This window comes from Xenopus laevis, chromosome 6S (genome assembly GCF_017654675.1).
Source record: "Xenopus laevis strain J_2021 chromosome 6S, Xenopus_laevis_v10.1, whole genome shotgun sequence".
In the NCBI taxonomy this organism is placed as follows: domain Eukaryota; kingdom Metazoa; phylum Chordata; class Amphibia; order Anura; family Pipidae; genus Xenopus; species Xenopus laevis.
The window spans coordinates 135,524,681-135,595,158 of NC_054382.1; the positions used below are offsets into that span (position 1 = coordinate 135,524,681).

The 70,478-nt window shown below is 45.9% G+C and overlaps 5 protein-coding genes and 2 pseudogenes across 5 annotated transcripts in view; 3 read left to right on the forward strand and 4 right to left on the reverse strand.

Annotated features, from left to right (window-relative positions):
- Window positions 1-13,938, reverse strand: part of naprt.S (nicotinate phosphoribosyltransferase S homeolog) — a 15,609-nt gene extending 1,671 nt beyond the window's left edge. Inside the window, exons 1-12 of the mRNA XM_018223998.2 lie at window positions 13,696-13,938; window positions 11,630-11,757; window positions 11,057-11,139; window positions 10,457-10,587; window positions 8,596-8,711; window positions 7,956-8,152; window positions 5,257-5,397; window positions 3,996-4,080; window positions 3,601-3,681; window positions 3,349-3,451; window positions 2,967-3,121; window positions 104-217 (exon numbers count right to left, since the gene is read on the reverse strand). Of these exons, the coding sequence (XP_018079487.1) occupies window positions 104-217; window positions 2,967-3,121; window positions 3,349-3,451; window positions 3,601-3,681; window positions 3,996-4,080; window positions 5,257-5,397; window positions 7,956-8,152; window positions 8,596-8,711; window positions 10,457-10,587; window positions 11,057-11,139; window positions 11,630-11,757; window positions 13,696-13,903 (1,542 nt within the window). The 5' untranslated portion in view covers window positions 13,904-13,938. The remainder of the gene's footprint in view (window positions 1-103; window positions 218-2,966; window positions 3,122-3,348; window positions 3,452-3,600; window positions 3,682-3,995; window positions 4,081-5,256; window positions 5,398-7,955; window positions 8,153-8,595; window positions 8,712-10,456; window positions 10,588-11,056; window positions 11,140-11,629; window positions 11,758-13,695) is intronic.
- A 341-nt stretch (window positions 13,939-14,279) lies between these two features.
- LOC108695472 lies at window positions 14,280-16,440 on the reverse strand (annotated as a pseudogene).
- Window positions 16,441-18,778: 2,338 nt separating this feature from the next.
- Window positions 18,779-22,309, reverse strand: exosc4.S (exosome component 4 S homeolog). Its single transcript, NM_001095210.1, has 3 exons — window positions 22,025-22,309; window positions 20,401-20,607; window positions 18,779-19,265 (listed from the first exon to the last, which is right to left on the reverse strand). The coding sequence occupies exons 1-3, from the start codon at window positions 22,193-22,195 to the stop codon at window positions 18,894-18,896; spliced, it is 750 nt and encodes a 249-aa protein (NP_001088679.1). The 5' UTR covers window positions 22,196-22,309; the 3' UTR covers window positions 18,779-18,893.
- Window positions 22,310-27,270: 4,961 nt separating this feature from the next.
- Window positions 27,271-30,563, forward strand: LOC108695473 (E3 ubiquitin/ISG15 ligase TRIM25). Its single transcript, XM_018224001.2, has one exon. It carries the CDS (start codon window positions 27,916-27,918, stop codon window positions 29,506-29,508), a length of 1,593 nt encoding a protein of 530 aa, XP_018079490.1. The 5' UTR covers window positions 27,271-27,915; the 3' UTR covers window positions 29,509-30,563.
- A 1,581-nt stretch (window positions 30,564-32,144) lies between these two features.
- On the reverse strand, window positions 32,145-36,445 carry LOC108719772 (annotated as a pseudogene).
- On the forward strand, window positions 35,772-57,907 carry LOC108695474 (ranBP-type and C3HC4-type zinc finger-containing protein 1). Its single transcript, XM_041567711.1, has 13 exons — window positions 35,772-36,599; window positions 37,837-38,011; window positions 40,370-40,501; window positions 40,941-41,082; window positions 41,494-41,584; window positions 43,522-43,780; window positions 44,525-44,637; window positions 44,952-45,125; window positions 50,310-50,470; window positions 52,198-52,433; window positions 53,114-53,364; window positions 54,367-54,531; window positions 54,992-57,907. Exons 1-13 carry the CDS (start codon window positions 36,444-36,446, stop codon window positions 55,070-55,072), a joined length of 2,136 nt encoding a protein of 711 aa, XP_041423645.1. The 5' UTR covers window positions 35,772-36,443; the 3' UTR covers window positions 55,073-57,907.
- A 2,706-nt stretch (window positions 57,908-60,613) lies between these two features.
- cyc1.S (cytochrome c-1 S homeolog) lies at window positions 60,614-65,431 on the forward strand. Its single transcript, NM_001096171.1, has 7 exons — window positions 60,614-60,708; window positions 61,809-61,999; window positions 63,178-63,304; window positions 63,664-63,821; window positions 64,099-64,259; window positions 64,423-64,523; window positions 65,002-65,431. The coding sequence occupies exons 1-7, from the start codon at window positions 60,622-60,624 to the stop codon at window positions 65,104-65,106; spliced, it is 930 nt and encodes a 309-aa protein (NP_001089640.1). The 5' UTR covers window positions 60,614-60,621; the 3' UTR covers window positions 65,107-65,431.
- The last annotated feature ends 5,047 nt before the right edge of the window (window positions 65,432-70,478 follow it).

Consider the following 70,478-nt stretch of genomic DNA (forward strand, 5'->3'; position numbering starts at 1 on the left):
GGTGTTACAGACTGTGCTGGCAGATACACTAGATTTGTCCAAGCCTTTTTAGAAATCGAGAATAAACAGGGTAACCAAGAGCAATAGCTAGAAATGCACTTACCCTGTAAGGCTTTGGCTTGTCAAAATTACGATGTTCTGGGCTGAGGTTAGTTACAGATTTCTGGGCATGATCCCGGATTTGCATTATGTCTGAAAGAATTTTGTCATCCTTTTCCTAGAAACACACAACAAGAGATTAATCTGAATGCACACACAGGCACCAGTCACATAATCCGATACCCACCCATGTTTTACTAAAATCAATACTTCAATGTGATTGGCAGGAAAGAACCAAGGACATATTTTAATATCTTCCTACTACTATCAGTACTGTGCCTTCATTGGAAAGTAGACACCCTACAGTCCCCTTCCCTAATAATGATTGGACAGGCAGGCACCTTACTCAGCCCTTCCCCATACACAAAGGGTAGAGTAGTACAATCTGTATAACCGAGTACATAATCCAATACTTCCCCATCGCTACAAAAAACAATAATGGAATGGAATCAGCAAACACCAAACAAGACCCGCACCTTGAAGTTGGGCTCAAGTCTAGAATTGTCTTCAAGACACAAGAGGGTGGAAAGGTGGTGATGGTTTGCGCTGCTGATTTTTAAAGGAGAACTATTGCTATTTAAAGGGCAATTAATTTAAGCTTCAGCATACTGAAATAAGAAACTTTCTAAATGCAATTAATTAAATATTCTACATTGTTTCTGAAAAAGATAACTTCACTATTCCTCTCTCAGCATCTGTTTCTCTTCATTCTCTCTTCATGCAGCAGTTGGGTGTCAGATATTCACTGACAGTTAGATCCAATATATCTTATAGGGGGGCTCCTTTCCTAGCAGATGAATTAGAGCTCACTCAAATAACTGATTCCAGTACAAACAAAATGTAACAAAATAACTGCCTTTTGCACAAATCCTGCATGTAGAGAGACATGATGTCTGGTGAGTTTAATACAGTGAGCTCTAATACATCTTCTAGGCCAGGGCTGTGCAACTGGCGACCCCCCCCCTTCTGTGGCCCCCACATGCTGTGTCTGCTTACCATATGTGAGCTTTAAAAGGTATCACTAAAGAGATTAACTAGCCCCTGCATTGTTTAATACATTTTATAAAACATCAAAAAAAAAACGCTTACCTAGCACTTAGTCATAAGCAATTTCTGACAAATCAGTATCTTTCTGATCCTTAAATACTAGCTCTCATAGACCCTCCCCACAATAAAACCAAATCACAATCTTACACATGTGTTACGTATGTCATCCGTTAGAACCAGGGCTATTGGCTCAATTTCAATGGTTATCCCCAGATAATCTAAGTATTAAATAATCCATGTTTGGGGTATTACAGGTAAGTATAAATTATACAATATAAAAAAGTTAATAAATATAATTATACATAGCAAGTTACATCAAAAGTATAATTCAATCCAAATGGCAGCCTGGTTTGTAAGTGAAAAATCCAATAGACCTCCCTTTTACGCAGTTTTGTCAAAAGGTCTCCTCCTCTGATACCTGTCTGATACCTGTCTTAATTTGTTCTATTCCTTGTATAGAAAAATGCTTTAGATTACTACCATTATACTCATTGTCTAGTGACATTGGTTTTGTTACTTAGTTTAATATTGCTGACCTGATAATGTGTTCTCTAATACGCTCTGATCTGGTGGTACATCCCACATATTGTTTGCCACATTTGATGCATGTGATGTTGTGTTTAATCATGTGTTGGGCCGTTGTTGTATTACCCACGGGGGGGGGGGGAGGATGAGGCATATGGATTTAAGGGGATGTTTTTAACACAACTTAAATTTTTCACATATGAGTGATGAGGGATTTCCCTGCAGTGAGCACCAACCATTTGGTTTTTTTGGTGTGTTACCACCGTTAATGTGGATATGATCTTAAAAGTTCTTGTGGTAATATGGGTGTGGTTTACAGTGGGTGTGGTTTAAAAGGGGGAGTGGCCAACACTGACTTCCATTATCGGCCCTCCACCACATAGGCCAGTAAAATTTTGGCCTTCGGTACCACAGGTTGGACAGCACTGTTCTAGACAAAAGGAGCCCCCCTATAAGATATATTGGATCTAACTGTCAATGAATAATGACACCCAACTGCTGCATGAAGAGAGAATGAAGAGAAACAGATGTTGAGAGAGGGACAGTGAACATAAACTTGATTAAATATTCGGCATTGTTTCTGAAATAATTGATTGAATTTAGAAAGTTTCTTATTTCAGTATGATGAAGCTTGTATTAAATGTTCATTTTCTCCATAGTTCCCCTTTAAACACAAGTCAAGAGAGGAATGAGTGATCAGGATTACTGGTTAGTGATAATCGGATTATGGAAAGAATGTGGTGCCAGAGCAGGAGTCAGCACACGGGGGCAGCAGAAGTAAAGCGACAGTGGGAGGGAGAGATTGCCCAAGTGAAGCATAACATTTGGGAGGGAAAGAGGCTCATGCTGACCTAGTGACAGATAAGTTGCCAAGCTGGCAGTTGTATACTAGTGATGTAACTGGGTTGTTATGGACAGAACTGAGCACTGAGAGCATGAGACGGACTATGGAGCCGACAGCTCAGCAGAGACTTGTGTTTGTCAGTATCTCAGAGAGCAGAACAGAGGGGTGACTAGTAATAAAGGACAATAAGAAAGAGGGTGGGTGCAGTTGGCAAAAAAGAAATGGGTCAAGAGACACAACAGACAAAAAAGCAGTAGTACATTAAAGGACACACTAGTTTTAGCCGCTAGAGCAGCCTACATCTAACCAAGAGCTAGTGATTGGTAAAAAGGTGATAAATCAGTGAAAATCATTGCTCTGAGGTATGTAATATAATTGTCAGTTCTGCTACAGGACCCTGGTGACCCACCCAATCATTATATGGGCCCTGGGCTCTGAATGGAACACATACCTTTCCATCAAAACTAATGCTGTGCATCAGCTCTGCTTTCATTGGCGTGACTCGCTCAGTTTCTCCACTGCTCCCCAATTTATGACATTCCAGTTCTATTCCAGTCTCAGGGGGTGATTCATCCTCACACGCCAAAAGATCCAAGATTGGGTGATCTACAGTGGGACAATTATATAGTTATACAGAGTATTCATTTCCTAACCCAATGCACTGACATCATACAAATGTAATACAACTTGCTAGAATCTCAGCTGCCATAAAGCAGGGCAGGACTGTTGCTTACAATGGGGATCAGATAGGATCTGTGCCACTGTGGGTTTTGCCTCTCTCCAAGATGAAAAGGCCAAATAAAGCAAGATCGGCATGTAATACTTTTACTCACGGTCATGATCATACAGTCGGTAAATGGCTTTGCTCCCGGGGATAGTGGTCTTCTCCGTATCCTCACTCAGCTTCATACACGGGCTCTCGTTCACTTGCACCAGCTGTTGAGGGGCAATAGCGTTGATGCAAGGGTTTAAGTATCCACAATTACCCAATCATACAAATAAGGCCACAAACATTACACACATACACACACACACACAGTTCTAGTTCCAGGCTGAGCTCAGTATTTACAATAAATGAATCTCACCTTATAAACACAACCCAGGGACGGCTGTTGGGGGCATGTTACCAGGTGGGTGCCCACACCAATCACATTAATTTCATTTTTCTGCCAAACCAAAAGTCATAATTTAAAATTGGGATAGAAACCAAGACAATCACTTGCCCCCGACTAACAACTCAGACCTTACTCCTAGGCTTCCCAAAATGGCAGCATATGATTTGATGCCTAGAAATAACTCTCTAATGCTTTAGAACTCAAGTAAAGAGAACTGTTAAAGATGATCAGTCTGCTAACGCCCCCCTCTGTAAATTGCCATCACTATGCTATAGTCCCGCCCACTACGTGTTACAGACTTATTGCCCCACCCCCATTGCCTCTAACCCTACGTGTAACACCCAAAATGTAAGTCCAGCTCTCACCTCTCTGCACAGAAGCCTCAGGCTGTTCTCACTGATATTGTTGCTGACAGCGATGGTTAACTCTTTAAATCTTGGAATGGCAAAGCTGTGGCACACGAGACAGAGATGTAAGGGGGGCGCTCATCGGTCTATGGCACAAACAATTAAAGGATAAGTAAACCTTTTAAATAAGTGAATGTAAAATGGATGAGCACTTTTGTAATGTACATTCAGTATTTTGTTTTTATTCCAAGATATTAAGAGATACATGTACTGTTAATATGAATGAATTGTGTTACAACAGCGCCACCTGCTGGTCAGTTTCCCACCAGTCTGACCAGCAAGTAGTCAAGGAAGTTGTCAGGAGAAAGAAAGAGGCTGATGTTCTTCTGCTTAGGAATAAAATTAGAAACCTTTCTCACATCTTTCCTAAGCAGAAGAACATCAGCCTCTTTCAGAGTCCTGCACGGAACCAATTTCCAAGATCCAGACCGGACCCGAACCCGCAGCCTGCAACCTGAACCGCAACCCATATATTTACCCACTTTGATCCGCTACCCGACCCGGACATTTTGTAAAACTTTAAAAGGAGTAAAATATAGACAATATTTTCATTTAGAAGATGAACACCCGCAACCTGACCCACGGGTATACCCGCACCTGAAAATCCTCTCCTCAGGTTGCCCGTGTGAGGGTAACCCGCGGGTACCCGACCCGCTGCAGGGCTCTAGGTCAGACTGGTGGGAAACTGACCAGCAGGTGGCGCTGTTGTAACAAAATTCATTCATATTAACAGTACATGTATCCCTTAATATCTTGGAATAAATACAAAATAATGAAAGTACGATACAAAAGTGCTTAGAATAGCCCCCTCATCCATTTTACATTCACTTATTTTAAAGTTTTACTTATCCTTTAAAAGAGGGTAATACCCTAAGCCTTTAAGCACCAGAGATTTGGGTCAAATGCAAACATTGTGTTGGTGCCCAATCATGGCAAACATTCAATTTGCATTAACCCGGCAGTATAATTTCTAGTCAAGGAAAGGCCGGACACCTTTCAGCAAATAATGAAATGAAGCTACTGGAACTCAGAGCAGGTTTGTCTGGAAAATGGTCCAATTGCTGTTATGGAGAAGCTCGGTAAGAATTATTGCAACTTACGCCCAGTGATCCCAGAAATTGGGAGAAAGACAAGTACTGAGCAACACTAAGAAAGTCCCCTTTTAATGCACCACAGTAATGGGCCAGTCCAACATACACTCCCTGGGCCAAACACTCACCTCTCGGCGCACTTCTGGAATATCTCCCGGATCTCCACCGACTGCCGGGCCAGATTGCCACTATCCAGCCGCACCCCCACTGCCTGGTAGCCATAATGGTGTAAGGCTCGGGCTACTGCACAGAAGTTGGGGACTCCGCTCCTGCCAGGGAATGAGATGTGGGTTTAGCGTAAGGGTGGGAATGTGTTAACTCATGGTCAGACATTCTGATGCAATGTTCAACTCTGACCTCATGAAAAACTGCAACAATGTCTTGTGCATCTTGTACTCTAACAAAGGTCTCATTGAGGGAACAAAAAGCACTAACCTGATTACAGGTCACACTGATGTGCAACTCCAACTGCATCAATAGTCACTCTGATTTTACGAGGAACACTTACCTCACGCTGATGTAACGAGGAACACTTACCTCACGCTGATGTAACGAGGAACACTTACCTTACGCTGATGTAACGAGGAACACTGACCTCACTATAGGTCACTCTGACATAACGAGGGACACTTACTTCATGCTGATGTATGAGGAATACTGACCTCACTATAGTCAACGCTGATGTAACGAGGAACACTTACCTCACTATAGGTCACTCTGATGTAAAAAAGGAACACTGACCTCACTATAAGTCACTCTAACATAACGAGGAACACTTACTTCACGCTGATGTAACGAGGAATACTGACCTCACTATAGTCAACGCTGATCTAACGAGAAACATTTACCTCACTATAGGTCACTGATGTAAAAAGGAACACTGACCTCACTATAGGTCACTGATGTAACGAGTATCACTTATTATTATTATTATTAACATGTATTTATATAGCGCCAACATATTGCGTAGCACTGTAAAGTAACTGTGATTATACAACTACATCACATGAATTACATACATAGAACATATGGAGTAACAAACATCACAATCAATACAGGTACAAAGAGGTGAGGAAGGCCCTATGCATAGGCATACAGTCTAAAGGGAAGGGAGTAATACACAAGGTGTGGGAGTGGGCAAGATCGAAGTAAGTGGGTGAGAAATGTGGTGTTGTATGTGGTGTTGCGTTTGGTAGTTAAGCAGAGTGAGGGTAGGCTTCTCGAAAGAAGTGCGTTTTCAGAGATTTTTTGAAAGCAGAAAGGTTGGGAGAAAGTCGGACAGATCGTGGGAGAGCGTTCCAGAGGAGGGGTGCAGCCCTTCCAAAGTCTTGAATGCGAGCATGTGAGGAGGTAATGAGAGAAGAGTTGAGTAGCAGGTCAGTAGAGGAGCGAAGTAAGCGAGTGGGTGAGTATATAGAGATGAGTTCAGAGATGTAGGGTGGAGCAGAGTTGTGAAGTGCTTTGAAAGTCAGTGTCATTAATTTGAATTTGATTCTGAAAGGTAACGGAAGCCAGTGCAGGGATTGACAGAATGGCGAGGCAGAGGATGAGCGGTTGCTGAGGTGTATGAGCCTCGCAGCAGTGTTCATTATGGACTGGAGAGGTGACAGTCTCTGGAGGGGGAGGCCAATTAAAAGAGAGTTACAGTAGTCTAGACGCGATATGATGAGAGAGTGAATAAGAATTTTGGCAGCGTCTTGGGTGATAAATGATCGTATTTTGGATATGTTCCTTAGGTGGAAGTGACATGATTTAATAAGTGACTGGATACGAGGAGTGAATGACAGGGCAGAATCTAGGATAACCCCAAGGCACCGGGCCTGGGGAGAGGGGGTGATAGTGGAATTGTTAACTATGATGGATACTTCGGGGATGCTACTGGTGTTTCTTGGAGGAAAGAGAACCATTTCAGTTTTAGAGAGGTTTAATTTAAGGTAGCGTTGCGACATCCAGGTAGAGATAGCGGACAGGCAGGAGGAGACGCGAGTTAGGAGTTCTGGGTTGAGATCAGGAGATGAGAGATAGATTTGAGTATCGTCAGCATAGAGGTGGTAGTGGAAACCATACGAATTTATTAATTTGCCAAGGGAGGAAGTATAGAGGGAGAATAGTAATGGTCCCAGGACAGAGCCTTGAGGAACTCCAACAGAAAGAGGTAGGGGAGAAGATGATACTCCATTGTAGGAGACACTGAAGGAACGATTGGTGATGTAAGAAGAGAACCAGGACAGGGCTGTGTCACGAAGGCCAAGCGACTGGAGGGACTGGAGGAGGAGAGGGTGATCTACAGTGTCAAATGCGGCTGAGAGGTCAAGCAGTATTAGTAGTGAGAAATGATTGTTGGCTTTAGCGGTTAAAAGGTCATTAGTTAGTCGAGTCAGGGCAGTTTCCGTGGAGTGTTGTGGCTTAAAACCAGATTGTAGATCAATATAGATCATGCTGATGTAATGAGGAACATTTACCTCACTATAGGGCACGCTGATGTAATGAGGAACACTTACCTCACTATAGATCACACTGATGTAACGAGGAACACTTACATCACTATAGGTCACTCTGACGTAACGAGGAACACTTACCTCACGCTGATTTAGCGAGGAACACTGACCTCACTATAGTTCATGCTGATGTAACGAGGAACACTGACCTCACTAAGGTCATGCTGATGTATTGAGGAACATTTACCTCACTATAGGTCACGTTGATGTAACGAGTATCACTTACCTCACTATAGGTCATGCTGATGTTATGTGCAACTCTGACTTCATCAAAAGTCTCAACAATGTCATGTGCAACGTGTACTCTAACAAAGGTCCCATTGATGTACCTCATAACACTGTAGGTGTCCAACACCACCAGGAAGTTCTGTGGGAATGCCATGGCATAGGAAATAAATGCCGCCAGCTCCCCTTTGTTGGTCTGTTCTTTGGGAACCCGCAGAAGCTCGCATACCTCCACCACACATCTCTTTGAAAGTTCCACAAAGTCCTCCCTATTGTCATCTCCATTCAGAGGTCTCAGAAACTGCCGGAGAAAAAGAGACGGAGTGGACTCAACTTGTATCCCTGCCCTGGTTGTAGGTTATATCATAGCTGGAAGCCCATTAGCTAGGCATCTCTTTGACAGTGTATTCACCAATGTAACTAAAAAGCCACCAAGAGACCAAGACACCTAGAATGGGTTGGTTCCAGAACACTTTAGGTTACTAAAGGCTAAACTCTCCTTTTTTCTCCCTTAGCATAGTCAGTTAATTTTATTACCCAAGATCCCTGTGTCCCTCTATCTAACATCTATGCATTGTCTGTACCGAAAGGCACCTGATTAGCACACTGAAGCTTCCTCAGGCCTTTTCCTTACAATGACTTTCTCCACCATCCTGACACTTTTCCCCTTGGTCCATCTTCCCCCTCTATTATGAGGTGCGGGGGGGGTCTGGATAATTAGTGCTGGAATGACACAGCACTCACCCTGTGCCTCACGTCTTCCAGAGAGGAAAAGGATGCCACATAGGAGTGGGCTACCGTGCCAGCCACTGGAATGCTGTAGAGCTTGCCAGCCAGGACGTTGCTGGTAGAGTCAAACCCTGTATGAGAGAATCAGTTTCAGGCATCAACAAGCTCCAGTTCTGAGCCTCACTGTGGAACTACAAGTCTCTTCTGCACATTACTAGAGTACCCTTCAGCAGGACAATTGGATACTGTACCCTTTAGTAATGATGCCAATGCTTTTGAGGTCTGCCAATTAAATTGAGGGTCTATGGGCATTTCAGGCTTTAGTGACCACTGTTTGTGCCATATTGCTGCTGTGGATGTTGGCTTGAAGGGACAGTAGTGCATAATGACTGCAGTACTTGTGCAAGACAGAACCGAGACTTGCCCTAGTGCAGGTACCAGGCTCATCCTGCTCATATACCTCCATCCATGCTGGAAAAACTCCTGCACCTGTTTATCTACCTCCAGGTAAATGCTGACTATTCTGACTAGTAAATGAATCTGTATATACACTAGGACCACAGTGTTGTGTAATTGAAGAGTCATTATCCAAGAACACTTATTATTATTCTCCCTCTATACTTCCTCCCTTGGCAAACTAATCAACTCATATGGTTTCCAATACTACCAATATGCTGGGGATACTCAGATCTATCTCTCCTGATCTCAACCCAGAACTCCTAACTCGGGTTTCCTCCTGCCTGTCCACTATATCTACTTGGATGTCACAACGCTATCTTAAATTAAACCTCTCTAAAACAGAAATGGTTCTCTTTCCTCCAACTAACCCCCGTAACATCCCAGAAGTATCTATTGTAGCTAACAATTCCACTATCATCCCATCTCTCCAGGGCAGGTGCCTTGGGGTTATCCTGGATTCTGCCCTGTCATTCACTCCTCGTATCCAGTCACGTATTAAATCATGTCACTTTCACCTAAGGAAAATATCCAAAATACGATCATTTATCAGCCAAGATGCCTCCAAAATTCTTATTCACTCTCTCGTCATATCACGTCTAGACTAATATAACTCTCTTTTAATTGGCCTACCCCATCAGAGACCTCTCTAGTCCATATTAAACACTGCTCCTAGGCTTATACACCTCAGCAACCGTTGCTCCTCTGACAGTCTCTCTGCCACGTCACTCTGCCAATCCCTGCACTGGCTTCCACTACCTTTCATAATAAAATTCAAATTAATGACCCTGACATTCAAAGCACTTCATAACTCTGCCCCACCCTACATCTCTGAACTCATCTCTATATACTCACCCAACCGCTTACTACGCTCCTCTACTGATCTGCTACTCAACTCTTCTCTCATTACCTCCTCACATGCTCGCATTCAAGACTTTGCAAGGGCTGCTCCCCTCCTCTGGAACTCTCTCCCACGGTCTGTCCGACTTTCTCCCAACCTTTCTGCTTTCAAAAGATCTCTTAAAACGCACTTATTTAGAGAAGCCTCCCCTCACTCTGCTCAACTACCAAATGCAATACAACATACAGGGTCACATCTCTCACCCACTTAATACTGATCTTGCCCACTCCCACACGTATCTTATTCCCTTCCCTTTAGATTGTAAGCTCTTTTGCACAGGGCCTTCCTCACTTTTTGTACCAGGATTGATTGTGATGTATGTAACTCCATATGTTCTATGTATGTAATTTATGTGAGTTAGTTGTATAAAAACATTTACTTTACAGCAATGCGCAATATGTTGGCCCTATATAAATACGTGTTAATAATATTAACTTTCCCTTTAATGTATTTTTGGGGCGAGCTTCTCAGCTTTTGCTTCCTGACCTAAAAAGAACACTCAGACTCCTGGCTACTCACCACCCATGTAGCAGTATTTGGAAGCGGAAAGGCCTCCGTCAGGTCCTTGTGCCCTCCTCAGTCCCATTTCCACCAGCTTTTTGTCAGGACCAGCAGCCAGGCGGAACCGTGATGCATTAGTACCAACAAGGCTAAAGCATCGAGGGGAAATTAAAAGAGAAAACTTGTTTAGTTTTGTGTGACAACTTACCCCGCCAGCCCTAGTGGGAAATGAACTCACCATCTAGAGTTTGGGAGGGTCAGGGTCACTGAGAAGAAAACCCAGTGATGTTACAAACCCAACTCAAACCCTTGGGTTCATCCTCGGCAGCAATACAGGATTTACCAATCCCTGACATCAGTCAATGTATAGATCCCATTGCCCATGCTCACAGACCTTCCAATGTTTTCTCCAGATCCTACTGACAAACGGCATAGACAAAATCCCTTTGCTGCTCTTTCCCAACCATCATTTACTGGACTGCTGTGCTTCTTCTCTAGACTGGCATTTTTAACATTCCTTCCACTAAACTGAGCAGTGTCTACATAAAGGCTGGAAGCCCAGTCTCTGTCGGCCCCATAGTAGCAGTCTTCTTTCCACTTCCCAAGCCCATCACTCACCTGGCATAGTTCACCAAGCAGAGCAATGTGGTTTCCAAGAGCTGCACCACAAGCAGGGGACCTCTCACCTTCATCAATGGTTCCTAAAGGAATACCAATGCTGTCAGGGACCCAATAAAGAAGAGAAAGTGCCAGAGACAAGCAAGTGTGTTCACCCCACATTCTGTAAGTTAGGTTGGCATCCCTCAAGCTTTGCATTTAGCCAGGAAAGCTATAATTCAGTAAATTTGGCATTAAAAACAACAAGGCTACACAAGGGGCTAAATACTGATAAGAGATATGAGTGTTTCTACTCACTGGGTCTCTCACTGAGCCATCTGGGGCTATGAATAGATGAAAATCCCCTTTGGGAAGGGGTGGGTTCCCTGGTAATTGTGACATGAGAGGGAGGGATATGAGCAGCAGCCTCATGAGTGGGATGGGGACTTGAAAGAGATCTGGCTCATAATCTTCCACTGAAGTCTGTATGTTGGCCATAAACCATGGAACCCTGGTTTTAGACCAAACAGTTGAGCAGCACATCATGGGCTAGGCCTGTCGATCAGAAAGAACACTGGCACTAGCTGTACCTACTCTGGCAAACACTACCGAGCCCTCTGGGAAGGACGACACTGTGACTTCTGCAGCATTCACTGTACTGAGGTACTGAAAGAAACCCTCCTCGGGGCTGCCGGGCATGCAGGTCCTCAGGAAGGCTATATCTGGGGAGAAAACAAAAGTGCCAATGAGTCTGAAAGCTAGGCCCATCATTTAGTTCATGGCAGCTCCTTCACCAGCAGAGACAGGACTCCAGTGGGACTGGGATACTGGGGAATGAGGCAGTGCCAGTTCCTCAGGTAATTTCCCCAGAGCCCAGACAGTGCCAGTACTTCAGGTCATTCCCACAGAGAACAGATAGTACCAGTACTTCAGGTAATTCCCCCAGAGAACAGACAGTGCCAGTACTTCAGGTAATTCCCAGAGAACAGACAGTGCCAGTACTTCAGGTAATTCCCACAGAGAACAGATAGTACCAGTACTTCAGGTAATTCCCCCAGAGAACAGGCAGTGCCAGTACTTCAGGTAATTCCCACAGAGAACAGACAGTGCCAGTACCTCAGGTAATTCCCACAGAGAACAGACAGTGCCAGTACTTCAGGTCATTCCCAGAGAACAGACAGTGCCAGTACTTCAGGTAATTCCCAGAGAACAGACAGTGCCAGTACTTCAGGTAATTCCCCCAGAGAACAGACAGTGCCAGTACTTCAGGTAATTCCCCCAGAGAACAGACAGTGCCAGTACTTCAGGTAATTCCCAGAGAGAACAGACAGTGCCAGTACTTCAGGTAATTCCCCCAGAGAACAGACAGTGCCAGTACTTCAGGTAATTCCCACAGAGAACAGACAGTGCCAGTACTTCAGGTAATTCCCCCAGAGAACAGACAGTGCCAGTACTTCAGGTAATTCCCCCAGAGAACAGACAGTGCCAGTACTTCAGGTAATTCCCAGAGAACAGACAGTGCCAGTACTTCAGGTAATTCCCACAGAGAACAGACAGTGCCAGTACTTCAGGTAATTCCCAGAGAGAACAGACAGTGCCAGTACTTCAGGTAATTCCCCCAGAGAACAGACAGTGCCAGTACTTCAGGTAATTCCCACAGAGAACAGACAGTGCCAGTACTTCAGGTAATTCCCAGAGAACAGACAGTGCCAGTACTTCAGGTAATTCCCACAGAGAACAGACAGTGCCAGTACTTCAGGTAATTCCCACAGAGAACAGACAGTGCCAGTACTTCAGGTAATTCCCACAGAGAACAGACAGTGCCAGTACTTCAGGTAATTCCCAGAGAACAGACAGTGCCAGTACTTCAGGTAATTCCCACAGAGAACAGACAGTGCCAGTACTTCAGGTAATTCCCAGAGAACAGACAGTGCCAGTACTTCAGGTAATTCCCACAGAGAACAGACAGTGCCAGTACTTCAGGTAATTCCCAGAGAACAGACAGTGCCAGTACTTCAGGTAATTCCCACAGAACAGACAGTGCCAGTACTTCAGGTAATTCCCACAGAGAACAGACAGTGCCAGTACTTCAGGTAATTCCCAGAGAACAGACAGTGCCAGTACTTCAGGTAATTCCCACAGAGAACAGACAGTGCCAGTACTTCAGGTAATTCCCACAGAGAACAGACAGTGCCAGTACTTCAGGTAATTCCCAGAGAACAGACAGTGCCAGTACTTCAGGTAATTCCCACAGAGAACAGACAGTGCCAGTACTTCAGGTAATTCCCACAGAGAACAGACAGTGCCAGTACTTCAGGTAATTCCCACAGAGAACAGACAGTGCCAGTACTTCAGGTAATTCCAGAGAAACAGACAGTGCCAGTACTTCAGGTAATTCCCACAGAGAACAGACAGTGCCAGTACTTCAGGTAATTCCCACAGAGAACAGACAGTGCCAGTACTTCAGGTAATTCCCAGAGAACAGACAGTGCCAGTACTTCAGGTAATTCCCACAGAGAACAGACAGTGCCAGTACTTCAGGTAATTCTAGAGCGCGGGCAGTGCCAGTACTTCAGGTAATTCCCTAGAGCGCGGGCAGTGCCATTACCTCAGGACCCTGGAAAGTGCCAGTACATGGGAGGAGCCCGGGTCCCACTCACCCTCAGGAGAGAAGCGAAAGTCGCGCAAGAATCTCACACACTCCCCGAGCCCGAGGAACAGGGCGAATTCGCCTCCGAACGGAGCCTCCCGGAAAAACAGCTCGAACTCCGCCCGCTCCCGGTGTCTCCCGCCTCGCCAGTAGCCGTAAGCCATAGTGAACTGGTAGAGGTCTGTCAGCAGCGGCAGCGCCATGTTACTCACTGGCATCGTTACTTGCCAAGCTCCGCCCCTGCCCTAGCAACCCCCGGACTCGGAGCGCGCAAGGCATCTAAGCACCGCCTCTGGCTCTCTCACATCCACTAGGGAGCTGGTAAGTAAATCAGTGCGCGCAAGGAATGCTGGGATAACCCAATGCCCTAGTAACCCTTGCACTCGTGTAAAGTTTGCTGACAAGTCTAGCCCCGCCCCCACAGGCTGATTGCGCCATTGTCAGACACATATTAACCAGCAGCGTTAGCTCTCTCTCTCTCTCTCTGTCTGTCTGTCTCTGCCCTGATAGGGAGTAGAAATATGAGGCGCAGAGGTCAGTTCATTTCCACACAGAGAGGGGACGTGTAAGAGCCCAGTCAGTACAATGGTCTCGCCCGTGGCACCTACTAATATCACTAATAGACTCAGTGCTGAGAGAAAGGGGTTAACTGGCATCATAGATGAAGACAAGCTCCAGTATGAGTCAGTGAGTGGGACAGGACCGCTACCAGCCACTTATGGACGAAATGATTGTGTTGCTTCTACCCTTCCACCACATGGTACAGTCCAACTCCTGCAGCTTCACTGGCCAGTCATGAGACTCCACCAACCTTTGTGGGGAGATACCTGCCTGTAAAGCTGCTGGTGTTACATGTGGCTGAGTTGTTCTACCTGGCCGGTCTCCTTATGACTGGGGTTCTCACCTGGCTGTGGCTGCTGTTTTGTGCAAGAGGTGGCTCCCCTACTAGTGACTGAATGGTGCAGCCCCATCACGTGACCCAGGAGCAGACTATAAGAAGAGCTGCTACGTGTGTTGTGTAATACAGCAGCCCCTGCTCTTATAGAGCCAATAAAGCACCGACGCCTCTCCGTGTGGTTTCATTGTATTTTTATGGAATAACATTTACCCTTTTAGGTGCCAGCAGAAAGTCTCATTTCATTTTCATGCCCTCTCTCTTTAGGGGCATCTCCTACTCCTAAAAGCTTGCACTTTACAGCACCTTCTGTCCCACGTGTTCTACCCTCCAGGGCTGAAACGTTGTAAATATAAACGCCAGGGGGCTTCTAAACAGTTTGATACCCAACATGTAACTATGTGGCCTGTATGGTGCTCCAAGTAAACCCGCACGTCCATGTCATTTCATTGGAATGAAGGAAGCCATTCTTATGGGTTTTGTTGCCCCATTTCCCCCTCCCCATAATTGCCCTACAGGTACTTGGAGGCCTGTGAATGAAGGAAATCTACAATGAAATAGTTTTGTGATCAGTGTCAGTCACACTTTGGTGGCACAATAGGCTCAACCTTAGGCACAAACTTTCCATCAATGACAACCCCAAACTTGTCTCTGAGCACATGAGGGATCTCACCCTCCATCAGGTCACTTGTGTTCCTCACGGTGCCTCCTCCTTACGTGTACTCGGTGCCAATCAGCCTGTGCTCCATGTTGGTCACTCTACCTTGGGGGAGCAAAATGGAGCAGAAGGACCTGCAGAAAAAGATGGAGCTTGGGGACGTCTGGTGATAGTGACACATCTCTCTAAAGTCCTCAAACCCCTACTCTTCCAGATTGAACTTGTAAAGGCTTCTCAAGTCTCCATCTTCCTTCCTCTCCAAGTACCACTCCTCCTTCTGCAGCCAGAACACCCCACTATCATGCCCCTCCTCCCATCCTGCCTCCAGGGGATTGGGAAAGCAATACCTTATCCAAAGCCTACATCACAGAGCCACTGGCGACCCTCAAGCTCCACTGTCAGGATCATGTGGTCATAGGGAGGCCCATACACTCTGGTTATACTGTTACACGCCCTGGCTGAGAGAACCACAGGTTGGTAGCCCGACTCTTGGAACACCCAAAGAAAAGAGCTTGTTGTTCTCATAGCAAGACCCATTCCTCTTCCTCACTACAATTTTATCATTGAGAAGAGCTTGGTCCAGGACGATCTTCTCTCCATTATGAATACTGAGACTGAGGCACAGAGAGTAGGTGATGATGGTGTAACTCATGCAGTGCAGCCAGGGAAGGTGGCTTTTGGGTACTGAGGCCCACCCTGTGCAGATACCCCTTAAGATCCATCCTACAACATCCAACCTACAGAAGAATAATACATGGTCAGAGTAAAGAGGCTTTCTCCTCACATATCAAAGTAATGCCAACAATTGATGGGAGGACCCCCAGGATAAGGGCTCTGGTACCCTAACAAGCACCCTGCGTGTTCAGAACAGCATTGCTTTCCATTGTATTTAATATTTTACAGTGACAAGGAGTATTATTACGGTTCTCCCCAGCTACTACTTGCAGTTGCATCAGAATTCCTGCAACATGTTTGATCCCCAAATACAAGGGAGCAGAGGCCTCTGAGATGGTATTCAGACTAGCAGATAGGGAGCACAGGGGGAATAGGAGTATCAGGCAGAGAAACAAAAGGATATAGAAAGAGCAGAAAGAGCTTTCCATGCCAATTACATATAGAAATAACTTTGAAATGATTGCAATTCATTCCATTTGTCTTCATTAATGTAAAATATTTGGGTTTATTTCCCCTTTAAGCCTGGAATTCGTCCGTGAGACCCAAGATTTTCTGAACAAGCGACTCCTGCTTTGTCGGAAGAAATCGGAGACCTCCCTGTTTTTAGTTCTGACAGACGGTGCATCTATGCAAAGGCATCTCCCAATTCCTGACACAAGGCGGAACATGGGAACGTGACATCTAGTCAATAAATTTGTCTCACCAATATTTCCAGTCATGTGAGTTCACCCCAATATTCATTAGTGCTTTTGGCCTCTACCTGCTGAGCCCCAGGATCAGGTTTGAGTCTGTGTGTCCTGTAGGAGTCCAATCAGGCGAGGCGATGGATGCCCATTGGGCACATGGCAATTAGTCAATGACTTGCATCCATGCATTAAAGGAGAACTAAACCCCCCATTATGATAAGTCCCCATTGCCCCCCTCCCTGCACAGTCTTACCCCTGAATTCTTTCCTCTCTAGAAACAGAGACCGCAAATGCAGAGGGAGCGCTGCGGAGCTGACAGGGGTCATCTTTTTCTCTTCTGTAAACTTTGTGAAGTGAGCAGCGTATTGGCGCAATATTTCAGTTCGTGACAACTGCGCATGTGCCGAAAGAGATGGAAATTGCCGAAAGGGAGAAAGAGGACACGAAGATTACCTAGAGAAGAAGATGGCGCCCGTGAGCCGGAGCTTACTCTGCATGTTTGGTCTCTTTTTCTAGAGGGGACAGAATTCAGGGGTAAGACTGTGCAGGAAGCGGGGCCAATGGGGACGTATCACAATGGGGGTTTAGTTCTCCTTTAAAGGCTCCTCACTCTGCTCCATAGTGTCTGGCTGAGAGTTACCTGTAATAACTGGAAGATATCGGACACCTATGGGCAAATGTCTTTCATGTCTTCCCTGATCCTCCACTGCAAGTAGAAAAGCGCCTGCTTGGGGCAGTTATCAGTTCTGCACTTCTCCATACTGTTAAAGGTGAATGTAAGTGAATGTAAAATGGATGAGGGGGGCTATTCTAAGCACTTTTGTTATTTACATTCATAATCTATTTTGTTTTAATTCCAAGATATTAAGGGATACATGTACTGTTAATATGAATGAATTGTGTTCCAACAGCTCCCCCTGCTGGTCAGTTTCCCACCAGTCTGACCAGCAAGTAGTCAAGGAAGTTGTCAGGAGAAAGAAAGAGGCTGATGTTCTTCTGCTTAGGAAAGATGTGAGAAAGGTTTCTAATTTTATTCCTAAGCAGAAGAACATCAGCCTCTTTCTTTCTCCTGACAACTTCCTTGACTACTTGCTGGTCAGACTGGTGGGAAACTGACCAGCAGGGGGAGCTGTTCATATTCATATTAACAGTACATATCAATATATATGCAATGTCCTATATAACAGAGAATAGTCCTAACAATTGAATATTGAAGTAGTTTTCTGCTGTAAGACTAAAGGCCAGCGTGTAGCTGATTCACTAGTGTGACGTCCAGCTGATCCGATATTCACACATCATTTTCATCTGGACTTTACACTTGGAATATTCCCATCACATCCGGCAGCAGCAATTCTCTCTCTAACAACAATATTCTTTAAAGGGGACATATAGGATACATTGACATAAAGAAGAAATCATGGTTTTTTTTTGTACCTTTTGGTCAAATAGTGATAAAAAAAACCTCCCCAAAACTGCTCCAATTCCAAGGCTCAGTATTTCTCTCAAGGGCTGTCGGCACCTTCAGATTCAGATCCAGCAAGTGAGTATTGGGCGGGTAGGTGTAGGAGATGTTACCTATGATGTCACTTTGAAGTCCCCTCCCCTGCTCAGTTCTTCACTGCCCTCGGTCCCGCCCTGGTTTCCTTGGTCCGTGTGTTGCTTCCCTGGTTCTATGGTCACTGCTTGAATACAGATCACTCTTCTCCAGCTCCCATTACCTTCCATCTTCCACCCTCCCTCTCCCATTACCTCCCACCCTCGCTCTCTGTCCTATAAGTAATTCAGTATAAATACAAGTGTATGCAATTACATAGACAGGGGTTTTTCATACCACGTTTACACAATAGAAGGAAAGAAATGCTAAGGAGCAGCATTACTTTGAGGGGTTACTGGTGTATTTATATAGAGCTTTCTGATAAAGCTGACTTACTTTTAGCCTTTCCTTCTCCTTTAAGAATCATTTATTCAATGAGTGTGCCCAGCTGCTTTAGTGAGTGTGATCTGCACTATAGAGAGTAAATGGCATTTGTATCAGCAGTGAGAGTAACAGGTGTATTATTCTGCACTCACTAAGCAACACGACCCCCAACATTCACCAACTGCATCTCCCACCCTGTTCTACAGAACATAGATCAGTTCTGGATCCCCCCCCCAACTCTGATACACACGGGATTTATCATTACAAGATATAAAAATATTTTAATCACTTTCCATTTTAGTATCCAAAACATCAATTCTGGATACAATCTGGGCACCTCCATGTTTATTTCAGTCTGAGAGAAGTGAGAGAGTGATCAAGCTGTAGTTGTGTCTCCCAGCAGAGTGGTGACCTCCTGTGCGTGTTCCCTCACTACCTGATCCAGTACAGTATATACATCCTTGCAAGCCTTACTCACAGCCTCCATCACTCTCTCCAGGTGATCCTCGTGCAGCCGCGAGTTCATCTCCAGCAAGGCAATCTGATCTGACTTTGGCAGGAGGGCCAGGGCGAGTTGTGGCCCTCCAGTGGCTTCTTCCACATAACTGAGATCCGCAAGAGGCGTGTCCTCAATGAATCCCGCCGAGCAGGCGCAAACATAGTCGCGCATGGGAATGCCAGCGTCAATCACTGCCAGGGTCGCAGCATTCACACACGTGCAGTAATTACCCCCATCTGCCTGCAGGATCTGGGAAAGGAGTCATGTGATCATATATATTACAGCTGTATAGTATGGCAGCACCGATATATCCCCATATAGTAACTGCAACATGGCACCACTGAGATACCCCCATACACTAAGTGACTATCCCTGGTAGCACCCACATACCCAACTAGTAACTGCTGTATAGTAACACCTGCATTTCCCATACATACACCCACCCAAGAACTGCACCCAGATCCTCCACCCAGTAACTACACCCCCAAGGCCAATGTTGGGAGGGCTACAGTTTGGGGCCACTAAAGGATTTGGAAGAGTTTAGGGTCACTTTATAAAGGAAAAACAGTTAAAGGGAAGGTTCACCTCTAAGTTAACTTTCAGTATGTTGCCCATTCTAAGCAGCTTTTCATTTGGTCTTCATTATTTATTTTCTATAGTATTTTTTAAAATTATTTGTCTTCTTCTTCTGACTTTTTCCAGCTTTCAAATGGGGGTCACTGACGTAGGGTTGCCACATGGCCAGTATTTTACCGGCCTGTTAATGTTATTAATAGGAAAAAACGGCAGAAATATAGGAAGGCCGGTTTTCCTACGCTGACCCATGTATAAAACACTAAATGCATCCCCAATATAAAGCCCTAAAAAATCCCCTAAATACAGTCCCTAAATAAAGAATCTAAATACAGTCCCTAAATAAAACTCCTATATGAATCCCATAAATAAAACCCTAAAAACAGTCCCTAAATAAAGCCTATAAATGCATCCTCTAAATACAGCCCATAAAACATCCCCTAAATGCACCCCCTAAATAAAGCCCCTAAATACAGTCCCTAAATAAACCCCCCAAATGAATCCCTTAAATAAAGCCCTACAAATGTATTGTTATTGTTACTTTTTATTTTACTCCTCTTTCTATTCAGGCCTCTCCTATTCATATTCCAGTCTCTTATTCAAATCAGTGCATGGTTGCTATGGAAATTCGGACCCTAGCAACCAGGCGGCTGAAATTACAAACTGGAGAGCTGCTGAATAAATAACTCGAAAACTGTAAATAATAAAAAATGAAAACCAATTACAAATTGTCTCAGAATATGCCTCTGTACATCATACTAACAGTTAATTTAAAGGTAAACAACCCCTTTAATAAAGCCACGCCTCTGACCTGCACGTAGATGTCTATCTGAGAGCGCGGGTAGAGTTGAGTGAGGATGGCGGCTTCGAATGTCTGTTTGAGGTGCAGGGTCATCTCGCTGGACTTGCGGTCTCCATGGGGTCGCCGCTTCCTCTCGCCGGTGCTGAATGTCGCCATACTGTACTGACAGTTGATCACACAGCGGTCGTGGAGCATTTTACTGCGGGAGCCGCGGATCTGTGGGAACATTAGATATTGACCCCCCATGTAAGCAGCAGTAGAATGTGTCCCTCCCGCTCACAGGCAGTGAGAGAACTCCACTAGGGCTGCCAGCTTGGAGGTTTCCCAGACAAATTGGGCAACTAATTAAAGCTCAGGTGGGTTTGGAAAGTACAAACTAGCCAAGGTACGGATCTGGGCTACTTTTTTGGGCCTTTGGCTGGTTTCTACTTTGAAGTTTTTTTGCCCTAATGTGTCAAGCCTATGTCTCCCAGTGCATGTTGGGTAATCAATGCATGGTTGCTAGGGGAATTTGGACCTTAGCAACTGGATTACTGAAATTGCAAACTGGAGAGCTGCTGAATAAAAAGCTAAATAACTCAAAAACCAGAAATAATAAAAAATTAAAACCAATTGCAAATGGTCTCAGAATATCCCTCTCTACATCATACTAAGTTAATTTAAAGGGGAACAACTCCTTTAATGTAAGTTGAATGTAAGACTACAATACCCAGCATGCACTGGGACTGACTTGTAGAACTCCGGAGTCAGAAGATTTTGGAGAACCCCAGTCTCCCGTCTCACATTTTCCAGTAAGTTTGCTGAATTTTAGAGAATGTGAGGCAATAATCAGCTGGACACCAAAATGTCTAGAGGTTGATCTCCTGGGGCCCCTCTGTAGTTACGGCAAATCCGTCTCATTTTACTTTATGGAAATATTTGTAAATCAGTGAAAATTTGAGAAAGGCGTATTTTCCCGTTTCTGTTTTTAGACTTTTTCCCTGCACATATTGGGCTATTTTTGGGTTACTGTTGAACTGCCTCTCGCATTCCTCCCAACTCTCCCGTTTTTAGAGGGACAGTCCCGCTTTTGACAGCTCAACCCCCAGTCCCTCGTTTGTACTGGAAAGTCCAGATTTTCTCTGCACTGAACAGCCAGAAAAATAAACAGTTTCTAACTTAATTGGCTTTTGGCAGAGAGCCCAGAACAGCCACAGCTGCAGATCAGATACTTCTGTAACAATTTTGAGATATGCAAATCAGTAATTGTAACAATATAAGATAACAGGTCCCTTGGGAGAAGTTACACTCACAGCTTAAAGGGCAATTCACCTTCATTAGCAAAACTGTAATAACTGAAAAAAACTGAAATATGTTCAAACTTTCATAACCTGACACATTTTGTAAAATGAAGATGGTAATTTGGGGGTGTGGCAACAGAATGGGGCGTGTTCAAAATAAATGAACTTTTTTATCGCTCTTTTTATTAGCAGACTATAGGGAGGTGTGAATTTGTGCGACAATTAGAGGCTGATCTCCAGTCACACACAGGGGTCCCTCCAGTCACACACAGGGGTCCCTCCAGTCACACACACAGGGGTCCCTCCAGTCACACACACAGGGGTCCCTCCAGCCTCACTGGGCCAGCTCTCACCTCATGGGGCCCATAGACAACAGCCAGGGCCTTGGTGTTCCCCTGCTCTATATAAGCCGAGCCGTCGGCCTGAGCGAACACTCCCATCCTCGCCCGTATCTTGCGCAGCTCCCCGGCCTTCCTGCCATCCACCCGGTATCCCTGATCCGACAGCAGCTCCATCCCCGCCATCTCACACCACGTTCTTACGGGATAAACTACAACTCCCAGAAACCACCGCGCCACGACTTCCTTTCCTCTCCGGAAGCGGCTCTCCAGCGAGGCCGAACGTCAGATAAAGGGGCGGTGCCCGAGTGATACCACACAAGACGTACTGGAGTTGTGATGTTACGCAATTTGCTCCTTAGTGTATCAGTTTCTCACAACTAGTCCTTTGATCTCTGTTGTGCGTTCCAGAATGCGTTCCAGAGTTCCTAGTGCCGACTTCCTGTTCCCTTACTCACTGTCCCCCTTTTACTGAGCTGAACTGACTCACTTCATGGGGTTTGTTTTAGGGATCACCAAATGTGCTATATTGGGGTTGAGCTAAATCCCGTATTCAGCACGAGGCTTGGGCTCCAGGGTCGGCACAAGAGTCACGTGTCAGAGGCGGAAGTTGAGGCAAATGCCAGAGGCTGTAAGTTACCATAGACACTCACTGTGACTGGAGGACTGATTGGGCCTCTGTGTTCTTGAAATGCCAGAGCCTCTATTAAAGGACCAGGAACATCTGGGGGAAAAACCAACCAAGACAAATGCAACTTTACAATCACAAAGTCTTTATTAAGAAATAACTTACCAAAACTCCACTTCTCTTTAGGAAGCGATCATCGTGCGGCACTCCAATTCTCCCCCCTTCCTTCCTTATAGGAGGTAAAATACCTGCCAAGGCCGGGGCCAGTATTACAAATTTACGGGCAATGTAGCTGCGGTTAAATTTGTAATACGATCAAAAGGAGCCCTCTGCCTGCCCCCAATCCCCTGCAAGTTACCTTTTTTTTTTCATCTTCTAATATCCGCGGGTCTCCGTCGTGTGGTCCCGCCCCCTTTGACATCATGTCCCGCCCCCAGCAGCCGGTAAAATCTTTTTATAAAAGGTGGCAACCCTAGAGATAGCCAGGGAGGAGAAATCGAGCGATGCACGATGGATCGTCTCTGTGTCGCCTTTTCTAAAAAGGAGCAGAAGCGGAGGGGTTTTTTTTCTATGTATACTAACTAATTTTTTTTTTTATTTTACTGGTCTTTTAACTCCCAGTCCAGATGTACCGGGTATGTATGTTACATAGTTACATAGTTAAATTGGGTTGAAAAAGACAAAGTCCATCAAGTCCAACCCCTCCAAATGAAAACCCAGCCCCATACACACACCCCTCCCTACTGTCACATAAATGATATATCCCCATATCTATACTAACTATAGAGTTTAGTATCACAATAGCCTTTGTATTATGTCTGTCCAAGAAATCATCCAAGTCCCTCTTATAGTCATTAACTGAATCATCACCCGGCAGTGCATTCCCCAACCTCACTGTCCTCACTGTGATGAACCCCCTACTCTGTTCCTTTAAATGAAACTTCTTTTCCTCTAGTCTGAAGGGGAGGCCTCTGGTACGTGATTCTCTTTATGGGTAAAAAGGTCCCCTGCTATTTGTCTATAATGTCCTCTAATGTACTTGTAAGGTCTAATCATGTCCCCTCACAAGCGCCTTTTTTCCCCCAGAGAAAACAACCCCAACCTTAGTCTCTGCACTCTCTCCAGCTCATTTATATCCCTCTTAAGGACTGGAGTCCAAAACTACCCCCATACTCCAGATGAGGCCTCACCAGGGACCTATAAAGAGACACAATTATGTTTCATCCCTTGAGTTAATGCCCTTTTTTATACAAGAACTTTATTTGCTTTAGTAGCCACAGAATGACACTGCCCAGAATTAGACAATTTGTTATCTACAAAGACCCCAAGATCCTTCTCATTTAAGGAAACTCCCAACACACTGCCATTTAGTGTATAACTTGCATTTATATTATTTTTGCCAAAGTGCATAACCTGCATTTATCAACATTGAACCTCATTTTCCAGTTTGCTGCCCAGTTTTCCAGTTTAGACAAATCACTGAGCAAAGTGGCAGCATCCTGCATGGAACCTATAGTTCTGCACAATTTAGTCTGATCTGCACAAATAAAAACAGTACTTTCAATGGCCACCTCCAGGTCATTAATAAACAAGTTGAAAAGCAAGGGACCTAGTACAGAGCCCTGCGGTACTCCACTAACAACACTGGTCCAATTAGAAAATGTTCCATTTACCACCACTCTTTGTAGTCTATCTTTTACCCAGTTCTCTATCCAGGTACAAATACTATGTTCCAGGCCAACATTCCTTCATTTAACCAGTAACCTTCTGTGTGGCACTGTATCAAATGCTTTAGCAAAGTCTAAGTAAATCACATCCACTGCCATCCCAGAATCCAGGTCTCTACTTACCTTCTCATAAAAAGAAATTAAGTTAGTCTGGCAAGATCTATTACACATAAAACCATGCTGGCAAACACTCATAGTATTATGATTTGCTATGAAGTCCAGTATCTTATCCTTTATTAACCCTTCGAAAAGCTTTCCTACCACTGACGTCAGACTAACTGGCCTATAGTTTTGAGGCTGAGAACGGGATCCTTTTTTGAATAGAGGCACCACATTAGCAATTCGCCAGTCTCTCGGCACTAAGCCAGATCTCAATGAATCCTGAAAAATTAAGTAAAGAGGTTTGGCAATCACACAGCTAAGATCGCTAATTACCCTGGGATGAATACCATCTGGCCCTGGACCTTTGTTAATCTTAACATGTTCAAGTCTCTTTTGAATTTCTTCATGTGTGAACCATGCATCATTAGTTGTATTACTAGAATTGGGACTGTTAAGAAGGAAACCTTCACTTACTGGTTCCTCATTGGTGTAGACAGATGAAAAATATGAGTTCAGAATCTGCGCTTTTATTTTGTTTTCATCAACCAGCTGACCCCCCTCTGATAGTAAGGGTCCCACCCCTTCCTGCTTCATTTTTTTACTATTAACATATTCAAAAAATAATTTTGGATTTTTTTTACTGCTAGCTGCAATATCCTTTTCTATAGCAATTTTAGCTTGCCTTATAGCTTCTTTGCATGATTTATTGGCCTCCTTGTACCTTATAAATGATTCGGCTGTACCAGCTAACTTGAAAGCCTTAAAAGCAGGTCTTTTCTTACCCACCTCAACACCAACACTTCTATTGAACTAAAAAGGTTTTGCTTTGCAACGACGTTCCTTGCTTACAAGTGGAATATACTGACAAGTAGATTTATTAAGCAGCATTTTAAAGACTTCCCATTTTTGTTCTGTGTTTAACCCTGTGAAAAGCATTTCCCACTTAATATGTTGCAGAGATGCCCTTATACTGTCAAAGTTTGCACATCTGAAATTTAGTGTTTTAGTTACTCCCTTATAGAATTGCTTCTGCAACAGAATCTCAAAGGAGACCATGTTATGATCACTATTCTCTAAATGCCCCTCACCCACACAAATGTTAGAGATGAGTTCAGTATTATTAGTTATTACAGGTACAAAAGAGAGTTATTCCTAGTAGGTTCTTGAACGAGCTGGAATAAAAAGTTGTCATTCAGCATATTTACAAACCTACTAGCTTTTTGTGTCTTAGCAACCCCATTACCCCAGTCAATGTCTGGATAATTGAAGTCACCCATAGTAACAACTTGACCCAGCTGTGAAGCCGCTTGTATCTGCAAGAGTAGCTGGGCTTCATACTCAACACTTATACCAGGTGGTTTATAACATACACCAATGATAATTCTCTTTGTTACCTTTTGCCCAGTCAAAATCTCTACCCAGAGTGATTCTACACCCTCACCAGTGCCAGCTATGTTGGCCTAGTCCAGACCCTCGTTCCTCCACTAGTTGGTGCAAGCTCCTGCCCACCCCTATGATAAAGTCCTGTGTGGAACCAATTTCTAAGACCCAAACTGCATCCCGCATATTTACCCACTTTAATCCGCTACCGGACCCCCAACTGCCTTATCCGCAACCCGCAGACCACCATCAAACAGGAAGTGCTGTTGCTACAAACCAGAAGTGACATCATTAAAAGTGGACGGGGACAAAAACAAGTTGTTTAGATGCGACCCACATTTAGGGTTGCCACCTTTTCAAAAAAAATGACTGGCCAGTTTTGGGGGCGGCAACTAAAGGGGCGGACCGTGATGCAAAAAGAGGTGGGGCGTGGCACAAAAAGGGACAGAGCCACGGGTACTGCCGCAAAAGGGGCCACATCACCAGAAGCCAAAGAAAATGTTTTCACCGGCAGGCGGCATTTGTAAATGGTATTACAAATTATCAGCAGCTACATTGCCAGTAAATTTGTAATCCCGGCCCTGGCAGGTGTTTTACCGGCTAGGCAACCCTACCCGCATCTATACCCACACCTGAAAATCCTACCCTCATTCCGCAGGGTACCCACTTTTCTTGCGGGTAACCCACGGGTACCCAACCCGCTGCAATACTCTACCCCGTGGCCTAACGACACATGCGCACGCCCTGTGGGCCAGCTTGGCCCAGCTCTATCCAGGGCTCAGGCCCGGACTGGCAATCTGTGGGTTCTGCAAAATGCCAGAGGGGCTGCTGTACGGTTCCATAGAAAGTTACCCTATAGTGGCCTGGTAGGGGGCTATTTGGGCCTCTGTGTACTTGGAATGCAGGGCCTATTTTGACTCCCAGACCTGGGCTCATGCAGCCACAACCTCCCACTGCCCTCACCTATTTTTTTAACTTTCTGTGGCAGTAACTGAGCTACGGAGCAGGTGAAGGTGCGGCTGTTGGGGTTCCGGTACTGAGCAGCTCTGTCAGTGGGGCCCACCAGGTATTTACCCGCTGTCCCTCCAGCCCAGTCTGACCGATTCCACATCCAAATCTAATGTGCATATTAGGGTCAGGACTTTTTTTTTTTTTTTTTTTTTTTAAAAAAAACAAAACACACCCAAAGCTAAACTCGCTGTTAAATGCTTTTTTTTTTTACTTCCTTGTTTGTGTGGTGAGAAGTCACTTGATTTTCAGGATTTGGATCCAGTTCAGCTGCAAACTTGGCTTTAGTAAAGGTGGCCATAGACGCACAGATAATATCGTACAAAACAAATTTTCCGTGCGTGTATGGTCAGGCGAGCTGGAAAATTTTGATCACGTGCCTTTGAAGGGACCTGAACGTCAACCACTGTGCTGAATTGTCAGATACAGGTAGAATTCTGTTGTTTATATCTGTATATCTAATGATTCAGCTGTACTCGTGTGTATTGAAATGAACCATATTTCCTGGAAAGATCCTAATTGTTACGTCACCTTAATCTGAATCCTAGTGAAAAAGGCAGAATGCCATCTTAAGAATGGACCCTTGGGTTCCACAAGAAGTTTTGGAGGGTTAGTATATTTTTAATGAGCCCAAATACAAAGAGCCAAAACTCTTGAACCCCCCTTCCCCTTGACTCAAATATGAATTCCATATGTAGGATTTCCCAGGTTCTGCAGATGATTCTGGGCTCCACCTACTTAAAAATGAGCCCAGAAATCCCTATGTGTCCTAAGAGTCCCGACAGATTTCCAATACAGACTTCAGACCTCATGAAACACTTTGTTGCTAGAAGTCAAGGGGGTTCCTATGTATTCAGTTTCTTATAACCTCGCCCAATATTTTCCATGTTGCACATGGAAAGGCAATAAAAGGTTAATGAAATGCTTGCCAAGTGTTCGCTTTCTCCCCACACCCCTTGGCATGCCTCCTGTCTTTTTACCAGAGGGATCCAGTAAAACAAGTTTCATTTCTCTCTGAGGCAGAAAACTTTCCGTTTCGCTCCTGGTTCCCGTTTGCCACGATGGCGACTGCTAGTGTTAGAGTCGAGGTGACGTGCACCATCTGCCTGAGCATTTACACCGAGCCCGTAACTCTGACGTGTGGCCACAACTTCTGCCAGGGCTGCATTAACAAAACCTGGGACTGGCAGGAAGGTGTGGAGGAAAAGCCCTCCTGCCCCGAATGTAGAGAGAGATTCAAGAGACGTCCGGAACTAATAAAGAACTTGCGTCTGCGGAACATTGCAGAACATTTTCTTTCTGAGCAGCCAAAGCAAGAAAAGACTGGCATCTACTGCACCTACTGTGATTCCTCTGTGCCCGCTGCCAAGTACTGTGTGCTGTGCAAGGCTTCTCTATGTGACAATCACGTGCAGCTGCACAGCAGTGCAGAGGAACACGTATTAACGGAACCCCCTGTCTACCCAGCAAAACACAAATGCTCTGTACACAACAAGCTGCTGGAGTACCACTGCTGTGAGGAAGGTGCCTGTATCTGTGCCTCCTGCTGCCTGGTTGGGGTGCACCAGGGCCACAGGGTGGAGTCACTGAGCGAGGCCTCTGAGAAGGAGAAAGAGAAACTTAAACATTTTCTGGAATATCTGATCCCTATGAAAGAGGACACTGAGACAAGACTCTTGGAACTGAAGAACTGCAGAGACCTGGTCCAGAAGAAAGTGGCTGGAGAGCGTGAGCAAGTCACTGACCTGTTTAGGTGCATCCAGCAATGGCTAGAAGCCCTAGAGGAGCAAATCCTGGAGGAGATCTCCAGACAAGAAGAGCAATATTCCCTTCCATTCTCCAATCTTATCCAGGAACTGGAAATAAAGAAGGAGCAGCTGTCCCAGAAGATCCATCACTTTGAAGAGCTGTGCAACATGGACAATCCGTTGTCTGTCCTACAGGGGAGGGAGTCGGAAGAGGCAGAGGATGTTGAGAGGGATGAGAGTGGTGCTTGGTTCACACCTGCAGTGCCAGATTTAGACAAATATTTTCTAAAAGAGAAATTGAACACAGGATTGAATGATATTGTGAGGGGGGCAAAACAACGGTGGGATTATGGGCAAAAGGTGACAGACCTGGAAATGGACATAAACACTGCCGGCCCTAATGTGGCTTTATCAGACAACCGGAAATCTGCCACAGACTGGAAAGGTGACCAAGATCATCCTGAAAACCCCCAGAGATTTGAGAAGAATCGGGTCCTGAGCACCAAGGGCTTCATGTCGGGGCGCCACTACTGGGACGTGGAGGGCAGTTATTTGGGTAAATGGTGTGTAGGGGTAGCCTATCCAAGCATGGAGAATGGAGGAGTTAGGTCCCTCATTGGGTTTAATGATAAGTCCTGGGGTTTGTACAAGGTGGATAGGAATTTCTTGATGGGTCTTTTTCGAGGGCCTCGTTATGTACTCTTACATAACAACAGAGAATATGACTTGCCTGACATTACATCCTGCGGGGGAATCAGGATCTCACTGGACTACAAGGCTGGACTTCTGTCCTTCTATGAACTGAAAGACCCTATAAGGCATCTGTTCACCTTCTCTACCTCCTTTACTGAGCCCCTCCATGCTGCATTCTGGCTTGAGTCTAGTTGGGTGAAAATCATTAGCTAAGGTATTGCTCCTGCCATATGTGATCTGTTGAGTGGGGTCCATTGTAGATTTTACTGCCTGGATCTAAATCCCAAAGAAATGGCAGTGCTGGTAATAACAAAGGTTTATTATATAGTCAGCCTGCCTTCATTAAGTGCTCACAGGGGTGCGTTGGTTGTTCTGCTGCAGGTAGTCTGCTACAAGTCACAGCTCTTCAGGTTCCTGCAGGAACTTACATAGTGTTTGTAAAGGAATACTGTTACACAAGTCCCCAACCTGTATTTTGTGTTGCTGAGGTCCCCGTAAGGGTGCCCCTTATCTGGATTTCAGGGAGCTGTCTGGTTCAAAGGTTGAGGAAAACTCAATAACCCCACCCATGACATCAAACCCCTCCTAAATACATAATGACCCCACACCTAATGCCTCGGGCCTACTGGGATTTCACTGGGACCAGTAGGAAGGTGCACCCTCTACGTGACGTGTCTAAATGAACAACAAACAATCTCACCGTTACAGAAAATGTGAATTGTAACATGAAATCTATCACCTCTTTGTAATTGCGTATTTGCCATGAAAATGTCTGAAACACCAGGGGTCGTTTGCTTTGTACCTGGATGGAAGCGTAAGGCACTAGGGATGTAAAAGTGACCCCCTTATTACTCATAAAAACAACTCCAATTACCCCCAATATATAGGAGTAAGGAGTCTCTCTCTGCAGGGGAACACATTTCAGTCTTATTATTTTCAATCATTTTTCATGCATTTCAGCCTCTCATATTATTACTGTGACCCCCTTCCACTTTTCTTTTTGGAAAGTAAATGTTTGTGTTTCTTTTGTATTGATCCGTTTGTATTGTATCATTGTGTAACATATGTAACCAAGTGGCGCTGTAGCAATAATAATAATATACAGGAACTTACCACAATTCTCATTTTGTAATTGTTGGTATTCGAGAATGTTGTACCAAAGGGAATATTGTATCCTACTGCCTGATTGGTGTGTCTAACCTAACCCAGGATTGGTTAATGTTTGAATAAATGGCCCATGATTGGGTGTCCCCCAGGCATGAAACACATTAGATTGGTTCATTGTTTTATGTATCCGAATCTTGTTTCCGTCAATAATGTTTTTCTTGTAAATCTTCATAAATCTACATGGGGGTTCACTGGTAACTTGTTTCGAGCAGATTTAATGTGGGCAATTAATTTCATCATATGTGAGTAACCTTATCCAGGGGTGGCCACAGTGATGCCACCGCCCTCACCCCTCCATGTTTAACACCAGCGGATCAGGGGCAAGGGGGCCACATTACTTTTGGAGATTGCATTAGATTAATAATTTGAAAAGAAAACTTTTAGTGCCAGTATCCCTTTAATACTGTTATTCTGCTGCAAATTTGCTTCTTATAAGGGAGAGCTGAAGTGATCAGTGATGAAAGAAATTTTTTCACCAGGATTTGAGAAGAATAAGACACCCATAGACTCCAATGGGCCAAAAAAAAGGTTGCATCAAATACATTTGGCAATTTTTTCTCCATTTTGGGATTTTTTTTGTAAATGTGTCAGATTCGCCCATCACTAGAAATGATTGTTCTGGGGGTGAAAAGCTTAACCACTCACTGACTGTAATGAAACAGCTTCCTCAATTGGTCCAATTCTCACTGAAAAATGGCAGAATCCATATTAGTCCCAGGGGTACCCAGGGTACAAATAAGCACTCACCCCAAATCTCCCCCTAACTGACCTTCAGACTGGGCCCCATTAGCTCATAACAAGGTTACAGATATATAGAAACATTGGGGTGTCACCCTGCTATAGTTCCAGGGGTACCCAGGGTACAAATAAGCACTCACCCCAAATCTCCCCCTAACTGACCTTCAGACTGGGCCCCCTTAGCTCATAACAAGGTTACAGATATATAGAAACATTGGGGTGTCACCCTGCTATAGTTCCGGGGGTACCCAGGGTACAAATAAGCACTCACCCCAAATCTCCCCCTAACTGACCTTCAGACTGGGCCCCATTAGCTCATAACAAGGTTACAGATATATAGAAACATTGGGGTGTCACCCTGCTATAGTTCCAGGGGTACCCAGGGTACAAATAAGCACTCACCCCAAATCTCCCCCTAACTGACCTTCAGACTGGGCCCCATTAGCTCATAACAAGGTTACAGATATATAGAAACATTGGGTGTCACCCTGCTATAGTTCCAGGGGTACCCAGGGTACAAATAAACACTCACCCCAAATCTCCCCCTAACTGACCTTCAGACTGGGCCCCATTAGCTCATAACAAGGTTACAGATATATAGAAACATTGGGGGTGTCACCCTGTTATAGTTCCAGGGGTACCCAGGGTACAAATAAGCACTAACCCCAAATTTCCTCCTAACTGACCTTCAGACTGGGCCCCCTTAGCTCATAACAAGGTTACAGATATATAGAAACATTGGGGTAACAGTCACCCTGCTATAGTTCCAGGGGTACCCAGGGCACAAATAAACACTGACCCCAAATCTCCCCCTAACTGACCTTCAGACTGGGCCCCCTTAGCTCATAACAAGGTTACAGATATATAGAAACATTGGGGTGTCACCCTGCTGAAGTTCCAGGGGTACCCAGGGTACAAACAAACACTCACCCCAAATCTCCCCCTAACTGACCTTCAGACTGGGCCCCATTAGCTCATAACAAGGTTACAGATATATAGAAACATTGGATCTTTTAGAAGAATTGCTTGTTACCCGATTGTTAAATTATTAACACATCTGATTTACAAAAGAACTGCGTCTGAGGTCTCTAAGGAAGTGTGTAGACACGAAACGCGTCAGACCTCAGACGCTGTTCTTTTTTAAATCAGATGTGTTAATAAAGACTGTGATTTTACCTACAATCAGGTAATGGTCGGGATTCTTCTAAAAAATCCCGGAGTGCGCTGTCACAGCGACCAGTGTGTATGCTGTATAGATTTAGTGACGGACTCGGGCGACGGCACCCGGGTCACAACGCTGACCGGGTAAGAATTTATCGGCATATACTATGCATGTGTGTGGGAAGGCCAGATAGAGTGAAACCGCTATAGAGTTGAAGTATTGGTTCCGGGGCTGGAGGCACCCGGGTAACAGGATTTAAGCGGTGAGCGGGTTTATTGATATTCCAGTGCATGATATTTTAAGGGACAGTATCCCACCATGCAACTTGTGTGCATTGAATAGGCTTTTGCTGAACATACGTTTTGCCTATTGGCTTAATCATTTCAAAATCTTTGGTTTTGTTGTTTCTTGTATTAAACTGGGCAAAATCCAACACTAAAAGTAAAGACTAATTGTATTTCCTGTTCCTAGAAGCACAATCAACCACAAGCCGCTTTAAAAAAATCTCCTCCCTTCCCCCAGCTGCAGACTTTGTTAGACTTTCAGAAAAAGAGCAGCAGATTATAGAGAAGCTTTTCAGTGGACTTGTGATTTGTGTTGATTGTGATCTTATGAACAGGAAGTAATTACGTAGTGTCAGACTGGCCAGGGAGTGCAGCATTTTCTTTCTCTCGTGCATATTCCTTGCGTGGGTTTGGGACATATTCCCCTTGTAAGGCTGGGTTCATAGGTTGTAGATCTAGGCCTGTGGGAAAATGCAGGCTGAGAATCCACTGCTGCTGTGCTTAACGACATGCCTGCACCTGAAAGCATTGTCTTTGCTCAGATGTAGGCAAATTTGGTGGATATGAGGTGTGAAATTCGAAATCTCAAATTTTTTGGTCAAAATCTGACGCTTCTGCCTGTGTGAGTGGAAATAATGCTTCCGGGTGCAAGTAGAGCTGTAACAGCGGATTCTCGGCCTGTATTTCTCTTCAGGCCAAGATCTGCATTTTATGGACCTAGCCCTAAAGAGCAATATGCAGCAGAGACTGGTCATTTGTCTATATAGCCCAGATTCAATTCTTTGAGGGCAACTAGTTGTCAGAGTTGAGAGGCGAAGCCGTGCAGTCATTCCTCAATGACAGGGGAGAGGCGCATCACATCAACATTGCTGTATGGCAGCTTGAGGCTCTGTAGGTGGGACAATCTGGCCATATGTGGAAGGAGAACGTTCAGGCAGGAGTGTCCAAGGTTATTAAATCTCATATCTATCTGACGGACACTCCCTGGGTTCAGCAACTCTATAAGCCTCTCGGTGCTACGAAGGGAAGCTCGTCGGCCCAGAGATCCCAGCACTGCAGGCTTAGGGGAAAGTGTGAGCGGACCAGGAGCACCTCTCACAGTACTTCATAGGAAGTGCTATTCATAAAGAGGTCCACTTGCACTTCAATGTATACAGGGCTGGTAGCTGGGAGAGCGATGATATGGCAGCCCCTCCTTCGCTTGGACCTCCTCACTGTGGCGCTTGGACACATCAAAACAGGCTTTGGCCAGAGTCACCGTACGAGACCATAAACTCATATTGTTGGGGTTCTGCTCCAGTGCATTCTCCTGCATCCCCATCATATCCAACAGGCGCAGCTGCTGCCTCTTGCGCAGAAAGACAAGTGTTAGCCCAAAGCATTTTCTAAAATTCATCTATCAGTTATCTCATTTTATGGCTTCCGCATCTTCTTTAAGTAAAATAAAAGTGTGAACTAGTCGCTGGCTGTGCTGTACGCAGCAGGCTGCAGTGGTTTCTAGACTATTACAGAGGATACAACTCAATAAAATGTTATTACTGACATGATGTATCACCATGGATAATGGGGCATCACTCCTTCTGACCAATCACATCATCAGTAGCAAAGAGTATTTTTGTCGGAGGGAGTTGGACCTACAGATCGAATCCCACAAGACAAATGTGGTCACATGGGTCAAAAAAAATAAATAATGCCACTAAAACAAAATTCTGATATGTAAACTACATCGGTCTCGGCTGTTGGATGCGAATGTGGCATGCTGCATCTTGGACAAGATAAAATTATCATCATCATTTATTTATATAGTGCCCGTGTATTAGGGTTAATTAGACACTAACCCTAATAAAATCTGATGGTGTCTGACTGACCTTTTTCCCCCATCGAAATACACAGAATATCGGATGTAGATGCATAAACAAACAATATCATCAACATTTTATCTATGGGAGATCAGATTTCATAGCATCCAAATCTCGTGGTGTTGCATGGCAAGATCAGATAAAATTTGATCCATAAAATCTCCTGTGTAATTTTAAGGTGGTCATAGGTGTTAAGACTTTTCTCTCTCCAATGACCAATTTTAGTGTGATCCGACCATAAATTTATCGTGAGGTTAGCAGGCACCGAACGATGGTGCATCTGATTTTTTATCCGACATCGGTCACAGAATTTATCTGTCAGGTTAGAAAATGTTCATAGTTCACAGTGAAATGTATCTATCGTCCAATTGCTCGCAGGGCCAAGCAGGCAGCTACCCACAGTTTTCCTTGTTTCAACTAGACAATATCACTTGAAATGGTCTTTTATTTAATGAACAAATTGCACATTTAAACAATGGTTTCAGGATAAGCTTGGTCTTACAATAAGGAAAAGATCTAAACATCTATGGTCACCGTTACCCTATGTCTGAGGACATCACATGAGGTCACAGTGGCAATAGGAAGCCTCATGGAAACCCATGGTCAGGCCAACGCCAAAGTGTCCAAATGGAAAATCACATCATTTTCACTTTCCAACGGTGGCATGTGGTTCCTGTGGGATGCTTTACAGCTGGTATATATGGTACCAGAACACTGCTTGTGACCTACAGCAAGATCATGTGATGTGCAACTGCCACAGGAAGACATGGCGCCATGCCACCTAGATGACAGCGGAGGTGCATTTAAAGGACACGACCATCTCCATGCACTTGTTGTACAGCATTACTCAGCTTGGAGTTCAGCAGGGCCCTTGGTGAGCGTGTTACTCAGGTAGGTGATGACCCCCAGGATGACAGTTTGCACACACAGCTTGCTGGGCACCTCAGTCACCAGTTGGGGGTCACAGTGCCTGACGCTATGCAGAAGCTTCTGGAAACTGAGCACAACAAAGGGCCATGTCTGCACCAGGTCCTGCAGCACCAGAGTCTTCTTGCCCAGGAATGCCGCCTTGAACAGCGCCGGGTGCAGCTCGTTGGGCATGAAGTCCAGCGCCCGGTGGAGGAAGGAGTGCTCCCACACAGGACCGGACTGGCAATCTGTGGGTTCTGGCAAATGCCAGAGGGGCTGCTGTAAGTTGCCATAGAGAGTCACTGTGTATTGGGCTGGTGGGAGGCTGTTTGGACCTCTGTGTACCTGAAATCCAAGGGCCTATTTTGAATCTCAGTCCAGCCCTGGTCACACGGCAGCTCCTGGTTCCACATAAACACCAGAGACTCCATCTTTGTGATGGGCACTCAATTCCCGGCAGATTCCGCAGAGACAGGGAATAATCAGCTGCAGAAGCCCCTCCCCCAGCGAGTGTCACTCACAGCCCCTCCCCCAGCACTGAGCCTTCCTCTGCCCCACAATAAGACACATTTGCTGGGATGACACTGACTGGGAATTCGGCCAAGTTCTCACACATCAGCGAGTTCACTCCTGGGCTTCAAACACTGAGAGGTATAAAGGGACTTGGTTCCCGCGCGCTCGGTGATTGGTCGCTTTTGCAGTGACATCAGAGGCGCCATCTTGGGTGAGGCATAGAGAGAGCGAAAGCGAAACTATTGGCCAGCGCTCACTGATGTTTTTACTCCTCTTCTCTAAACCCAGAGCTCTTTTTCTTTCCATTAATATAACCCTCCTCCTCCTCTCGGATAATCTCTGTGTAACGTCTCCGGCAGGCGGATGTCACGTGCGCAGTTCCAGTTCCTGACCAGCAAGGGGAGTCCGAGTGTCTTATCCGCTAGTGACCAGCAGGGGGAGCCGGAAGCAGGAAGTGTCGCGCTGAGGCCCATGGCCCGGGCACAGTCCGATGTGAGTCCCGCCTGACGGACAGACATGGCGAGTAAAGTGCCGGTCCCGCTGCCAACGGTGCTGATGTCGGTACGGGCCTGGCTGGGGGCCCCGGGGCGGGAGGCGGTACAATTACAGCTCATCCTGGGACCGGACAGTCTGCGCGACTTTCGCCTCTCAGTGCGGGGCCTGACGGGAACGGTGAGTCTGGGGGCGAGGCTTTGGGATACTGACCCTGATACTGACCCTGCGCCCCTGATACTGACCCTGTGCCCCTGATACTGACCCTGCGCCCCTGATACTGCCCCTAATACTGACCCTGCGCCCCTGATACTGACCCTGCGCCCCTGATACTGACCCTGTGCCCCTGATACTGACCCTGTGCCCCTGATACTGACCCTGTGCCCCTGATACTGACCCTGCGCCCCTGATACTGACCCTGCGCCCCTGATACTGCCCCCTGCGCCCCTTGATACTGACCCTGTGCCCCTGATACTGACCCTGCGCCCCTGATACTGACCCTGTGCCCCTGGATACTGACCCTGTGCCCCTGATACTGGACCCTGTGCCCCTGATACTGACCCTGTGCCCCTGATACTGACCCTGCGCCCCTGATACTGACCCTGCGCCCCTGATACTGACCCTGCGCCCCTGATACTGACCCTGCGCCCCTGATACTGACCCTGCGCCCCTGATACTGACCCTGCGCCCCCGATACTGACCCTGCGCCCCCGATACTGACCCTGCGCCCCCGATACTGACCCTGCGCCCCCGATACTGACCCTGCGCCCCCCGATACTGACCCTGCGCCCCCGATACTGACCCTGCGCCCCCGATACTGACCCTGCGCCCCGATACTGCCCCTGCGCCCCCGATACTGCCCCTGCGCCCCCGATACTGCCCCTGCGCCCCCGATACTGACCCTGCGCCCCCGATACTGCCCCTGCGCCCCCGATACTGACCCTGCGCCCCCGATACTGACCCTGCGCCCCCGATACTGACCCTGCGCCCCCGATACTGACCCTGCGCCCCCGATACTGACCCTGCGCCCCCGATACTGACCCTGCGCCCCCGATACTGCCCCTGCGCCCCCGATACTGCCCCTGCGCCCCCGATACTGACCCTGCGCCCCCGATACTGACCCTGCGCCCCCGATACTGACCCTGCGCCCCCGATACTGCCCCTGCGCCCCCGATACTGCCCCTGCGCCCCCGATACTGCCCCTGCGCCCCCGATACTGCCCCTGCGCCCCCGATACTGCCCCTGCGCCCCCGATACTGACCCTGCGCCCCCGATACTGACCCTGCGCCCCCGATACTGACCCTGTGCCCAGCACTTATCATGTAGACGTGCTGCTGATAATGAACCTTATGTCCCCGACACTCAGGGGTTCACGCTAGGATTGGGGGGTACAGTGACAGGACTGTGTGTGTTTCAGGTTGTGACAGACTTCAAGCTGAGCGACGTCTCGTATGAGCAGAAGAGCAGCAAGTGCCACGAGTTACTGGTCCCTGGGCTCCCAGGCAGCTCCATACAGTTCTGCTTCGATGACGAGAGAGAAGCCCAGAAATGGTGGACTGTGCTGAGCAGCTCTCTGAGAGAGACACGCAAAGGTGGGTGGGGCCTCTGTACCACTGACCAATCGGGTGAGACGTGGGCTGTGCTTGCTGCTAGCCTACATCTCCCAGAAATCTCCAACAGAATATTAAGGTGCTGAGCATGCTGGGAGCTGTAGTGTAGCAATGTCAAGGCTGGGCTCTTAAAGCAACACTGCTCAATAAAGCTCCTCCCCAGCATTGCACATTGGGGGTTTGTTTGCTCATAAATGTGCCTGTGGGGATCATATGGGAACAGATGCGGCTGTGCTGATTGGCTGCAGTTGGTCACAGCTAATGACTTATTCACCCCCAGTCTCTCCCCACATAAAATGTATTTTCAGTCAGTCTGATTCCTGTCCCCCCCCCCCCAGTGACAGCTTGGGGCCCCTTAGCCACCTGCCCCCAGTCCCTGGTACCTCTCACTTCCTTTATTAGACCCAAACTTCTGCTCCTCTTCTCTTTCACCCAGTGTCCCAGTCACTTTTGTCTCTGTCACACCCCACCCAAATCCCTTATCAACACTATTTGTGGGGGAGATTTGGGGTGAGTGTTTGTTTGTACCCTGGGTACCCCTGGAACTATAGCAGGGTGACTGTTGCCCCAATGTTTCTATATATCTGTAACCTTGTTATGAGCTAAGGGGGCCCAGTCTGAAGGTCAGTTAGGGGGAGATTTGGGGTGAGTGTTTATTTGTACCCTGGGTACCCCTGGAACTATAGCAGGGTGACACCCCAATGTTTCTATATATCTGTAACCTTGTTATGAGCTAAGGGGGCCCAGTCTGAAGGTCAGTTAGGGGGAGATTTGGGTGAGTGTTTATTTGTACCCTGGGTACCCCTGGAACTATAGCAGGGTGACTGTTACCCCAATGTTTCTATATATCTGTAACCTTGTTATGAGCTAAGGGGCCCAGTCTGAAGGTCAGTTAGGGGGAGATTTGGGGTGAGTGTTTATTTGTACCCTGGGTACCCCTGGAACTATAGCAGGGTGACACCCCAATGTTTCTATATATCTGTAACCTTGTTATGAGCTAAGGGGGCCCAGTCTGAAGGTCAGTTAGGGGAGATTTGGGGTGAGTGTTTATTTGTACCCTGGGTACCCCTGGAACTATAGCAGGGTGACTGTTACCCCAATGTTTCTATATATCTGTAACCTTGTTATGAGCTAAGGGGGCCCAGTCTGAAGGTCAGTTAGGGGGAGATTTGGGGTGAGTGTTTATTTGTACCCTGGGTACCCCTGGAACTATAGCAGGGTGACTGTTACCCAATGTTTCTATATATCTGTAACCTTGTTATGAGCTACGGAGGCCCAGCGGGGGAACTTAAAGGAAAAGTAACACTAAAAAAATGAAAGTAATTAAAATGTAACATATTGTTGTGGTGCACTGGTAAAACTAGTGTGTTGGATTCAGAAACTCAACTAGGATACACAGTAGATAACATAAGTACTACTATAGTTTATATAAACAATCATGTGCTTGAATGGCTGCCCCCATGGCTACACAGCAGCTTGTTTATATAAACTATAGTAGTACTTATCTGTTATCTACTGTGTATCCTGTGCTTGAATGGCTGCCCCATGGCTACACAACAGCTTGTTTATATAAACTATAGTAGTACTTATCTGTTATCTACTGTGTATCCTGTGCTTGAATGGCTGCCCCCATGGGTACACAGCAGCTTGTTATATAAACTATAGTAGTACTTATCTGTTATCTACTGTGTATCCTGTGCTTGAATGGCTGCCCCATGGCTACACAGCAGCTTGTTTATATAAACTATAGTAGTACTTATCTGTTATCTACTGTGTATCCTGTGCTTGAATGGCTGCCCCCATGGGTACACAGCAGCTTGTTTATATAAACTATAGTAGTACTTATCTGTTATCTACTGTGTATCCTGTGCTTGAATGGCTGCCCCATGGCTACACAGCAGCTTGTTTATATAAACCATAGTAGTACTTATCTGTTATCTACTGTGTATCCTGTGCTTGAATGGCTGCCCCCATGGCTACACAGCAGCTTGTTTATATAAACCATAGTAGTACTTATCTGTTATCTACTGTGTATCCTGTGCTTGAATGGCTGCCCCCATGGCTACACAGCAGCTTGTTTATATAAACTATAGTAGTACTTATCTGTTATCTACTGTGTATCCTGTGCTTGAATGGCTGCACACACCAGTTTTGCCAGTGCAGGGCACCAGTACATTATATTGTCTTTACTTTCAAACTATTATATTTTCTGGTGTTACTGTTCCTTTAAAAAATGTTCATCCTTAAAGGGGAACTTAATCCAACTATGGCACCTGCCCCATTTCTCTTAGAGGAGATTCTCAAGCTGAACTGATTCCTTCCTGCTTATTTTGCCCACAGATTCGCTCATTCAGGGAAATGGAGGCACCAAACCTCCTGCAGTCGATAAGCCAGCGATACTGGGGAACAAGAATGTCTATAAATGCCTTTCAGAGGATGCAGCAGAGGTGTCCATGGATTTATGCACAAAAGGTAACTGGGGATTAAAGTGTAAGATCGGGCACAGTAAGGCAGTCCCTGTTTTGCTGCAGCCCCACACCAACTAAAAGTAGCCCTGCAGCTAGTAAGGGGCCTCCTTTTCTTCTCTCTTGGGCTACTGCCCCCCATTCATTCTCAGTGTCCATTGGCTGCACCTGCTTTCAGCCTATTTGCGTGTTGTGTGAGTGTATGACTCTGATAGGCTGCACATATACAAACCCCAGCCTATCAGAGCCTGGCACTGCTCCCCGGGTGAAGGAGGAATCCTTTTAGCTCTTCCCTCTGATATCAGGCCACCCCCCCTGATACCAGGCCATGCCCCCACTGATACCAGGCCACGCCCCCACTGGAACCAGGCCACACCCCAGTACCTCCCATAGTGCGAGGGATTGATTGACTGGTTAATTCAATGCTTTTCTTTCCCCTTATGCAGAAGATTTAGGCCTTCATCTGAGCAGAGCCATAGAGTGTGGAGACCAGGAGTTGGCCCTCAAGTTTGCAGTGGCGCTGGCAAAGCAGAAGGTTCCCCTTCAGGTCCAGTTAAAGCAATCCTGCTACCCGAAAACTGAAATCTGGTGAGTACCGTGTTCTTGGCAAGAATGGGGGCGGGTCTAGTAGTGATCTATTGCCCCGAGCACTTCCTGCAGTCACTGGATCATTATCTGTCCCTATTGAGCAGCCGAGAGTCTGCTGTATGGCATCGGGGTGATGGGAGAGAGGAACCAGGAGAGGTGCGGCTTAACAGAGAGAAGGGAGAGATGGGATATGTGGGAGGGACTGAATGAAAATAATAAAAAGTAACATTAAATTGGAGCCTCACAGATTAGAAGTTTGTTGACTACTGGGGTCTGTGACCCCCATTTAAAAGCTGGAATTAATAAAAAAAAAAATTTAAAATCCCTTTAATATTTAATATACCCAGCAGGTATGTGTGCCTCTTGCCTGTATGTGGAATATTTACATGCGTGTGTATGTTGTTCCCACAGTATGAAGGTTGGGGTTGAAGACGCGTCTGATTCAGTGAACATCTCAACGTATGTTCAGCCTCACACTACCGTCGCCATGCTCAAACAACAGGTGTGTATTTTAGGTGTGTCACTGACCCCGTGCTGTGTATATATCATACATGCCATGGCTTGTGGCAGAGATTGGACTGCAGGTAAGTGACTCTCCCAGTTAATGGAAAACTATACCCCCCAAACAATGTAGGTCTCTATAAAAAGATATTGCATAAACAGCTCATATGTAAACCCCTTCTTTATGTAAATAAACCATTTTCATAATAATATACTTTTCTAGTAGTATGTGCCATTGGGTAATCATAAATAGAAAATTTATGGGCCGCCCCCTGGGATCGTACGATTCACTGTGCACACAAACATACCAAACAAACCATACTTGCTAGGTCACATGAGCCAATTAACAGACAGAGTTCTATCTTTTACTTCCACACTTCTTCCTGTTAGAGATGCAGTATTTCTGGTCAGGTGATATTTTCCTGTAACAGTAAGAGCTGCAGTATTTCTGGTCAGGTGATCTCTTCCGTTAAGCTTACTGTCAGTGATACAGTTAGAGCTGCAGTATTTCTGCTTCCTTTACCTGCAGTCAGATCTCTTCCTTGGAGCTTATTTCTGTGATCTCTTCCTGTTACAGTTAGAGCTCAGTATTTCTGGTCAGGTGATCTCTTCCTGTTACAGTAGAGCTGCAGTATTTTCTGGTCAGGTGATCTCTTCCTGTTTACAGTTAGAGCTGCAGTTAGAGCTTATTTCTGGTCAGGGATCTCTTCCTGTTACAGTTAGAGCTGCAGTATTTCTGGTCAGGGTGATCTCTTCCGTTACAGTTAGAGCTGCAGTATTTCTGGTCAGGTGATCTCTTCCTGTTACAGTTAGAGCTGCAGTATTTCTGTCAGGTGATCTCTTCCTGTACAGTTAGAGCTGCAGTATTTCTGGTCAGGTGATCTCTTCCTGTTACAGTTAGAGCTGCAGTATTTCTGGGGGTGATCTCTTCCTGTTACAGTTAGAGCTGCAGTAGCTGGTCAGGGGATCTCTTCTTGTTACAGTTAGAGCTGCAGTATTTCTGGTCAGGTGATCTCTTTCCTGTTACAGTTAGAGCTGCCAGTTTTTTGGTCAGGTGATCTCTTCCTGTTACAGTTAGAGCTGCAGTATTTCTGGTCAGGTGATCCTTCCTGTTACAGTTAGAGCTGCAGTATTTCTGGTCAGGTGATCTCTTCCTGTTACAGTTAGAGCTGCAGTATTTCTGGTCAGGTGATCTCTTCCTGTTACAGTTAGAGCTGCAGTATTTCTGGTCAAGTGATCTCTTCCTGTTACAGTTAGAGCTGCAGTATTTCTGGTCAGGTGATCTCTTCTTGTTACAGTTAGAGCTGCAGTATTTCTGGTCAGGTGATCTCTTCCTGTTACAGTTAGAGCTGCAGTATTTTTTGGTCAGGTGATCGCTTCCTGTTACAGTTAGAGCTGCAGTATTTCTGGTCAGGTGATCTCTTCCTGTTACAGTTAGAGCTGCAGTATTTCTGGTCAGGTGATCTCTTCCTGTTACAGTTAGAGCTGCAGCATTTCTGGTCAGGTGATCTCTTCCTGTTACAGTTAGAGCTGCAGTATTTCTGGTCAGGTGATCTCTTCCTGTTACAGTTAGAGCTGCAGTATTTCTGGTCAGGTGATCTCTTCCTGTTACAGTTAGAGCTGTAGTATTTCTGGTCAGGTGATCTCTGAGGCAGCACACAGATCATCACGAAATGGTGGCTCAAGGCAAGAGATGTAAAAGGGCAATATTTACTTAAATATATATTCCAGTTTGGTAAGATTCTTTAATATGCCACTTAATATGATATGAACTATCTGTTGCTTAAGTGTTCATTTTGGGGGTATGGTTTTCCTTTAATGGTAGAGTATACAAGGGATTCCCCCCCATTCAGGCAGTAGTACTGTCTCTGATTTAAATAGGCTGTTCCATGCGACAGTTAATTCATGTGACAGTTAATCCATGTCTGTATTCCGCAGATATTCCGGGAGCATCAGTTCCACCCGAGTATTCAGCGCTGGATCATTGGCCAGTGTCTGTGCTCAGATGACAGGACAGTCGCTTCCTATGGAATAAAAAGAGACGGGGATACCGCCTTTCTCTACCTATTAACAGCCAAGCAGATGAAACTCGGGGTGCCCGATCCGTATCTGAGCGTAAACCCTCCTCAGCCTCACGTCTCTGCACTTACTAAGCAAAGATCCAATACTCTTCCCCACAGGCCAGCACCAAAGCCCAGTGAGTAGACTTTTCTTTAATACAATCTAGAGCTTTGTGCCCTCTGTGCTGCCTGTGCTCTCGGGAGTTCACTAGAAACGTTTATCACCTGGGGAGGAGGCGTTCGGACACTGAGTCTGCACAATTCTGTTCTCTGTTTATTCAGTGTAGTGCAATAAACCCTATAGGCTATGTCAGATTACAGTGATATACACCAGTGTTCAATGCAAGAGATGATTATTCTTGGGTTTATGGGATTTGTAGGTGTAAATGTTTTACATGATTTTACCCATTTCTGGTTTGGTTTCACCCTGGAGATTGCTAACAAGCTTTAATTTCATTAGGAGGCCTTATGCATTTGTTAGCATGTGGGGGTGAGATGGATGGAGTCGGCCTGTTTGGGTGTAAGAAGCTTGCCAGAGCCCCCCAGAGCATGCCATAAGCACAGAAAGCCCCCCCCCAGAGCATGCCATAAGCACAGAAAGCCCCCCCAGAGCATGCCATAAGCACAGAAAGCCCCCCAGAGCATGCCATAAGCACAGCAAGCCCCACCAGAGCATGCCATAAGCACAGAAAGCCCCCCCCCCCAGAGCATGCCATAAGCACAGGCAGCAGTTCTCTTGCCAGTGGCTTGGCACTTGGGGGCAGGCTAATTCCCCTGTATTAACCCAATTGCAGGCTGCTTTTAGGTGGGTAGGGACTGGGAATACACAGGTAAATGCTGATGCACCTTAACTTGTATCTTCTCACAAACTTTATTCCTAGATGTCGGTCAGAGGATGGAGCACACGGGAAGGGTGAATATAGTGGACGTGGCCAATAAACTGCACTTACCAATGGAATCACTGAGTCTGTCTGCAACTCCTCCTCCTGCCCAGGTACAGAGTATTTATATCACCCAGACAGACCCCCCTATACTGTGCTCTATACCATGTGATTAAGCACGGCCTATAGGAAGAACATTGCCTACAGTCTGTATTGTACCAGAATTAAATGGGATGTAGTTACAGGGATACTGTATTTGTAGAAGCAATCATGCAGTTGGTCTTTATCTATTGTTTCCCCTCTGTACAGTAGTTAGTATATCTAAAGGTACTTTAGTATATGTTAGTACATGTAATGGTATTGGCCACTAGGGGCGCTGTGTGTGTCTCTGCTATTGGCCCAGTAACAAATCCATGTTGTGCCGCAGGCTGGCTGGTCCTGTTCCGTCTGTACCTTCATCAATAAGCCGACGAGGCCGGGCTGTGAGATGTGCAGTTCCACCAGACCCTCCACATATGTCGTCCCTGAGGAATATAAACCTGATGAGAAGGAGCGGAGGAGACTGCAGATGGAGCAGGACAGTTTGCAGCAATACAAAAAGGTACAAAATCCCCACCCAACCAGAGCCCAACTATATCCTATAACCAGCTGTGATTGGCTGACTGCTGCCGTGGGGCTGAGGTGGAGAAGTTGATATTGAGCATCAGCAACACTCCCATACTCTACTGCTATTGGTTTAATGAGAAGCGTTATGGTTTTAGAGGGGCCGGAAATCTGTGATGGTGTTGTGCTGTAAGAACTATGGGAATAAGGCTGCTCAAAATGGAGTAATACATTCATAGCTGCAGCAGGAACAGCCTGTACCCCCATTGTCTGTACTGTGAGCACAATTCAGCAGGAACAGCCTGTACCCCCCATTGTCTGTACTGTGAGCACAATTCAGCAGGAACAGCCTGTACCCCCCATTGTCTGTACTGTGAGCACAATTCAGCAGGAACAGCCTGTACCCCCATTGTCTGAACTGTGAGCACAATTTCAGCAGGAACAGCCTGTACCCCCATTGTCTGAACTGTGAGCACAATTCAGCAGGAACAGCCTGTTCGGTTTGCTTATAGCCTGTACAATACCATAAAGCTGTGCATATTTATTAGTCTGTACTAATCCCGTATAAGGAAAGGAGCTCTGGTTCTTTGCACTAACTGCTCCTGAGCTGCTCTCTTTCCCATGGTCAGGAAGAATGCTCCCCTGGATGAATCCTCCTCAGTACATAGTCAGGTCTGTAGTTCATGCTTTTAGACTGCTGTCTGTCCCATGTTCAGGCAGGGGAAGGGGGGGGTTAGGCTGACAGGGGACCTTAAAGGGGAACTATCGTGAAAATGTAATATAAGCTTCCTCATACTGAAATAAGAAACTTTCTAAATACAATCAATTAAATATTCTGTTCATTTTCTGAGATAATCAAGTTTATGTTCACTATTCCTCTCTCATCATCTGTTTCTCTTCATTCTCTCTTCATGCAGCAGTTGGGTGTCAGATATTCACTGACAGTTACATCCAATATATCTTATAGGGGGGCTCCTTTTGCCTAGAAGATGTATTAGAGGTCACTCTATTAAACTCACCAGACATCATGTGTCTCTACATGCAGGATTTGTGCAAAAGGCAGTTATTTTGTTACATTTTGTTTGTACTGGAATCAGTTATTTGAGTGAGCTCTAATACATCTGCTAGGAAAGGAGCCCCCCTATAAGATGTATTGGATCTAACTGTCAGTGAATATCTGACACCCAACTGCTGCATGAAGACAGAATGAAGAGAAACAGATGCTGAGAGATGAATAGTGAAGATAAACTTGATTATTTCAGAAACAGTACAGAATATTTAATTGATTGTATTTAGAAAATTTCTTATTTCAGTATGAGGAAGCTTATATTAAATTTTCATAGTTCCCCTTTAAATCTGGCAAAGTGATGGCACGGGTGCTGTGTATCTCAGAATGTACCGGTACATGCAAGACTCTGGCTCTGCAGGACTAGGGAAGCCGCCTGCTACTTCTCATGCTGCTTTGGGTAATTGATTTTCTGTCCCCTAGACAGGTAAGCAGCATGGCAGCTCCCCAATGCATATTATAGTAGGGTTGATCTCTCTCCCAGCAGCAGTCAGGTGCCTCCAGTGGAAACCTTCTTGACGTTCTGATGGTTGGGGAATAGGTGCCTCTCGATTGCTACAGAGACCATTTCTCACCAAAATCTTCTCTTCTTTCTTTTTTTTTGTGTTCAAATCTCACCAGGAAAAAGGAAGGAGAGAAGCCGAGTTCTCTTGCAACTCGGGTCAGAACACCAACTCCCTGGAGGATTTCTATATCCTGTCTGCAGAGTCCTAATAACGGCCCGACGTTAAGTCTCCTGCTGTGGGCGTGGCTTGTATTGGCCAAATGCTCTGGCCTGGGACACTCACACTCACCTGGGGACAATGGAGTGCCAGACAGTTGGACAAGTTGGATGTACAGACTTCTGTCCTGGAGCTCACATGTGACATTGTGAATATTCTTAAGCTCTGATTGGCTACTAGCTCTGGCCTAGGAAATGTTCTCATGTTTTGATTGGCCTCGACTCTGTTCAAGGCCAGCCCTTGCTTTTAATTCTACTATGCACAGACAAGTGTACCCCAAAACCAGATATTGTAGTTGCAGATTCAGTGGGTGCTCATGCTACACTGAAGTACCTGTCCAGCAGCTTCTGATCTGACAGATAGTAAATCATTTTGTAACTCAGGAAATTGGGGTGTCTGTCCCCCCAGGATAACCCAGGCTCCACATAGCATTTCAGTGACTGCCAGTTACTTGCTCTGTGCTGATTGGTTGGATATTAATTGTTGTTTTTAAGTTTAAACTATTTATTTTAACTGTTCCCCTTGGGAAATTATTTCCCAGGAGTCACGGCTTGGCGAGCCTCATATGGTGAGATTTTAGGGATGCGCTGAATCCAGGATTTGGTTCGGGATTTGGTCTTTTTCAGCAGGATACGGATTCGGCCGAATCCTAATCTGCATATGTAAATTAGGGCTGGGAATAGAAAACACATGACTTTTCAAACAATGAACATTTTTTTTAGATTTACCTATACTAGATATTTTTTTCCTATCCCAGGCCTAATTTGCATATGAAAATTCGGATTCGGTATTCTGTCGAATCTTTCACGCAGGATTCGGGGATTCGGTTGAATAGCAAATAGTGGATTTGGTGCATCGCTTGTAGATTCAGTAGGTGCATAAGTGCTGATATACTGTACACATGTTTCCTTTATGTGGAGATAACGGAAGGACCCGTCCTGCTCTCTGGTTGCATCACACGGTTGTCATAGGGGGTTAATGTATGTGACAGTTGGGGGTGGCAGATATACAGATCTCCTGCCCTGAGCATAGACCCATGATCCATGGACTGAAGCTCCTCGCTGTGGGCAGATGAAAAGTTCTTTACTTGTAAATAGTTATTTACCATATATATGTGCTGGGAACCAGAACCTCTGCTGTACTTGCTACTTTATTTCTCTCTTCATATGATCAAATGTGTCTTTGCCTTCCCAGCATTCCCTGTGCCTTAAGCAGTAACTTTCTCAGCACCATATAAAGAATACTCGGCCCAGTTCCTAGTTGAGTTATTGACCATATAAATAATACTCGGCCCAATTGTCAGATGAATTATTGGCCATATAAAGAATATACGGCCGAGTTCCTAATTGAGTTATTGACCATATAAAGAATACTCGGCCCAGTTCCTAGTTGAGTTATTGACCATATAAAGAATACTCGGCCCAATTGTCAGATGAATTATTGGCCATATAAAGAATATACGGCCGAGTTCCTAATTGAGTTATTGACCATATAAAGAATACACGGCCCAGTTGTCAGATGAATTATTGGCCATATAAAGAATATACGGCCGAGTTCCTAATTGAGTTATTGACCATATAAAGAATACTCGGCCCAGTTCCTAGTTGAGTTATTGACCATATAAAGAATACACGGCCCAGTTGTCAGATGAATTATTGGCCATATAAAGAATATACGGCCGAGTTCCTAGTTGAGTTATTGACCATATAAAGAATACACGGCCCAGTTGCCGGATGGGTTATTGACCATATAAAGAGTAAACATGGCTTCATGCACTTTATAAAGATGGGATATTTAAATGAGCTGACAGTTGGATCCCTGTGCCAGTGGTTATACGGGGCTTATCCAGTACCTCTGTGCCTTGTTGATGAAGGTTGATGGTTTCCATTGGGAATTTGCCTGCACCTCCTACCTCTGTTACTGCTCCCCAACAAATAAAGACTTTCATTTCACATTGCAGCCTGTACATCTCTTACTCTTACTGATCTGAGCCTCTTGTTATACTGGAGTCGGGGGTCTGTCTTGGTCACGACTGGAAGCTCAGCCTGCCGACCCCACCCTGGCACTTCAGCTTTATTCACTCTCCTGCGTGATAGGATAGGAAAGGGATCTCACCATCAGCATAGGAGGGGTGCATTACTGTAAGGACAGTCAGGTTATGGGATTCCCTACCAAGAGAGGGGGAATGAGTGATTTATTGGTGGGGAGGAAAGGAGATCTCACCATCAGCATAGGAAGGGGTTCTTTACTGTAAGGACAGTCAGGTTATAGGATTCTCTACCAAGAGAGGGGGAATGAGTGATTCATTGGTGGGGAGGAAAGGAGATCTCACCATCAGCATAGGAAGGGGTTCTTTACTGTAAGGACAGTCAGGTTATGGGATTCCCTACCAAGAGAGGGGAATGAGTGATTCATTGGTGGGGAGGAAAGGAGATTTCACCATCAGCATAGGAAGGGGTTCTTTACTGTAAGGACAGTCAGGTTATGGGATTCCCTACCAAGAGAGGGGGAATGAGTGGGTTTGTGCTGAGGCCTATTTAGATAAGCATTTTTAGCAGTGCGAACAGGGATAATCTGGGACTAGGGTGAGGGCCCTGTCAGCTGACTGATATGGGAGAGAATGTATTGGTTGCTGGATCCAGACACACATCTTTCAGTCTGATGACTGGAGACTGTTACATGTAGTAGGGCAGCTCCCACTGATAAAGATAAGGCAGATCAGCCAATCAGAGGGGAGATGCAGTGTCAGTCGCACATTTATGAGCAATGCGCCCGCAGAATCTCTCTCCCCCCCCCCATCTGTAGCAAGTGCAGTGCCTGTGTGTAACCTGCCCCTGTATTGGCTGGAGGGAGGCTGCTATTATCCTGGGGTGTCATGGGAAATCCTCTGGGGGGCTGTGGTACCGAGGTGGGTAAACGCCCTTTGATACATACGCCCCAATATCTCAAATTTTGTCATTCACTTGTACCTGGGCACCTTCTTTCCTGGAACTTGGCCGGGCAATGGCTGCGGGTGATGCTCAGCAGAAGTAGGTCATGGAGTGGTTTCTGGGTTTCCTTGCACAACACATGGCTTCATGGGTGCAGTCACCTGCCTGGGCCCCTTATGAGATACAATGTGGCCAGCTAGTGAGCAGTTTGGCCACAAAGCTTAGCAGCTCAAGCAATGGAAACCGCCAGTCGGGTAGCACCTAGAAAAAGTCAGTGACCTCATCTGTATGATTGTCCCACCACATCTATCTACTGACCCAGAAATGCCCACCTGGCAGAAGGGTCAGTGTTGGGCCTGAGAGATCCGGGGAACAAGAATCCGCCTACATTTCCCATGATGCCTTCTCACACACCTACTGAATACTGTCTGCTGTGGGTCAACAGCTGACATTCTGTTTTGCAGGCTTTGGATGAGGAGAGATCCCAGAACTTTCAGCACCTGCTGCAACTGGACAACGAGGTTCTGATCCCAAACCAGGAGCCCATTGAGTGTCGGATTTGCTTCTCAGAGGTCCCAGTGGGGGGCGGTGTTCTGCTGAGAGAATGTCTGCACAGCTTCTGCAGGTACGTCCCCCGGCCACCCCAAATCTCCCCCTAACTGGCCTTCAGGCTGGGCCCTTTAGCTCATAACAAGGTTACAGATATATAGAAACATTGGGGTGTCACCCTGCTATAGTTCCAGGGTTACCCAGGGTACAAATAAGCACTCACCCCAAATCTCCCCCTAACTGACCTTCAGGCTGGACCCCCTTAGCTCATAACAAGGTTACAGATATATAGAAACATTGGGGTAACCGTCACCCTGCTATAGTTCCAGGGTTACCCAGGGTACAAATAAGCACTCACCCCAAATCTCCCCCTAACTGACCTTCAGACTGGGCCCCCTTAGCTCATAACAAGGTTACAGATATATAGAAACATTGGGGTGTCACCCTGCTATAGTTCCGGGGGTACCCAGGGTACAAATAAGCACTCACCCCAAATCTCCCCCTAACTGACCTTCAGACTGGGCCCCCTTAGCTCATAACAAGGTTACAGATATATAAAAACATTGGGGTGTCACCCTGCTATAGTTCCAGGGGTACCCAGGGTACAAATAAACACTCACCCCAAATCTCCCCCTAACTGACCTTCAGGCTCAGCCCCCTTATAAGCTCTGTGTGTTATCTGTTATCCACTATTTAACCTGTGCCATATAGCCTTTTTACAATTTCCACCATGGCTACACAGCAGCTTGTTTATTTAAACTATAGTAGTACTTATCTGTTATCTACTGTGTATCCTGTGCTTGAATGGCTGCCCCCATGGCTACACAGCAGCTTGTTTATTTAACATATAGTCAGCTATCTTGTAGTACTTATCTCTTTTGATGTCTTCCCCATGGCCTACCACAGCTTGCTTGTTTTACTAATTACCACCGCGTCCGCGCTTTACCGGTGCCGCATTTTGAATGTTTAACAAGCGTTGGGCGAGCAGCAAGAAACGCTGTGTAAGCAAAGTCCTTGGGGTGTCGCAAAGACGGCCCGTGGATTGGCGGATTTGTACCGCCACTATGTGGACTCGCAGCCTGACAAGCAGGCTCCATGCGTTTGGTGCGGTATAGCTTAATCTTTCGCTATGCGCCACACCTCTAAGACTTGCCATCCACGTATGGGATTCTACCAATAGGGACCTGCTTTGGGGGACACTGGGAGGCAAAATACAAAGGGGTTGGGCACGAGACAGTAAGGCTCGACGAAGTACTGGGTTGGGGAGATCACTGACGTCATAACACGTATAGTAGGTTTCTGAAGCAAACAAGATCGCAGTCCGAGTACATGAATTTCATGTATTTGTAAGAACATTAATTTTTGGTGTTAATAGGAATAGGCTGCTTGCGCCCCCAGCAGGACAAGAGTTAGAGATGTGCAGCAGCACCATTGCATGCCAGGTCCCATGATGCAGTTTCTTCTGTGTGCAGGGAATGGATGAGTTATTTAGGGTTTATGAGGGGGAGGGGGGATTCCCTGCAACCTTGTGACTCCCAGAATAACTGAGCTATTGTTTATTGTCCTGCTGGATCACGTGACCCAAATGGGTAAAGACCTGATGACACTTTCCCTTTAATTTGTTCTCCCCGCACTGTACAGTGATCCTCAAAGGGGCATTTGGGGGGCTGCGTTACCCATGCGTGTGGCTAGCAGAATGGCATTGATGCATGTGCCTGCGCTGGTGCTTACATAGAGAATGATTATGCGCCCATGGAGTGAAGGGTTAATGCCGTTGGCTGATTGGTGCATTTGTGTTGCTAGGGAATGTTTGCGGCAACTAGTGAACTGCTGTGAGGAGCCGGAGGTTTCGTGCCCATTCAGGGATGAGACGTACGGGTGTAACAGTAAACTGCAGCAGCGGGAGATCCCGGGGCGTGAAGTGCAGCACAATATCAGGGGTCGCCAGACCCCGGCACAGACTGACCCTTTTCCCTCTCTCTCGCTGGCAGTTGGTGTCGCAGGAGGAGTACAGTCGCTTCCTGGAGCGGGGGCTAGTGGTGGCAGAGAGTCGTAGCCAAAACAGTTACCATTGCACCGCACAGGAATGAGCTGGCAGGGCTGGGATACTAATGAACGAGTGTGTTCGCGTCACTGCATTCACTGCCCCCATCTGCTCCCACAACTGCCTCATCTGCAAGGTTACAGTGCCCCAAGCACAGAAACCCCAATAATTCTGTTAACATACCTTCTCAGCCATATCCTGCCAGTTGTCCGCCCACTGGCAGGCCATACATCGTACTCGCGAGATGATTAGCCAGGGCAGTCAGGATGTATTTGCTGATGATCCGAGTCTATTATACAGAACGATGCCGAGCCAGCAGGCAGACCAATGACCATGCTATAACGGCCTAAGCACAAGACAATAATGGTCCATCGCTCATCCCGCAACTCCTCCATTAGGTTTCAATCTTCAGACCTTGACAACCCTATGCTGGCAGAACTGCTTTGACTGGAGTGTGGCGGGTGCTATACCAGAGAGGCGACTTTGGGCGTTATATCAGACGTATGCGAGGTCATAATACGAAGGGACTTTGCGGGGTTTACAGTGGAGCTGCGGTATCGTATACAGTGGGGACATGCGAGGCTCTATGTGCCCGGCGTATCCACGTTATGCAGAGCTACCGTTAAGGGACTGCGCTGTGTTATGATAAGTAGGAGATCTGCGTTTGTTCTACAGCAGAGGGACTGCACGAGAGGTTATATAAGAGGGATGCGACCGCTTATGAGTGGCGGCACTGCGGGTTATTGCAGCAGGGCATTCCAGGTATGCGGAAGGGACCTGCGGAGTTTAGCGCAGAGGACTGCGGGATTATACGAGAGGGACTGCGGGTATATACAGAGTGGTGCCGGGACTATGACAAGAAGGGACTGCGGGGTTATACAGATGAGGCTGCTGGGGTTCTAACTCAGAGTGGGATTTGCGGCCAGGTTAGCACTGAGGACTGAGGGGTTAGACAGCGGACATGCAGGGTTTAGACGACAGAGAAACTGCCCTGGAAGGTTATAAGACGGGATGGGTTGTAATAGGGGACCATCGTGTACACTGAGTCACATCCCTGCTGGCAGGCATCACTAAGACCAACTCTATCAGACACCAGTGGAGGTAGTCCGAGGTCGTGACCAAGCGCAGAAGTGTTCCTGAACAGAGTGCACTGCGGGCGCTTGAGACCAGCAGGCGACTGCGGGGTTTAATCAGAACGGGACTTGCGGCGTTCTAGACAGGCGGAACTGCGATGATCCTAAACAGAGTGACTGCGGGTCTCAAGACAGAGGACTGCGCCCGCTCTACGATCAGAAGGACCTGCGTGGCTTTAGACGAGGGACTGCGGCCTGTGCCTTAAGACCCAGAGGCGCACTCGCGGCACGTGTCTAGAAAGAGCGGACCTGCGAGCCCGTTAAGCACAAGACCAGGGATGCCGGAGTTAGGACAGAGGGACTGCGGGTTAGACAGAGGGACTGCGGGTTAGACAGAGGGACTGCGGGTTAGACAGAGGGACTGCGGGTTAGACAGAGGGACTGCGGGTTAGACAGAGGGACTGCGGGTTAGACAGAGGGACTGGCGGTTAGACAGAGGACTGCGGGTTAGACAGAGGGACTGCGGGTTAACAGAGGGACTGCGGGTTAGACAGAGGACTGCGGGTTAGACAGAGGGACTGCGGCGTTAGACAGAGGGACTGCGGGTTAGACAGAGGGACTGGGGGTTAAACAGAGGACTGCGGGTTAGACAGAGGGACTGCGGTTAGACAGAGGGACTCTGCGGGTTAGAACAGAGGGACTTGCGGTTAGACTAGAGGATGGGTTATATAGGGGAATGTGTATAGGGGGATTGGGTTGTATAGGGGGACCATGATATCTCTGCTGCAGGATATAGAAATAACCAATGGGAGGAGCCCAGAGCCCAGAGAGTCAGTGAGAAGCAGAAGGTTCTGATATAAAGTCCATTTGGCACAGACGCTGGTTCAGACGGGGGAGGCGATGTATTGTCCCGTGTGTCAGATTATTGTACAGAAGAAAGACGGATGTGACTGGATCCGCTGCACCATGTGTCACACTGAGATCTGCTGGGTGACTAAGGGCCCGCGCTGGGGGCCACAGGTAAGTGACCTGAAGTTACTCTTATGTCTCTAGTGGGGTCACTAATGCCCCTGTGCTGCTCCTTTATTGTGTGGGACATGCACCTTCATACCATTAACCTGTCACACACTGGGGTCATTTCATAGATATTTCATTAGCAAACACCTCCTTATCTGCAAACCCGAGGCACCTAAAGCTGCTAGTGGAGGTGGAGCCATTAAACTGCTCTTTTTTGACTCTTCTGATATCTGGGGAGGGATAGAATAAGGGTAAAACATTGAAAGGATGAGGAATTGCTGGAGGTGCAAATTGTAAGTGACTACACCCCCCCCCCAGGCCAGTGCTCCTCCTCTTCTTCACTGGCTCCACCCAGTTACAATAAAGTGCCCGCCCACACTGTGTTTTTCTCATTAAAGCAATCACTATGGCAGCTTCCATTGTAGACCTGTAACATTTCTCTCTTGTTCCTTGTGCTGCTCAGGGGCCCGGAGACACGTCGGGAGGCTGCCAGTGTAATGTCAATGGCAAGAAGTGTGACCCCCGCTGTCAGAATTGTCACTGAGTCCAAAAAGGGGGGCTTCCTATCCAAGGATACGACTGGAATATATATATATATTACATTACACCTTGTGCAGGGGGGCCCACCAGCTGACTGGAACAGGGTCACAGGGTACAGGCTACAGCCCCCTACGGTTAAACCCCTCCTCTTCCTCAGCTGCAGTATTGGGGAACTTTGGGACTGGAGTAAGAATCATGCAGCATTAACAGAGTATTATTTACCCTTTAACAGACTCATTAACCTCAATGGGTTTTATTTTGTTTGTATTTTAATTTCCTTTTGGTTTTACTTCCCCTTGAATTCAATAACGAGCACAGCTGATTGGCTAGTGGAGCGGCGCTACTTCCCGTTCGCTTGTTTATTATTTGTCACTCACAGTCCGTTTCCTGCGACACTAATGTGGTTTTGACTCCGCAGGAAATGGAATCAATAATAATAATAAGTGAGGTCTATATCAGTCATTAGAAGAGATGTGAACCAGCGGGAGGTGATGATTGGCTGAATCGTATCACCCCAGTGGTGTCACATTTATTTCTCCTTTAATTTAAAGGAACCCAATAATAATAATCATTAATCTATGCACAACGATATATTCTCATCGCTCGACATTTGCTCCTTAAAGGGATACAGTCGGGATTTAAAGCTGGCGGGTAAAAAGAAACTTGCCGTTTTTGGCAGCAAACGTTATAGTTTTGTAAAGTTATGTACGAACTGGAATTCTGTCTCAGGGTAGAAATCTCAGAAAGGGCAAGCCACATCGCGAGCGTTGCAGTTGGGCGTATTTGTTCAGGTTTTCCTCTTTATGCCGCTCTGCTCTCGAATGCTACTAGTGCGCAGTCCATACACTCACTGGCCTTCATGTGATCTACATTCAGTCTGCTCACTAGCGAGCGGCAGCACTAGGCACAGAGCAGGGGAATGACCCGCAAGCACCAGCATTGGGTCGTTTGGAGTCACTTGCAAAGAGGCAGCAACAGGATAATAGCGGAGAAATCACATGCAGCACTAGGGTTATATCAGGGCAATTGCTTATGAGCAGGCAGTGCTAAGGTTATCATCCGGGGAATCACAAGCAGGCAGCACTAGAGTTATAGTGGGGGACTCACAAGCAACACTAGGCTGAGGAATCACTCATACACAGCCAGTCCCATGTTTATAGCAGAGGCATCACTTGTGAGCAGGCAGCACTAGGTTTACAGCAGAAGTCACTGGTGCACAGACTCAATTCAATTTATGGCAAGGGAATCACTAGCACTTGTGAGCAGGCAGTGCAATGCTTATAGCAGGGGGAATCACTTGTGAGCTGGAAGCACTAGGGATTTGAAGGGTAATTACTTGCAAAGATGCGATGCTAGACCTATAAACGTGTTATAAGCACTAGACTTCTAACATGGGAATTACTGGTGAGCAGACAGCACTTGACATAACATGGCAACTCTTGACTTATACAAGGGGCATTGCTCGTGAGCAGGCATCACTAAACATAACATGGGGATTGCTTGTGAGCAGGCAGCACTAGACTTATACGGGGATTGCTTGTGAGCAGACAGCACTTGACATAACATGGGTATTGCTTGTGAGCAGGCAGCGCTAGACTAATAACACGGGATTGCTTGTGAGCAGGCAGCACTAAACATAACAAGGGGATTGCTTGTGAGCAGGCAGCACTAGACTTATAACACGGGATTGCTTGTGAGCAGGCAGCACTAGACTTATTATACGGGGATTTGTTGTGAGCAGACAGCACTTGACATAACATGGGGATTGCTTGTGAGTAGGCAGTGCTAGACTAATAACACGGGATTGCTTGTGAGCAGGCAGCACTTGACTTAACATTGAGATTGCTTGTGAGCAGGCAGCACTAAACATAACATGGGGATTGCTTGTGAGCAGGCAGCACTAGACATAACATGGGGATTGCTTGTGAGCAGGCAGCACTAGACATAACATGGGGATTGCTTGTGAGCAGGCAGCACTAGACATAAAACGGGGATTGCTTGTGAGCAGGCAGCACTAGACTTATAACACATGAATTGCTTGTGAGCAGGCAGCACTTGACTTAACATTGGGATTGCTTGTGAGCAGGCAGCACTAAACATAACATTGGGTTTGCTTGTGAGCAGGCAGCACTAGACTTATAACACGTGAATTGCTTGTGAGCAGGCAGCACTTGACTTAACATTGGGATTGCTTGTGAGCAGGCAGCACTAAACATAACATGGGTATTGCTTGTGAGCAGGCAGCACTAAACATAACATTGGGATTGCTTGTGAACCGGCAGCACTAGACTTATAACACGTGAATTGCTTGTGAGCAGGCAGCACTTGACTTAACATTGGGATTGCTTGTGAGCAGGCAGCACTAAACATAACATGGGTATTGCTTGTGAGCAGGCAGCACTAAACATAACATTGGGATTGCTTGTGAACCGGCAGCACTAGACTTATAACACGTGAATTGCTTGTGAGCAGGCAGCACTTGACTTAACATTGGGATTGCTTGTGAGCAGGCAGCACTACACTTATGGAATAATGAACTAGCACTTGTGAGCAGGCAGCACCCAGAAGTTAAACGTTTATAGAGAAAAAGTGAATGAAAACAAATTGGCCAGTGGCAACTAATGAGCTCTATGACAAACAAATTATTTTTTGATCTCACAACACAGATTTTGTGTGTGTCATGTTTGTGTCGCGTCAGGGAAATCACACGGCTGCTTGCATGCCTCGCAATGATCGTCCAATGGGAATATGCCACATCATCACACTGAGAAACACACGCCTACTGGATTCACAAGGTGTCACTTTGCTTTGTGTGTGTCAATAAAATGCACAATTCTGACACTGTCCTTGTGTGTATTTATAGGGGCAGTGGCCTGGTATTTGATTCTTCTCTAAGGCCCCGGCTAACAGATCACATGAAAAATAGCAGGAATTGTTCTAGGAACTACCAGATTGTACATTGTTCCTGCTCAGCCAAACTTGCCTAGAAATACAGATGTGCACATGGATGTGACAATGAAAGTGCTGCACATTGAGGATCATTAGGGGTGTCTTTGGCCAGAGGTGAGAATCATGCCAAAGCAGCTACACCCCATATTCCAGAAAAGACCATTATCTCTCGGGCTTGATGTAAGTCACTGGCCTTTACAGTCGTGAGTGAAAGTTTGGGAACCCTTTAAAATTTTCTATATCTTTATATGAATGTGACCTAAAACATCATCTGATTTTCAAACAGGTCCTAAAAGTAGATGAAGAAACCCTAGTTACACAAATGAAGCTAAATAATTATACTTGGTCATGTATTTATTGGAAATAATGATCCAACAACATGTCTGTGTGTTGTAATTGGAAGGTGAAGTCTGGTGTTTTCAGCCAATGGGGTGACAATCAGGTCTGAGTGAAATGCTGTTTTATTGAAAGAGGGGGGACCCAGCAAAGCCTGATCACACACCGCACATTTGGGGATGGGCATCATGGCTGCAACAAAGGAGGTGTGTGAGGAGCTCAGAAAAAGACTTGTTGATGCCCATGAAGCTGGAAAGGAGTTTGGGCTCCACCAATCAAGATTGAGTACAAATGGAGGAAACTCAAGATCCTACCCAGAAGTGGTCACCCATCAAAGAGAAGTCCAACCGCAAGGCGTCTAATAGTCGGGGAGTTTACAAAGGAACCCAGGGCCACTGCTAAGCCAATGTTGATGTTCATGAGTCCCACCATCAGGAGAAGACTAAACTGCAATGGTGTGTATAGCAGGGTCTCCCGTAGACACTGCTCTCCCCCCCAAGATATTGCCGAGGGTCTACAGCAGGGGTCAAACAATGACAAAAAGAAACCAGTGTATAGGATACATTATGATAGCTTACCATTGTGTACGGTGGGCCCGGGAGGGAGTAAATACCAGGAAGCATCAAAAGAGGCTGCCACAAGCCCAACCAGACTTCTCAAAAACTTCCATAAGCCTGGTTTTAACACTGGGAGGGTTTATTTGAAATTGAGTATAAATGTCTGGAGACGCGTGTCCCATTTGGGATTGCCTAAGTGCTAGGTAAGCATGAAACGCGTTAGGCTCCATGTGGGGTTGTTTTTGATGTTTTAATATGATGGAATAAAAACATTTTTTTAAACTAAAGAGCATGCGTATGAAAGTTTTTGAGAAGTTTGATATACCTCAGTTTGGTCACTAGAGGTCTATAGCATGCCACAAATTAACATTTACCTTAAATCTCTGTGTCCAAGGTTTTTGTAGGTGTTGGATTTTTTAGTGACAAGCCGAACCACACCAGGTAGAGAAGCAGAGGCCAGATGGTAAAAGTTCAAAATTGACATTTCATTTCCCATATTTAAAAGGAAAGGCCTGACACATTTCGTACACTCATAGGCTGAACACTGGGTACAACATACAAAGTATTTAAAAGAGAGAGAGAGCCAATGGGAAATGTGTGGGTGGAACTGCCAGATGAACCAATCACAGCAGACTCATTGGAATCCAATGAAAAGTGTTAGGCTAAATAAAACAATCATTTGCTTAATAATGGAAGACAACAAAATGAATATAACAAAAGAAAATAGGAGAGGAAAACTGACTATTATACATAACAGGAGACATGAGAATTTAAAGCAAAGGGGCTGTCTCATACCTAAATAAAATATCCATTAGGTTTGTAGCTCTGAGTGAATCTTCCCACCCCTTATGTTAGGGACTATTTTGTCTATACCTTTAACCTTCAGAAAGGAAGAAGTCCTGATATTAAAGCCCTCAAAATATGTATCAATGGGCGTTTGTGATTCCTGGTTATTAATATTAAGAATAAATTCTCTAATCCTGTCTTTAAACTTGCAGCTCGTCTGACCCACGTATTGTTTTTTTTACATTTTTCACAAGTAAGAAGATAAATTACATTCGAAATCTTTCACCTCATCTACCACTACCAACAATTATGGAATTAAACATCAAACTAAGAATTTAATTTAATTTAAAAGGTGAGCAACCACTTTAATGGGCTTGATACAGTTACAGTTTATATAATGTATATTAGATCTTGAGGATATGCCCTGTAGCCCTCTGTGATTACTGATAATAATAATATTAATAAAATAATGGGGCTCAGTAACAGCTACACTTGCCCTTTATTCTTGTCAAGAGGGAAGAGCCAGTGCGCATGTGCGGTGGAAGCAGCAAAGGTTGTTCATGGTCAAAGGGAGCAAATTGGCAGTGGCCATGTTTGTACTCTCACTCTGTAATCTGACCGGGCTATGATTTCCATTAATAATGTTACACTTCTGTTTAAGTGTATTAATGTTATATATGTCGTTGCTTTCATATAGATACTGTTTAACAAAAGAAATATTACTACCCTGGGGTTATATAATAAGCAGCCGGTGTGCCAAGATGGCTTCGTGTACTTGAACATGACTTCAGTGGTACAGGTGTACCAAGATGGCGGACAGTCAGGCCTAATACAGGGGAGGGAGTACCAAGTTGAATGCACGTCCGGAAGTGACGTAAAGCCGGCAGGGAAGGCGGGGAGCAAGCTTCCTTTCTGACAGAGGAAGATGGCGGCGGCGTGCCTGGTATTGCGGAGGTCGCTGCGGGGAGCAGTACTGCAGGGGGGACGGACGGCCTGGCCGGTGGCGCCTCAGGTAAGAGCTTCCCCGGGAGAGGCAAAGAGATGCGTCTGTGGCGTCGTGGGCGGGAGGGGGGAAGGAGCGGGGAGAGCTCGGATAGTGACCGGGACTGAATGAAGGTCACCGGTGTGTGAGTTCGGCCTGTCACGTCCTCCACCTGAGGGGTCACTGCTCGGGGACAAGTCTGACAATGGGCACAGCGTGAGGGTGTGGAGGCGGCTGCTCCTTGCGGGGAAATCTGTACAACTAATGGGGCTTATTCCTGCTCCATCCGGGGCTTCTCTGCAGCCAATCAGCTCCTTCCTGTCATCTGTCTCTCCTGCTGCAGCCAATCAGCTCCTTCCTGTCGCCTACAGCCAATCACAAGTGACTCACAGCTGCTGACTGACTCTTTGCCGCCTGTGTCCCCTGTAGTGACTGGACCCCTGTGTCATTCACCCCCACAATGAGCCCCAGCAGCAGGGCAGCCGCCCAGTAACACACTCCCAGACCCCCCAGCCTGCAACTCCCTGTGTCCTGACTACTAGAGCTACTGGGAGTTGTAGTTCAGACTCGGCGGTGGGAGACTAGTGAGAACCCTCATTATACACATTAATATACACATTATATATATATACACATTAATATACACATTATACACACACATTATGCACATTATATATATATACACACATACACACAGGCAGATACACTGGTGATTTATGAATATGAGGAGCACGAGGACATGAGACTCCCTGGGCCCCAACACCCCCTCCCCCCAGTCGCACCCTCTCAACTCCCGGGACCCTGATGAGACAGACGTGTGTCCTGTAAGGAATGAGCTGGGTCAGACGTGACCTTTAGTGACCCCCTGACTTGTCCTTACGTTTATTACATAAGGGGGGGGGGGGCTGGTACTTGATTGTCACAAGGTGATTCTGCTCAGGACAAGAGACTGGTTGTTACACTCAGTGACTCAGTAGAACAAGAGTCTGTACTTAGTGAGACCCCACAGTGACGGCAGCAGCCAATTAACTCCTTTTGCTCCTCATTGTGATTGTGACCTTGACCCTGTGCTGACCCCTCCCACTAATGGGCACAGACTGTCTCTGACCAATTGTCTGTCTTTCTCTCAGGCCAACGTCTCCTTCTCGGCTCTGTCCCGGGGCAGGAAAGTGGCTCTCTCTACATTGGGTATTTTGGTCGCTGGAGGCTCCGGTCTGGCATTTGCTCTCCACCAATCAGTGAAAGCCAGTGAATTAGAGCTGCACCCGCCATCCTACCCATGGAGCCACAGCGGATTTCTCTCCTCTCTGGATCACGCCAGGTAATGGGGGACACGAGACTGCCGGGGGATGGGAATAGATTTGGGTTTATTTGGCCTGAGTGAAGTCTCACTGGTAATGACTCTGCTCCTGACTGGGGTTCAGACAGTGTAGCCCCCATTCCAAGGTACAACCGGGGGCATCACAGCTGCAGTGGATACAGACTGGCACTCAGTACTAGCGATGCACCAAATCCAGGATCTTGTCTTTTTCAGCAGGATTCAGATTCGGCAGAACCAAATCCGAATTTGCATATGCAAATTAGGGGCAGGGAGAGAAATCACGTGACTTTTTGTCGCAAAACAATGAAGTAAAGTGTTTTCCCACTCCTAATTTGAATATATGCAAATTAGGATTCGGTTCGGTATTTGGACAAATCTTTCACGAAGGATTAGGGGGTTCAGCCAAATCCAAAATAATGGATTCTGTGCATCCCATGTCATTATACACCACATCCCGCTCTCAGTCTATTTGCCACATTCAGTGAAGGCCTCACAGTTGCCAGTCAGTAATTAGATGTAATGTTTGCCCCCCGGGCTAAGGACGAATCATCCCTGTATAATGAGACTCAGTATTTTAGTTTCCCAACCAATCATTGTCTTCCAGCTGCAACCAACACAGTCCTGCTGTGAGTCACTGGCACATTTCTCTTGATTTGATTGGCTGATGCGATAGGAGGCGGCACAAACCACTTGAGACTCTGGTCTCTTTCCTTATAGGCAGGTGATTGTTTATGATTTGATATTCTCCACAAATTCTGAAGCTCAGGTGCCAAAGTTCATGCCTGCCCATTTCAATCTAGACCTCCTACAGTGATGTCACTCAAAAAGTGAGCCTGGCCATATACCAGCAGGTGGGAAAGTGAGCCTGGCCATATACCAGCAACTGATATGGTAGAGGAAGTAATTGAGGAGAAGGGGTGAGGGCCCCACTACAAGGTGACAGACATGAGCCCATTGCTGTATCAGCCAATCTGCTGCAAGATATGTAAATGGTGACCATTATTGATAATGCACATAATTAATGCACAATTTTGTTTCTGGGTCTAACTGTATTTGGCAGCCAATCACCTGCCCTGCCGGGACCACCCACTCTTGTGTAGCAAATCACAAGCCAGATGAGTGTCCCCCCACCAGGGATTCCCTCCCTCAGCGCCATTAACTGTCACTTTCCTACTCAGCATCCGCCGTGGTTACCAGGTGTACAAGCAGGTGTGTGCCGCGTGTCACAGTATGGAATACTTGGCCTTTAGGAATCTCATCGGCGTCTCCCACACTGAAGCAGAAGCCAAAGCTCTGGCCGAAGAGGTAAAGTCCATCATCATCATCAGGTCGTACATTCAGCTTTAACCCATTGTGCTCTTAATGGACCAGTAAAGCAGAATTCACTGGGGACCAATATGTAAGGACCCCCCGCAGGGGATTTTCCCTTAGTCAGTGCTCTTATCTCTTAAAAGAGAAACCAGCTTGGGGAGGGGCAAAATATGTAAGCCCCCCCCCAGTGAATTTGTTTGCATTAATTCCACCTTCCCTGTCCTTTAAGGAGGAGGAGCAAAGTCCCTCATGGCCCCTTATTGGCACCAGACTGGCGTGTCTCTCAGTGGCCACCACTATAGGCTCTAACAATTTAGTTTCCCCACTGACCCCCTCTTTGTCTCTTCCTTCAGTTTGAGATTCAGGATGGGCCAGATGAGAATGGGGAGATGTTCCTTCGCCCCGGGAAACTGTCCGATTATTTCCCCAAGCCGTATGCCAATGAGGAGGCGGCCAGAGCTTCCAACAACGGGGCACTGCCCCCTGATCTCAGCTACATCGCCAACGCCAGGTACTTTCACTTGTCCCCGACTGAACCCCTGGGGCGCTGACACTTAACCTTCTTATAGCCGCCGCCCCTTTCTTTTCTCTCAGTATAACAAACCCCTCCCCATGGCACATCCATCCATTAATCCTTACAGTAATAACTGGGGGCAACATCAGGCTCCTCCCTCTCCCCTAGTGTTTGTTGCCTCCTGCTCACCTGTATTTCCGTACATGACCCGTCTCTCACCTGTATTTGTGTGACCAGTGTCTCACCTGTTCATATATATATATATATGTCTCAGGCACGGCGGTGAGGATTACATCTTCTCTCTTCTGACTGGATACTGCGACCCTCCTGCTGGCGTCACTATAAGAGAAGGACTGTATTACAACCCCTACTTCCCAGGCCAGGCCGTCGGGATGGCACCCCCTATTTATAACGAGGTTTTGGAATATGAGGATGGTGAGTGGCCTCTGAGTAGCGGGGGCTTTCATTTATAATCTGATGCCCGGCCTAATCCTGGTGCTGATATCAGCTGCCAGAAAGTGAGCCTGCCGGTCCTCCCTGATGGCTCTGTGTGTGGTTAGTCCCAGTGTCACCTGACCTGTTGTCTCTGCTTCTCCAGGGACCCCGGCCACCATGTCTCAGGTTGCTAAGGACGTCTCCACATTCCTGCGTTGGGCTTCAGAACCGGAACACGACCATCGCAAGCGAATGGGCCTTAAAGTGAGTTGTGCTGAATTTCCTCTGCTAATGTGGCCTTTAATCCCAGGCCTGCTCACATGCAATTGGATATATCCCCTTATCCTCTGTGTTCTTTAGCAGTCTGTATCTTACCAATAAAATGGGTTGGAAACTGCAGTTTTTGACCAAAGTTGAAAATTTGTTTTTCCTCCCATATCAAAGTGACAGTGAGAAGTTCCCGTACAAACGCTAATAGCTGATTGGTTGCCAGTAGCTGACTGGTTGCCAAGTGTTACTAGGCAGGAGCAGAATTTGCCCCTGTTATTGCAGCACTTTTCCCTGGGACTGTATAGAGGTGCCTTATATGTGGAAGCCCCAGTAGTTTGACTCTAACGATGCTCCTCCTCCTCTGCATTGGATGGAGTCAGCCGGATCTGCAGGAGTGTCGGCACAGTGTCTGTGGTGTAGTACATTAATACAGTGTCCCGCGTGTGCCAATAATTCACTTCTCCCTCCGCAGGTGCTGATGATCTCCTCCATCCTCATCCCTCTCATCTACTACATGAAGAGACACAGATGGAGCGTGCTGAAGTCCAGGAAGATCGCCTATAGACCCCCCAAGTAACGGAGCAGATTGTACCACCCCCCGTGTATTGCTGGGCTCGGCTAGCGGGTGCAATGGATGAGTTGCCCAAACACACGGTCCCTCTGCTCATCAGAGCAGGAAGCAGATCAGGACTCGTTATTCTCACAGGCGCTGCGTCCGTAGCTCCATCTTTGCGTGTTTATTTTTTTGTCGTAGGGAATTTTTTTTTCCTGCTTCTCTGCATTTTCATTGTTAATGTCCGTTAAAAAAAACATCTTCAGGAGATAAAGGGACTCGTGCAAAGAAAAGATTTTCTGTCCATTACATCCCCTAAATTAAACAAAAATATATCTTTTAAACCAAACTGGGTGCTGGAATGATGATTTGTAAGAGCAGTGAGCACTGGGGGCTTCTGGGTAAGTGATGCAAACATGGCGTCGTCCAGTTGTTTACTCCTACAGCACCAGAAGAAAATGATCCCAGTGAGAACAGCACAGACATATCCAGAGGATTGCATGCGATTGCTATTTTGTGTACAGAGTCATTTGTGCCAGTGCAGCCGGAGAGGTTCCCATGATGCCTTTATGTTTATTACAATTCTGCATTTCCTGTAAGCAGTATTTTTGGTTTATTCCTTGCATAGTAACACTGAGCTAATCACAAATGGAATGGAATTAAATGACCTCATGGGTAAGTGGGGTCTTTCCTCTGTCTGCGCTGGATACACACGGTGGTGCTGCCATATCTATTCCCCACTGGGCTTTGGCCTTGGAACTGAAACTATAAGTAAACCTTTTAAATAAGTGAATGTAAAATGGATGAGGAGGCTATTCTAAGAAATGTTGTAATATACATTCATTGTTTATTTTGTTTTTATTCCAAGATATTAAGGGATAAATGTGCTGTTAATATGAATGAATTGTGTTACAACAGCGCCACCTGCTGGTCAGTTTCCCACCAGTCTGACCAGCAAGTAGTCAAGGAAGTTGTCAGGAGAAAGAAAGAGGCTGATGTTCTTCTGCTTAGGAATAAAATTAGAAAACTTTCTCACATCTTTCCTAAGCAGAAGAACATCAGTGTCTTTATATGGTCACAGAACAACCCCTCAGTGACTTCTAATATCCTTATCATTTACAGTAGGGGGTACATTATCCCTTATAATACATGAGTGATACTCAGAGTTCCCTGTATAACTCAGCCTGCAGCCTTGTGCCTTTATATGGTCACAGAACAACCCCTCAGTGACTTCTAATATCCTTATCATTTACAGTAGGGGGTACATTATCCCTTATAATACATGAGTGATACTCAGAGTTCCCTGTATAACTCAGCCTGCAGCCTTGTGCCTTTATATGGTCACAGAACAACCCCTCAGTGACTTCTAATATCCTTATCATTTACAGTAGGGGGTACATTATCCCTTATAATACATGAGTGATACTCAGAGTTCCCTGTATAACTCAGCCTGCAGCCTTGTGCCTTTATATGGTCACAGAACAACCCCTCAGTGACTTCTAATATCCTTATCATTTACAGTAGGGGGTACATTATCCCTTATAATACATGAGTGATACTCAGAGTTCCCTGTATAACTCAGCCTGCAGCCTTGTGCCTTTATATGGTCACAGAACAACCCCTCAGTGACTTCTAATATCCTTATCATTTACAGTAGGGGGTACGTTATCCCTTATAATACATGAGTGATACTCAGAGTTCCCTGTATAACTCAGCCTGCAGCCTTGTGCCTTTATATGGTCACAGAACAACCCCTCAGTGACTTCTAATATCCTTATCATTTACAGTAGGGGGTACATTATCCCTTATAATACATGAGTGATACTCAGAGTTCCCTGTATAACTCAGCCTGCAGCCTTGTGCCTTTATATGGTCACAGAACAACCCCTCAGTGACTTCTAATATCCTTATCATTTACAGTAGGGGGTACATTATCTCTTATAATACATGAGTGATACTCAGAGTTCCCTGTATAACTCAGCCTGCAGCCTTGTGCCTTTATATGGTCACAGAACAACCCCTCAGTGACTTCTAATATCCTTATCATTTACAGTAGGGGGTACGTTATCCCTTATAATACATGAGTGATACTCAGAGTTCCCTGTATAACTCAGCCTGCAGCCTTGTGCCTTTATATGGTCACAGAACAACCCCTCAGTGACTTCTAATATCCTTATCATTTACAGTAGGGGGTACATTATCCCTTATAATACATGAGTGATACTCAGAGTTCCCTGTATAACTCAGCCTGTAGCCTTGTGCCTTTATATGGTCACAGAACAACCCCTCAGTGACTTCTAATATCCTTATCATTTACAGTAGGGGGTACATTATCCCTTGCCTGGTGCTTTGGGGGAGAAGATGACTAGAGGGTTGGAGGAGATTTTAAACTAGGTGTGGGGGGGGGAGGAGGGTTCAGTAAAAGATTCAGTGGTAGACAGGTTAGATGAGATAGTGGGCAAAGAAAGGGAAAATGGGGGAGGAGATTTGGCTGGGGGTACAGTTAAGGATAGGGAGGAGCACATGTCATATGTTCAATATGGGACCAGTATTAAATGTATGTTACAAATGCAAGAAGTCTGACTGGTAAAATGGGAGAACTGGAGCTGCTGGTGATGGAAGGAAAATATGATGTGATTGGCTGAAACATGGCTGAATGAGTCACATGACTGGGCAGTAAATATCAGTGGCTATACTTTGTTTCGGAGGGAATGGGGCAATAGAAAAGGAGGAGGGGTATGTCTGTATGTTAGGCAGGATTTAAATCTAATATAAAGGAGGAGATTATGTTAGAAAATGAGGGGGCAGAAGTCGTATGGGTGGAGTTCTTCACTAATTGTAAAGAGTCCAACAAATTAATTGTAGGAGTCGCTATAGACCCCCTAATGTAAGTGACGAGGAGGAGGAGAAGCTCCTGATGCAAATAGAAAAGGCTGCTAGTTTGGGTAAAGTAATGATAATGGGGGATTTTAATTAGCCAGATATTGACTGGAGCAACGGTACTATTGTAGACAGTCAGTCAGCACAACGATTTTCACTCTTTTCTTTGTGGGTGGTGCACGTCCTCCAGTGGCCACTTTCCACTGGCACCACATGCAAAAACAACTTCAGGACAGCACCATCAAATTTTTTGTATATAATAAAACGCCTTTATTTAGCTTCACAGGGGCATCACGGCAACGTTTCAGGCCACATGGCCTTTTCTCAAGCTTACTGGCCCATATTCAAAATTGGCCTTTTATACTCTGTCACACCACCCAGTGGTCTAAAAGTATTAATACATTCACAGCAAAGACAATCCAAGAAAAATAAAGTGCATATTACCAAGTAACAAATGTCCATCATATCATCATGTGCAAATCCGGTGAAAAGTGCAATTTGGACAAAACATTCTACAATATTAAAATCTGTAGAGGAAATAAAAGTAGATATAATCAATATAATCACAAAAGAGAGAATTGTTTATCATATTAGTAATTATTTTCCCAATCAGCCGTGGTTGTTCACCAAAAGACTTTTTTTTGTTATTTCTTATCTTTACAAAAAAAGGAGAGACAAATATTTCTAAAAACAATATCTATATACAAATTTAAAATTATCTTAAAAATGGGGCCCAGATCATATTCCTTATTTAAACCATATGGTTCCATCGTTTCCAATTTTCTGATCCAGTATGCCTCCCTATACAAGAGATCCTTCTGTTTGTTGCCCCCTCTTTTTTTATTTTCAATAGTTTCTATTATTTGATATTTTAACTGACTCACATTATGTGAATGCCCAAGAAAGTGTCCTGCCACTGCTGGTTCTTTTTTGCCTGTCTTTATCGCCGACTTGTGTTCCCTCATGCGTTCACGGACCGTTCTTTTTGTTTGTCCCACATACGCTAGTCCACACGGGCATTTAATCACATATATAGCGTGTGTCGAGTAACAAGAATATCGGCCTTTAATCCTAATTGGATAACCCTTCCTTGGGTGGAACACATTCTCTCCTTGTTGGACATTCGAGCAACAGTTACAACTATAGCAGGGAAAAGTACCCACTTTTTCATTGGTTCTTTCACCAGTTTTCATGTCTGTTCTTATGTCCGAATGTACCAACATGGAGCCTAAAGATCTTCCTTTTTTATATGCTATTACCGGCGGTCTAGCAAAGGCAGAGACTTGTGGCAAGTTTTCTTTCACCATTGGCCAATTTCGCCGTAAAATATTTGCAATATGCTTGCTAAGTGTGTTATACTGAGTTACAAACGTTACTTTATTTTCTTTACTCGTTGGCCTTTTCTTAAGCATGTCTATCCTGTTCAATTTTTGAATCCCCTCCAATTGGGTCTTTAAGAGTTTATCAGGATATTCTCTCTCTCTCGAAATTTGTCACACATTTCCACCAGTCTTTTTTCCCCTACTTCACTAGAGGTCACTATTCGCTTCACTCTGCTCAATTGTGATTTGGGCAAAGCCTTTTTTAATTGAGGTGGATGGAAAGACCTTTAGTGGAGTAGGAGAAACGTGTACCGTTGGGAGACACAGCGGAAAGATCACGGCGGCGGCATGAGACGATATCCACAGGGGCCCCACGGTAAACCATTGGAACCTCGGAAACCGCGTGCCTCCTCTGCAGCGTCTGACTCGCAGGACACCTCACTTTCTTTTTTAGGTGGGTCGCAAGACTCAATCGTACAAGATCGAGGAGATACAAGCGAGGGGGCCGTAAACACCACAAAAGACAAGCGACCGAGAGAGTACAAGCGACGCCGGATGCGGTACTGAATATTTCACGGAAGACACTGACAGACATTGAGACACAGGTGCTGCAGAAGGGACTGTCGTTTTGCCTGGTAAATAAACCTGACTTTTTCAAACTTGATTTAGAACTGTTTAGGCTCTACCGAACTTTGAGACTCAAAGTACAATTTGATGATCCCAAGGAAAGGGGAGATAAACCACTGCAAATGGGCACCTTTTGTGGGGATATATTAGACCTTAAACCAGTAAGTACATATATGCCAAAATGTGATTGTCGAAATGTATATCAAAAATGTAACTAGAGAAGTGAAAATACTAGAAGAAAAATACCGCAGAGGCGACATATATTTGCTACCAAATAATTTGAATAAGATAGAACATCAGGCATTACAGGGCCTAATGACGAACACAGAAATAATTATCAAGGCAGCAGATAAAGGGGGAGCACTGGTCGTAATGGATAGGGAGGATTACATAGCTGAGATACAGCGCCAATTGTGTGATAATACTACATATAAGAAAGTGGGTGAGAATCCTATATTTGAAATACAACGTAAAATTAAAAAATTGGTGATAGAGGCATCACAATTGAAAATTATAGATCCGAAATTGGCGCTTTATCTGGAACAACAGTATCCATTAACACCAGTG

Excerpts from the sequence above, each read along its gene's own strand:
- exosc4.S (NM_001095210.1), bottom strand. The coding sequence starts at position 22,195 with ATGGCGGGGATGGAGCTGCTGTCGGATCAGGGATACCGGGTGGATGGC. Across the intron at positions 20,608-22,024 it reads TTGTCTATGGGCCCCATGAG|ATCCGCGGCTCCCGCAGTAA; the intron begins GTGAGAGCTGGC and ends ATGTTCCCACAG. Across the intron at positions 19,266-20,400 it reads AGATAGACATCTACGTGCAG|ATCCTGCAGGCAGATGGGGG; the intron begins GTCAGAGGCGTG and ends CTCCTTTCCCAG.
- LOC108695473 (XM_018224001.2), top strand. The coding sequence starts at position 27,916 with ATGGCGACTGCTAGTGTTAGAGTCGAGGTGACGTGCACCATCTGCCTG.
- LOC108695474 (XM_041567711.1), top strand. The coding sequence starts at position 36,444 with ATGGCGAGTAAAGTGCCGGTCCCGCTGCCAACGGTGCTGATGTCGGTA. Across the intron at positions 44,638-44,951 it reads CAACTCCTCCTCCTGCCCAG|GCTGGCTGGTCCTGTTCCGT; the intron begins GTACAGAGTATT and ends GTTGTGCCGCAG. Across the intron at positions 53,365-54,366 it reads AGAGTGGGATTTGCGGCCAG|TATAAAGTCCATTTGGCACA; the intron begins GTTAGCACTGAG and ends AGAAGGTTCTGA.
- cyc1.S (NM_001096171.1), top strand. The coding sequence starts at position 60,622 with ATGGCGGCGGCGTGCCTGGTATTGCGGAGGTCGCTGCGGGGAGCAGTA. Across the intron at positions 63,305-63,663 it reads CCAAAGCTCTGGCCGAAGAG|TTTGAGATTCAGGATGGGCC; the intron begins GTAAAGTCCATC and ends CTCTTCCTTCAG. Across the intron at positions 63,822-64,098 it reads AGCTACATCGCCAACGCCAG|GCACGGCGGTGAGGATTACA; the intron begins GTACTTTCACTT and ends TATATGTCTCAG.